We start from the raw sequence: 72,089 nt of genomic DNA on the forward strand, positions 1-72,089 counted from the left end.
GGAAGTGAGACTGTTCTTTTCTATATTGCATCAGAAGTAGATTTTCAATGTACTAATGATGACTTGATAGGTAAACAAAGCTTCAATTTTCAGAATTATTATACTTTCAGAAGAAAAATTTACATCACTTTCTCTATGTTATGATTTTACAACATAAGGCATACATTGCTAAAAGTCTGAAATGTTGCGTCTTTAAGATTTATATGGACATTGATACAAGAAGTAGCATTCCAGTTAGATATATAAATTTGCAAGGCAAAATATCTTCTGAAATTTATATGTAGGCCATCCTTCTAATTTTGTTTATCTTTTTTTAAAAAACTGCAGTTCAATCGGTATTCTAATAGAATGGACAAAAGTTGGATAAATAAGTTAAGATCTAGTGCTGAATATTTGGATGAAATTCAGAATTTCATTAAGTTTGCTTTTGAGAAATCTAATATAAACGGAAAGATTTTTTGTCCATGTCAAAAATGTATAAACGGATCTGCTCTTGATCCAAAAATTGTTGAAGAACATTTGGTATGGAATGGTTTTCTAAAGGGTTATACTGAATGGGTAATCCATGGAGAGTTCATACCTTCATGTAACCAACCCTCCGATCTAGAAGACACTTTCAATTTTGGATGTAGTGACACAGAACAAAATTCTATAGAAGAAGATGATATAAGAGGCCTACTTAGAGATGCTCTTGGACATAGTATCAGAACTGTAAGAGAAGATGAGCGTGCAGTTATTGATCAGTCCATGCATGTTGAGAAATCTATACATTCTGATGACACAGCTCATTATGATAACTTGGTGAAAGATTGTGATCAAGAACCGCCGGGAGATATCCTTTCTTTTGTAGTGAACCTACGATAACACAAAACCAAACATTTCATTTAACTTCCAAATTCATCTCAAACAAAATATAATAAATAAGAGTCCAATTTCATTATCCACTAAATAAAACCAATACTAGTTCGGAGCATCTAAATTCAAACATGAATTCCAAACCCATAATCCTCAATATACTAAGCTAAATATTCATAACCACTAAAGAATTAAAGTACTGCTACATAGATCACCAAGCTTGCTAGCACGAACTCTAAATCTGGACCATCCTTCACCCCTACAAACCCTATTCATTTCAAGAGAGAAAAATAAAAAATAGAGAATATGAGCAACACAGCTCATTAAGTAGATATTACACTGCTTTATCGGATCACGCAGAAGTTTTTTATGTCGATGCATCATTTAAAAAAATAACAGATATTACAAAATAAAGCATGTCAGAATACAGTAATTAAAATAAGTCATAAAGCCAATCATGCATGCATAAATCATTAATATTTTATAAACATGGTTCAAAGTTCATATTGCAAATAAATTCATAAATTATGCTTCAGTTATTTAGCCACAACATAGTTTAAAATATTGGTTACAGATATTCATACTTTGGTCACTTTATACCCATGATAGAGCCCATGTTTGTAATCAACAAAGATTTTGGTTTTGTATGCAAACCTTATACCCGCTAGCGGGGCCTGTGTTCATATGAATGCTAGCTTTGGATGTCGATCTTCCTAATTCTAGAAATCATACATAGCATCTCAAAGCCTTTAAATATATATATATATATATATATATATATATATATTAAAACATATGTATAATAGATGGAAAAGTGCTAATAACAAGATTCGTGCTACATAATCATGGTAATTTCATTTAAAAACACTTATGAATTGCTTTTTATAATAAAATATAATTTTTATAATATATATGCTGATCATAATTTTAAGTAAAACATCATATTTTTACAGACAGATTTTTTGCATGAAAAATATAATAATTTTGATAAATAATAAGGAGTGAAGATCAATTTACAAGTTAAAAACTAGTAAGGAATATAAGGTTTACTTACTACTTTTGTCTTAAATTGTCAGACTTCGCTAGACGACTCTGCCAGACCTATTTGAAATATCAATATGAAATTAATATCTACTTGATGATTTTAATAGAATTGCGATAATAAAGAAGCTTGACTGAGCATACGGTGGTTTCGGATGGATTGGGTCTAAACGATTCACTCAATGAATCATAGCGTATGGACTCAATCAGGGCCAAGATTCATTCGACAAGATTCATCAATTGTGTTTTCAAGGAAATTCATCGAGCTGGAGTGATCAGTTCGATAGGTAGCTTGGGCACTAGGGCAATTCGGGGTATCTTTGAAGGGGTCAACCCAGGGTCCATGGGATAGGCAGTTGGGACTCTCCTACTAAGGTTTTGATCTGTTAGAGAGAGAAATAGGGAGAGTAGAGAGTAGAGAAGAGAGAGGAAATGGAATGAAAAGAAAAGGGGCATCATCTGCAAGCTACCTTGGTGGCAGCCCACACAACCTAAGAAAGCTTTGATGGGGAATGGGGACTCACCAGCAAGGGATGCGGATGGTGGCTCACAGTTGGCGGTGGCAAGTTCCAGCAAAACATGGTGAGAGGAGAAGGGATGGTTCTCCGAACAGGGTAGCTGAACTAGAGGGAGAATTGATGGCTTCAGGCGGCATGCTTGGTCATGGTGGCACGCCAGCCACTGAAGAGGAAGGACAAAAGAGAAAGGAGGTAAGGAGATAAGTAGTAAGGGATCAATCAAAGTGGAGGGGTTTATATATAGCCCACGGGAGAGGGGATGAGCTCAGTTAAATGGCGGCAATGACATTCACTGGTTGCAACAACCTCTAACTGCCACAAGTCGTTAGCACCAACCTCGAGAGTTTCGCATGGGTTGTACCTCCCCTAGCTGCACCTCAACAGTGGCCGTTCGAGCCACTCTAGCAGGGGAATCACGATCCCCTGTTTTGATTTGTTGTTTATTTTCTGTCCCGAGGGCTTGGGTTGGGCCAATCAAGTGGACCAAGCCCCAATCGAGCTATAACATTCCTCCCCCATAAAGAGTTTCATCCTCGAAACTTAACTCACCTTCATTTTTTAACATATAAGGATACTTAAGCCCCATTTGGGGGAGCTTTTGGAAGGCCAAAAAGCACTTTCTGGCCCTCCAAAAGTACTTTTAGATGAAATAAATATGTTTGATAAAAATTTCAAAAAGTTGTTTTAGCTTTTCAGGAAAGCTAAAAACAGTTTTTTTGGAAGAAGCTCCATTTTGGAGCTTTTCGAAATAGGCTCAGTCGGAAAGCTGCTTTTTTACCAAAATACCCGTGATAAAATATAACAATTACACAAAAATTAATATTTTATATTATAAAAAATAATTTACACTAATAATTATAATATTTTATATTTTTATTATTGTATTATACTATAAATAGAATATTATATTACATTATATCATAATACATTGATATATTATGTTAAATAATTTATTATTATATTAAATTATTATGCTATAGTATACAATATTATATTACTATATTATAATAATATTATATTACATTACAGTACTATTATACAATATCATATATTTTATGTATTAATACATATTATATTTTATTATGCTTTATTGTATAATACTATGCAATGTCTTTTATGGTCATTTTGTCATACCAAAAGTACTTTGTTAGTTTGCTTACCAAACACATATTAAAGTGCTATAGCACTTTAGAAATGTAGTTACTAAACAGTAAACAGCTTTTTATAAAAGCTCTACTTTAGAAAGCTCTACTTCCAAAAGCTCTACCGCCAACAACTTTTCTAAACATAGCCTTAGTCTTCTTCTACTCTACCATACTTCTTTTGTGGAACTCAGATCTAAACCAACTCTTACTCGTCCTATGCCTGACTTTACAAATCATAAACCTAAGCTTAAGTTCGATCTATTACCAGACTTTTAAGCTTCACCCATGATCAAACCTATTTCCTTGATACTAAAAAATGTCATACCCCAAATCTGGGACATAACACGGCCATACTACCGAGGGGTTCAACCCACGATAGCACGAAGCTAAACATTTCATTTAACTTCCAAATTCATCTTAAACAAAATATAATAAATAAAAGTCTAATTTATCATCCATTAAATAAAACCAATACTCGTTTAGAGCATCTAAATCCAAATATAAATACCAAACCCATAATCCTCAATATACTAAGCTACATATTTATAATTACTAAAGAATTAAAGTTCTATTATATAGATCACCAAGCTTGCTAGCAATAAGTTCAAGCCTCGACCATCCTTCGTCTCTACTAACCCTATTTCTCTAGTAAGAAAAATAAAAATCAAGATATATGAGCGACACAGCTCAGTAAGTAGATATTACACTACCTTACCGGATCAAGCATAAATTTTTTCATGTTAATGCATCATTTTAAAAATATAACAGATATTACAAAGTAAAGCATTTCAAAGTATAGTATATTAAAATAAGTCATAAAACCAATCATGCATGTATAAATTATCCATGTTTCATAAATATAGTTCCAAATTCATATTGCAAATAAATTCGTAAATCATTCTTTTGTCATTTAGCCACAACATAATTCAAAATATTACTTACAAATATTCATGCTACGAGATTCGTGTTACATAAAACACTCATGAAATTGCTCTTCATAATAAAACATGATTTTCATAACACCTATTGTTGCCTAGATAGACAACCCAAGAGGGGGGGGTGAATTGGGTTTTTAAATTAACTTAGCTAATTAAAACTTTGTGGATGATTAACTAAATACTATAGCCAGTTATTTAATTAAAGCTAAGTGCTGTGAGTAATGTGTGGGGAAGAAGATGAGAGACAATGCACTACAAACACAAAGTTTTATAGTGGTTCGGAGCTAACCCTTGCTCCTACGTCCACTCCCCAAGTCTCACTTGGGAATTTCACTATAACCCCCTTGGATTACAGCCGGTTGTTTTGCAAGCTCACAACCGAACTTGTTGTTTTACGAGCTCACAACGAACTCGGTCGGTTTTCCCAGGCTCACCGACTAGAACCAACCCCGATTGTTTTTCCGGGCTCACAATCAAACCCTTACACTCGTTGGTTTTAAACCGGCTCACCAACCAACCTTAATCCCCTTGATTCAATCCCCCGATTGAATCAAGTAAATACACGAGATAGAAGAAAAACAGAAAATAGCTTCTCAAAAAGCAGATTTAAAACAATATAATCGTAAAGGAGTTAGAAGCCCTCAAACGCTTTTAAGATGGTGAAGAGGTGTGGCTTCTGGAACTCCGGTATCCTCTTGAAAGAGTGATCGACTTGAAAGCAGGAGGAGGAAGCTTTGAATGCTGGGAAGATGTTGGTGGAGCAGTAAATGCAGATCTTCCCTTTTTCTCGTTGAAGAGCACTTAGAGAGCTTGAAGACTTGAATGCTAGGAGTGGAATGTGTGTTCTCTGCCTTGCTACAGTCTTCTGTGGCTATTTAAGCCAACCCCCATGGAAACTAGCCGTTACTCTGCTTTTTCTGGCCGTTCTGCACACCCTGCGCAGCCTGACAATGTGACCGTTGGTGGGTTGGAGTCGACTCGCGCGATCAGGAGTCGACTCGGCTGTAGCAGGAGTCGACTCGAGCTTTTCCGGAGTCGACTCGGCAACTGTTCCCAGTTTGAATTAAAGTTGCCGTCTTGACTGGGAGTCGACTCGTCTTGACCCGGAGTCGACTCGCCAACTTCTGGCGCTGACCTGGCAATTTTGGAGTCGGCTCATCCTCTGTAGTCCGTGGATCCAAATTTGAATTTTGTCCACTCGAGTCGACTCGACTGTCCTGGGAGTCGACTCGAATCTCAGAGCCCGAACTCCCGATTCTCTGTCTTTTGGCTCATCCAGTCTTGGAGTCGACTCGAACTTCCTTGGAGTCGACTCGGCTCTCAGTTTCCGAAAGTTGGTCTTCTGCCTTTTGACGTGAAGCTTGTCTTGGAGTCGACTCGAGCTGTCTGGGAGTCGACTCGAATCTCAGAGTCCATAAAACGCTCTCTGACTTTTTCTTTGTGTACCGCTGGGAGTCGACTCGCGTTCCACTGGAGTCGACTCGAATCTCAGAGTCCATAAAACGCTCTCTGACTTTTTCTGTGTGTACCGCTGGGAGTCGACTCGCGTTCCACTGGAGTCGACTCGAATCTCAGACCTGAAAAACTGCTCTTCTGTCCTTCTGTCTGTTTTCAGTCGGAGTCGACTCGTACTGATCAGGAGTCGACTCGAGCTCGTGCCAGTGACCTTGATACGCTTGGAGTCGACTCGTGAAACTCGGGAGTCGACTCGTATCTCAGACACTGGTTCATGCAGACTTCTTAACTTATCCAAAATGCTATGAACCAAGTCTAGAGACACTTGGACAGGATTTTCACTGAAACACTCAATTGAATTCATTAGTAATCACAAGATATACTCCAATGCTTTGAGCTCATCAAAATCAAATGGGGTTTTAATCGATCACTCCACAATCTCCCCCTTTTTGATGATGACAAAACTTTGAGTATATGTAAAATGAGTTGCTCAGTAAATAATGAAATAAACTCCATAAATGAATTCAAATGTCTGATAATTTAATTTATCCAAGTTTGAAAGGAGTGAAACATTAAATTTCGGAGTTAAAGTTCCCCCTTTCATTTGGAATTATATAAGCCTTCATATTCTGCAATCAATTGTTTGGCTTATATGACATTAATGATTTAGCTTGATTAAAATTCAGATTCTCTCCCTCAACATATGCATTCAACTATGTTTTGATTTTCTGAATTTCCTTTTAATGCTTTGAAATTTTTGAACTAAAATTTTTGTTTTTAGAGGGAAAATTTGTCAATTTGTTCTTGAGTAGGATTCAGCTAATCTCCGAATATCCCTTGAATAGATTCTGGAGATTACTCCATTAGGAGCCCCAAAAGAGAGATAATGAGCCTCGAGGTACCGAATCCACTTAGAACAAATTTATGTGTGTTTTTAAGAGTTTATCGTTTTATTTATTTCCATTGATTTCTTTTACATATTTTTTAATATTTCTCCCCTTTTACATATTTTATACTTACACATTTCTCCCCCTTTTTGTCATCATACCAAAAAGGAGGTAATCACACACAATCAATGGCACAAATGGCACAGTCAATCATCAAATGGCACAGAAATGAAGATAAGATGTCTACTCATTGTATTGATATGAAGGTGAATACATTTGAGCATACAATAGGTAAAGCAAGAACAATACAAAAGAAGACAAAACACAACTCAAAATCATCTATGACCTCCTCGAGGATGTGGCTCCCCCTCTCGAGGATACATCTCCTCCTCTGGAGGATGTGGCTCCCCCTCTCGAGGATACATCTCCTCCTCTGGAGGATGTAGCTCCCCCTCTCGAGGATACATCTCCTCCTCTGGAGGATGTAGCTCCTCCTCTCGAGGATGTGACTCCTCCTCTCAATCGGCTCTGCTCCATGAGGAGGGCGACTGCCTCTGTAACATGGCCCAGCTGCGTGATAATAGACGTGGTGGCTCTGCTATGTGTAGTGGAGAGCTCAGTCACCGACGTCTGAAGCCCAGTCACCGAGGTCTGAAGTGCGTCCAGCTTGTCGATGAGCACATTCGACAAGCGCTCGGCCCCCTCGGTGGTGGTGTGCATGTCACGGCGGATGTCATCCCGCATCCTCCTCGTGGTGCTCGTGACCTCGCTCATGCTGTGGAACTGGGCCTGCACCAGGGTCCTGATGTTGTAGATCTCCTGCCGCACCTCAGCCGTCATGTCTGTCACGGCTGTCAAGGATGGGACCAATGCTGAGGATGGAGTGGGTGCAGGAGTGGGAGCTGGCACGGAACCTCGGAGCTCCCGGAGCAGCTCGTCCCTCAAATCTCGGACGATCTCCTGCCGCAGCTCCCGGAGCTGCTCTGGATCAATACGGACCTCCATAGATGGTGGAGCTGAGGAGGAAGGTCCGGCAGAGGTGGTAGGAGCAGGAGGAGTGGATGGAAGGTCTGGATGGTCTGGGAACTCTGGGTAGTCAGAATCTGGCTCAGGACTGGGTGATGGTCTGGTGGTCTGAGCGGTGAGAGTGGACTTCCTAACCCAGATCCCTTCTCTCTTCCGAAATCCCATCCTGTGCATGGTCCCCGTACCCAAGCGATCAGTCCATCGCAAGGCACGAGAGGGTTCCTTCTCAGGAATGGAAATTTCGTACTGCCTAAAGAGAAGAGTGAATATCATTCCGTATGGGAGGGAGAGCCTAGGTCTATCCAGGGGCTCACACATATACCTATAAATGAGCTTGGGGAAGTTGACCGGGGTGTCCTGAAGAATGTAAGACATAATAGCTAGGTCCCTCTCATTCACAAAATCAAATCTCCCTGTCTTAGGGAAGATGGACCTGGACAAAATGCTCAAAAGGATTCTCACTTCAATAGGAAGTGAGCTAGTAGATACCTCATCTAGGGGAGACTGAGGTGGATGCCCTAAGACGATCGTAAGGGCCTCAAATCTATCCTCAGGATGTGCAGGAGCCACCCCTACTAATGGAAGGTGGAGGATATGGGCAATGAGGTCCTCTGTGACACGCAATGGGACACCTAATACCGTGCCCTCAATACCTCCATCTCCCCGATGGACGGTACTGTAGAACTCTTGAACTAGGCCAGGATAGGTGGGAAGGTCCAAGGTGAGGAAGTACTCTAGACCCTGGGCTCTAAGCCTATCGCCTATGGTGAATCCTTCCCGGGAGAGATAGTCGAAAGTGACATACCTCCCAGAGGTGACGACCTTCCCGGCCAACGGCCTAACATGAACCACCCTAGGCGGGGAACGATCCGGAGGAGGTTGCCTCGCGGGATCGTGCCGCGCCTTGGAGCGCCGCTCGGGACCGGCCACGGGACGGGACCTCTTTCTAACAACTCCCTTGCGAGGCATCTTGACCTAAACGAGATGAAAACCTAGAGAACGAAGAAGGATCGATAGAGGAAGCTCGGGACTGACCTGAAAAGACCTAGGAACGGACGGAAACTCAATGTCCGGCGAAGAATCGACGGGAAAAGGGCTTGGAGACGATCGAGGATGACCTAGGAGTCGGCTCTAGGGCTTTGTGAACAGTGGCGGCTTGAGAAAAAGTGTTTGCGAAACGACAAACCTAGGGTTAAAAAGTCGGATCCCGACTGCGAGTCGACTCCCCTGAGTCGCGAGTCGACTCGACCTCGAGTCGACTCCAGAAAATGCGCGAGTCGACTCTCCTTATGCGCCTGTAGACTTCGAGTCGACTCCCGACAATGTGCGAGTCGACTCCCCCTCAGCTGCCAACTTTGCGAGTCGACTCCCCCAAATGCGCGAGTCGACTCCCCCTTAGGAGCCGGCTCTGAAACTTACTCGAGTCGTCTCTAACCTTGGCACGCACTTAAAAATCATGCTATAACCGTGCCAAATGAGAGAAAATCACCTAGTTGGGATCTGATTTGATGATCATTGAATAGAAACTCTATTTTAACCTCATTTTAATCATCAAAATCAATTAATCTAGTGGAAACTCCCACTAGGATGGGTCAATCACTCCTAATCCCCTCCTAAGTACACTAAACCTCTCTTCACTTAGGGGTTTTGTGAAAATATCTGCTAATTGATTATCAGTACAAACAAATTGGAGAGTCACATCACCATTCAATACATGATCTCTTATGAAGTGATGTCTTATCTCAATGTGTTTAGTTCTTGAGTGTTGAGTTGGATTTTTAGTTAGATTTATGGCACTTGTATTATCACAATTAATGGGGATTTTATCTTGTTTAATGCCATAATCTTCTAATTGTTGTTTAATCCACAAGATTTGAGCACAACAACTCCCGGCTGCAACATATTCAGCTTCTGCAGTGGATAATGCAACCGAGTTTTGTTTCTTGCTAAACCATGAGATTAAGTTTTCTCCTAGGAATTGACATGACCCGCTGGTACTTTTTCTATCAAGTTTACATCCAGCAAAGTCTGAATCTGTGTATCCTATTAAGTTCAGGCTAGATTCTTTAGAATACCATAACCCTATATTCTTTGTTCCTATTAGGTATTTAAAGATTCTCTTGACTGCAATTAGATGAGATTCCTTAGGATTAGACTGATATCTAGCACACATGCAAACACTAAACATGATATCAGGTCTACTTGCAGTAAGATACAATAAAGATCCTATCATACCTCTATATAACTTCTGATCTACAGATTTACCTGATTCATCTTGGTCTAATTTGCATGATGAGCTCATGGGGGTGCTGATTGACTTGTTTTCCTCCATATCAAACTTCTTAAGCATCTCCTTGATGTATTTGGCTTGATTGATGAAGATGCCTTCTTCAGATTGTTTGATTTGAAGCCCGAGGAAATAGTTCAGCTCTCCCATCATGCTCATCTCAAATTCACTCTGCATCAAGTCAGCAAATTCTTCGCAGAGGCGATTGTTAGTAGCACCGAAAATGATATCATCAACATAAATCTGTACTAATAACATATCCTTATTTTTCTTTTTCACAAATAATGTTGTATCTACATTTCTCCTAGAGAATTCATGTTCTAATAGAAATTTACTAAGTCTCTCATACCATGCTCTAGGTGCTTGTTTTAGTCCATAAAGTGCTTTGTTCAGTTTATACACATGATTGGGGTATTGATGATTTTCAAAACCAGGAGGTTGTTCCACATATACCTCCTCATTAATAAACCCATTTAGAAAAGTACTTTTTACATCCATTTGATATAGCTTGAAGTCCTTAGAGCATGCATATGCTAATAATAGTCTAATAGCCTCAAGTCTAGCTACGGGAGCAAAGGTTTCATCAAAGTCTATACCTTCTTCTTGATTATAACCCTTTGCTACTAGTCTAGCCTTATTCCTTATAACAATTCCATTTTCATCTAGCTTATTTTTATATATCCATTTTGTACCTATAATTGGATATTCAGAAGGTCTCTCTACTAGATCCCACACTTTGTTTCTAGTAAATTGGTTTAGTTCTTCTTGCATTGCATTTATCCAATTTACATCATTTTCGGCTTCTTCTATATGTTTGGGCTCAAAGTGTGAAACAAAAGCTAGATGGTTATTCAAATTTCTAAGGGATGCTCTAGTCCTAACGGGTTGGGATGGATCATCTAGAATTAGTTCCTTAGGATGCCCATGAGCATACCTCCAAGCTTTAGTTAGCCCATGATCCACTATAGGCTCTTGGTTTGATGATTCTCCTTCAATCAACTTTTGATTATCATCTTGTAATCCCATCTCATCTATCTTTTCTTCAAGTATTTCAATATCATCATCAAAATTAACCTTCTTACTAGATGAGATGTCACTAGAGTCATCAAAAACAACATGTATAGATTCTTCTATAACTAGGGTTCTTTTATTAAAGATTCTATAGGCTTTACTAGTTGTAGAATAACCTAGGAATATTCCTTCATCAGATTTTGGATCAAATTTTCCTAGATTATCTTTCCCATTATTATGTACAAAACACCTACATCCGAAAACATGAAAATAGTTAACCTTTGGTTTTCTGTTTTTCCACAGTTCATATGGTGTTTTTTTTATGATGGGTCTTAATAGAACTCTATTTAATACATGGCAAGAAGTATTAATGGCTTCTCCCTAAAAGTACTTAGGGAGGTTACTTTCACATAACATCGTTCTAGCCATTTCCTCTAGGGTTCTATTTTTCCTTTCCACAACTCCATTTTGTTGTGGTGTCCTAGGTGCTGAGAAATTATGGGTTATCCCCTTTTTACTACAAAATTCATCAAATAATTGATTTTCGAATTCGGTACCATGGTCACTTCTAATAGCTATAACTGAGGACTCTCTAGCATTTGTTACTTCCTTATGGAACTTCTTAAACATAAAAAATGCTTGATCCTTATGCGCTAGAAACATGACCCATGTGTACCTAGAGTAATCATCTACTATAACTAGACCATATTTATTTCCACCTAGGCTTGTTGTTCTAGTTGGACCAAATAGGTCCATGTGTAGTAATTCTAGAGGCCTAGAAGTAGAGACACATTTTATGGATTTAAAAGAGTTTCTAGATTGTTTGCCAAATTGACATGCTTCACATATTTTGTTCTTTTCAAATTTTAATTTTGGCAAACCTATCACGGAGTCTCTTTTAACTAGTTTAGTTATTGTGTCCATGCTTGCATGACCTAACTTACGGTGCCATAACCAACTAGCATCATTTTCTTTAGTTTCATTAACAACTAAACATTGGTTATGTTTTGTAAGGTCTTCTAGATCTACCACATATACATTTCCACGTCTCATCCCTTTAAAAACTAAACTATTATCATTAGGATTTGTTATAATACATAGTGATGGTTGAAACATAACATCATATCCTTTATCACATAATTGACTAATGCTTAACAAGTTATGCTTAAGACCATCAACATATCTAACATTATCTATAAAGGTAGAAGGGGTGATTTGAACTTTACCAATACCAATGATGTGACCTTGGTTGTTGTCTCCAAAAGTCACAGCACCTCCCTTCTTAGCTTCAAGGGTGAAAAATTGATCTTTATCACCCGTCATGTGCCTTGAACAGCCACTATCCAAATACCAGCAGTTTTTGTTGACCTTGGCTGCAAGACACTCCTACACAAGCAAATCATGTCATCTTAGGTACCCAAGTTTTCTTGGGTCCTTCATGGTTAGTCAAGTTGGTTCCTTTTGGAACCCATACCCTTTTATTTTTTCTTTTAGTTTTACTTTTCCTAAAATTACATGCATTTGCTTTATGTCCTACTATTCCACAATAAAAGCAAGTTATTTTCTTAATTTTAGTTTCCCCAGCTTTAACAAAGAAGTTACTAAGAAGTTTTTGCTTATTCCTTGGTTTATACCCTAAACCCGCTTTTTTAAATATGGCTCGTTGATTATTAAGTATCATGTTTAACTTTTCAGAACTATATGTGAATTTTTCAACTAAGGGTTTGTATTTGTTTAGTTCTTTAGTTAATGTCTGATTTTCGGTTTTTAGATCATTTAGCTCTTTAGTTAGATCCTTGTTTAAGACTTGTTTATGGTTTTTGAGATCTGAAAATTTCTTTGTTAGTTTCTCAATATCTTTCGTTAAGGTGTTAGTCTTCTTAATTAGGAGTTGGTTGCTTGTCTTAAGTTCTAGATTTTCTTTGGTGAGATTATCTTTATCCTTAATTAATGAATCATGCTTATGAATATAACTTTGGTTAGTTACTTTTAGTTCTCTGTTTTTAACATTTATATTCTTATACTCAATCATTAATTCATTGAACGCATCATAAAGTTCATCAAATGTAAAATCAAAATGCGTATCGGAAATTACCTCATTTTCGTTGGCCATGAAACAGAAATTGGCCTTCTCTTCTTGTTCTTCATCCGATGATGAAGATGATGCGTCGGAGTCCGATAGGGTGGTGACAAGTGCCTTCTTCTTCTTGTACTTACTCCCCTTCTTCAGTAAGGGGCACTCTGCTCTTATGTGTCCCGGCTTCTTGCACTCGTAACACCCAATCCCCTCATTTTCCCTTTTCTTACCTTTGTCTCTGCGGTAGGAATTTGAGGGACCTCTCCTTTGATGATACGTCTTCTTGTGGTTGATAAACTTCTTGAACTTGCGCACAAGAAGTGCCTCACCACCATCTTCCTCATCTTCTTCCTCTTCACTGCTGCTGCTGCAAGACAGGTCCTTGTTAGAAGAAGTAGATTTTAAAGCTATTACCTTTTTCTTATGGGAGGACTCTTCCTCGTTGTGTTGTTTCATGGTAAGCTCATACGTCATCAGGGATCCAAGGAGCTCTTCAAGTTGAAGCTTGTTCAAGTCTTTAGCTTCTTGGATCGCCGTCACCTTGGCTTCCCACGACCTTGGTAGACACCGAAGGATTTTCCTGACAAGTTCACTGTTAGTATAGTTCTTGCCAAGGCTTTTTAGGCCATTGACAATATCAGTAAACCTAGTGAACATGCTTGTGATTGTTTCATTTGAATCCATTTTAAATAGTTCATATTTATGAACCAAGATGTTTATTTTGGATTCCTTGACTTGATTCGTGCCCTCATGGGTCACTTCAAGTCTGTCCCAAATTTCTTTTACAGAATTACAAGTTGAAACTCTATTGAATTCATTACGGTCTAAGGCACAATAAAACACATTCATTGCTTTAGAGTTTAGTTGTGCCTTCCTCATGTCATGTTCATCCCAATCCGTTTCTAGTTTGGGTACCTTAACACCCTCTACATATGTGGATGGGATGTATGGGCCATTCACTACAATGGTCCACATCTCATAGTCTTGGGCTTGGATGAATATTCTCATCCTAGCCTTCCAGTATGAGTAGTCGGATCCATTGAAGAAAGGAGGTCTTTGGGTGGACTGACCCTCAATGTGAGAAGATCCAAATGGGGTTGTCATTTTGATCTTTTAACTCTTGAGTGGAAGAGTTTTTGGCTCTGATACCACTTGTTGCCCAGATAGACAACCCAAGAGGGGGGGGGTGAATTGGGTTTTTAAATTAACTTAGCTAATTAAAACTTTGTGGATGATTAACTAAATACTATAGCCAGTTATTTAATTAAAGCTAAGTGCTGTGAGTAATGTGTGGGGAAGAAGATGAGAGACAATGCACTACAAACACAAAGTTTTATAGTGGTTCGGAGCTAACCCTTGCTCCTACGTCCACTCCCCAAGTCTCACTTGGGAATTTCACTATAACCCCCTTGGATTACAGCCGGTTGTTTTGCAAGCTCACAACCGAACTTGTTGTTTTACGAGCTCACAACGAACTCGGTCGGTTTTCCCAGGCTCACCGACTAGAACCAACCCCGATTGTTTTCCCGGGCTCACAATCAAACCCTTACACTCGTTGGTTTTAAACCGGCTCACCAACCAACCTTAATCCCCTTGATTCAATCCCCCGATTGAATCAAGTAAATACACGAGATAGAAGAAAAACAGAAAATAGCTTCTCAAAAAGCAGATTTAAAACAATATAATCGTAAAGGAGTTAGAAGCCCTCAAACGCTTTTAAGATGGTGAAGAGGTGTGGCTTCTGGAACTCCGGTCTCCTCTTGAAAGAGTGATCGACTTGAAAGCAAGAGGAGGAAGCTTTGAATGCTGGGAAGATGTTGGTGGAGCAGTAAATGCAGATCTTCCCTTTTTCTCGTTGAAGAGCACTTAGAGAGCTTGAAGACTTGAATGCTAGGAGTGGAATGTGTGTTCTCTGCCTTGCTACAGTCTTCTGTGGCTATTTAAGCCAACCCCCACGGAAACTAGCCGTTACTCTGCTTTTTCTGGCCGTTCTGCACACTCTGCGCAGCCTGACAATGTGACCGTTGGTGGGTTGGAGTCGACTCGCGCGATCAGGAGTCGACTCGGCTGTAGCAGGAGTCGACTCGAGCTTTTCCGGAGTCGACTCGGCAACTGTTCCCAGTTTGAATTAAAGTTGCCGTCTTGACTGGGAGTCGACTCGTCTTGACCCGGAGTCGACTCGCCAACTTCTGGCGCTGACCTGGCAATTTTGGAGTCGGCTCATCCTCTGTAGTCCGTGGATCCAAATTTGAATTTTGTCCACTCGAGTCGACTCGACTGTCCTGGGAGTCGACTCGAATCTCAGAGCCCGAACTCCCGATTCTCTGTCTTTTGGCTCATCCAGTCTTGGAGTCGACTCGAACTTCCTTGGAGTCGACTCGGCTCTCAGTTTCCGAAAGTTGGTCTTCTGCCTTTTGACGTGAAGCTTGTCTTGGAGTCGACTCGAGCTGTCTGGGAGTCGACTCGAATCTCAGAGTCCATAAAACGCTCTCTGACTTTTTCTTTGTGTACCGCTGGGAGTCGACTCGCGTTCCACTGGAGTCGACTCGAATCTCAGAGTCCATAAAACGCTCTCTGACTTTTTCTGTGTGTACCGCTGGGAGTCGACTCGCGTTCCACTGGAGTCGACTCGAATCTCAGACCTGAAAAACTGCTCTTCTGTCCTTCTGTCTGTTTTCAGTCGGAGTCGACTCGTACTGATCAGGAGTCGACTCGAGCTCGTGCCAGTGACCTTGATACGCTTGGAGTCGACTCGTGAAACTCGGGAGTCGACTCGTATCTCAGACACTGGTTCATGCAGACTTCTTAACTTATCCAAAATGCTATGAACCAAGTCTAGAGACACTTGGACAGGATTTTCACTGAAACACTCAATTGAATTCATTAGTAATCACAAGATATACTCCAATGCTTTGAGCTCATCAAAATCAAACGGGGTTTTAATCGATCACTCCACACCTATGTTGATCCATAATTTCAAGTAAAACATCATATTTTTACAAAAAAAAAATTATACATAAAAAATAAAATAATTTTGATCAAAAATAAGGAGTATAAGATCTACTTATAAGTTTTAAAACTAGTAAAGAGTATAAAGTTTACTTACATCTTTTGTCTTAGACTATCAAACTTTGCTAGGTGACTCTATTAGATCTATTTAAAATATCAATAGTGAAATTAATTTATACTTGATGACTTTAATAGAATTAAAATAATAAAGAAGACTTGACCGGGCGGATGGTGGTTTCAGGTGCATTGGGTCTAGACAATTCACTCAATGAATCATAGGGTGTGAAGTCAACCAAGGCCTGTTCGTTCAACAAGATTCATCAATGGTGCTTTCAGGAACATTCATTGGGCCGGGGTGATCGGTTCAGTAGATGGCTCGGGCACTGGGGGCGGTTCGGGGTCGCTTTGCAGGGTCAATTTGAGGTGCATAGGATAGGTAGTTAGGAGTCTCTTACTGGGGCTCCGGTCTTTTAGAGATAGAAATAAGGAGATTAGAGAGCAGAGAAGAGAGAGAAAATAAGAGAGAAAGAGAGAGAAATAGGTTCTCTCTCTCCTCCTCTTCTTCTTTTCTTCTTTCTTCTTCTTCTTTCTGGGGAAAACAGATGAGGAAGGAGGTAGTTGGTGGCTGACCATGGTGGTCGGGCAAGGTGGCAGCCAACGGCGTTGGCGGCAACAAAGAGCAACTAGCGACGGCCGATGGGAAAAGTCATGCTCACCCAAAATAAGGAAAGAAAAGAAAAGGGGCATTCCCACATGACATGAGGAAGCTTTCGACAGGGGATGGGGACTCACCAGCTAGGGATGCAGAAGACAACTCACGGTCAGCGATGGCAATTTTCGATAGAACCTAGCAAGATAAGGAGCGATAGTTCTCCGAACAGGGTACCCAAACTAGAGGTAGAATAGAGGGCTTTGGGCAGCGGTGCTTGGTTGAGGTGGTACGCTGGCCACTAAAAAGAAAAGAGAAAGGAGGAAAGAGGTGGGGAGGTGAGTGGTGAGGGATTATTTAAAGGGGACTGGTTTATATAGAAGCTGTGGGAGAGGGGATGAGCTCAATTGAATGGTGGCAACGGCTGGCTGTTCATCAGTTGCAACAACCTCTAACGGCCGTCGGCCGTTAGCATCGGCCCTGAGGGTTTCGTGCTGGCCATACCTCAATGGTGGCCCATCAGCCATTAGCATTGGCCTTGAGGGTTTCGTGCCGGTCGTGCCTCAATGGTGGCCGTTCGGCCCACTCAGTTAGGATATCACGATCTCCTGTTCCAATTTGTTTTTTTTCTTTTCTTTTTGTTCCGGAGACTGGGGCTGGGTCAACTTTGGGTCAAGCTGGTCAAGTGGACAAAGCTTGAACCGGGCTATAACAATAATATTGTTTTTAACTTGGGCATGATCTTTTGGTCTAATATTTGTCCATAGGCTGGCATTTGAGACATTGGGCGTGATATTATTAACCAAATTGTCATGACTCTCATATTTAGTAAAGTTCATATAATGATGCAATTATATGCTTCGCATGCTTCAACTCTCCTGCACTAATACTTGGAATTTCATGTATAGGTATATATAAAAGTCTAGTTCAATGCATCCCCAAGTAATTTGCCTTTTCCTGCTTCTGATGTTCATGTGATTTGGTCCTTCACACGCCATGGAATGATTTATGTTGCAATTATTGATGCAGAGGTGATGCCATCCTCATGCGGCATACGCTGATGGAATCCATGCTTGGGGCTTATGTGGATGCACTTGGCACTAATTGCAGGACATGTCACCATAGTTCTCAACTGTGTGCTTTGTTGTTTGTTCCATCTCTATGACTTACAGAGATGAATGGAGTTGTGATAGTCAAACTACAACGAGTATACAGATTATACAAATGAGCATGGATCCTCTGCAGTACATGGGCTGCACCATAGAATGCTATGCAGCCTTCGATGGCTGCCGTCAGGAGATGGATGGCCATCAAACAAGACAGTCTAGGAGCGTGTATTATGCCATATATAACATGCATTTTTTGATAGCTATCCATCTCCTAATGGCAGCTATCAAAGATTGGATAGCACTCTACAATGCAGCCCGCGCACTGCCAAGAATCTTGGTTGCATGCAAATTGAGATGTGTATAGTAGCAAGCCATTTCCACCACACAAGGACATGTGGATCACGTTTGGTAGACTTCCGTTTGTGGAGGCTCATGAGGGCATGGATCCAAATTGTTGTAGTATTGTGTGTGATGCTGCTGTCTCCCTTGTTCTTTTCTTGTTACTTCTTGTATAATCTCTCAAATGTATGACCACTTTGCTCTTTGTAGGTTTCGTGATTTGCGTAAATGAAATGCCAATATAACATTGTCTAGGTATGCATATATTGATAGCTAGGGAAAAAGGTTGGGTTACAACTTGGATGATCACTAGACAGCCATTCTTGCCCTAGTGTTTGGGGACCATGATATACCTACATCAATTGATCTTACCCTGGTATGGCATGTCTTTCATGATATTTAGCTTGCATCACCATAAATGTATTTTGAGCCCCCTACTTATGTGTCACTGTGTTGCTATTAATTTACATCTCTTTAAAAGAAAAGTGTGAGCTTATGACATTTGTAACGTTAAATTTGATTACTCCTTGGAATGCAAGTATACCCTTAAGATCCTCGCAAATATGCTCCATTTAAATCAGAAATGCAAATTCTCTAATAGGGAAAAATAGTGAATAGTACTGATAGGAGTCTTTCTTTCTGGTCTTAAATATCTCTTCATACATTTGAGTCAACTTATACTTTTATGTCAATTCATGTCCTCCTATTCCACAATTTTGAAAAAATTGTTATATAGATTGAATCGGTTGATTGGGAACTCATCAGTATAGCTCTCACCATAACCTGCACATTTGTGCACAACTAGACATGATCAAGGCCCATATTGCTTAGTGTGGGACACAAGAATGATAGGTAGACCAGTTAATAATAAAAACGAAAATATAATTTTATATTTAGAAGACTAATAAGAACTTAAAAAATAAAATAAAAGAATAGAGACGGGATACTGACCTTTCCAATCGCTTCAATCACCGTGGTATAGACCGGAACTTCAACTACAGGAAGAAATAAAGGCGAGTTTCCTTTATTTTTGTCTCCCACTATCTTCAATTATTGCGGCAGTAAACTCAAGATCGAAATTTTCGTGTGTGCAAATAAATAAGAAGATTTTTTTTCAATTCTCAGAAAAAATAATAAGTAGAATTTTTTTACGTTCTTTTTTTGCACAACTTCGGAAAGCCATTTTTTTTTTCTTTTTTGTGCATAGAAATTGAGTGTCACATGACTTCTGAAAATAATTATGAAGAGTCAATTTTTTTTTTTCTAGTTTTTTTGAATTTTGAAGAGTGGTTGAGTTTTCTCTCTCGTTTTTGTTTAATAGGTACAGAGATGGATCCAAAGTTATACACAAGATATGCGATCAATTCTTCTTTTCATGGGCCTGACCTGATCAGTAAAGTTTTATGCTTATGCTCCTCACTTTTCCTATAAAATTTGTCAGTTATATTTTGGGTTGATATCATTAGTGACTAATTTCAAGGGCATGAAAAGAGTAGAATAAGTAAGGGAATCAGCTCAAGGCATTGAACCAGTACTAATCCATTCCAGCCAGACCCGGATCTAGATCCCATCTCTATGCATCCCAATCCCGACCTAATCCAGCCTGAACACAACTTGACTCGATTTGTGGATGGCTAGAGAATGGTTTCTAATCCAGACCCCATCTCTCTAGCAGGTCATGTCCTGGTTCGGCAATACCTGGACTTGGCCGAGCCAATAGCAACCCTACTCATCAATTTGTCACTAGCACTGGACGTAGCCAATCTCCTAAGAGACAAAAAAGCAACCAAATATGCTCTGATCTCTCACTGATGCTGGATATGGAACCATGGCAATGTTATTTTGAGCTCACTAAGCTATATTGCATGGCCCACACCATTGGCAAGCAATTTTGTGACAATGAGCACATTATTGCTCTTGAATCTTTCATTTCAGAATAAGAACCTACAAAAGTTTTATCTAATGCCATGGGACTGGTGTGACGAAAGAACACAACACAATGCGCTTGTTTGCAGAGCTTCCTCAAGACCACAGATCCCAGGGCAGAGTATAACCATGTGAGTGCTGATATGATTGTAATTCCTGCTAACCTGTTGCTGGGTGTGAGAGAGAGAATCACTGCATAGTTTGAGCTCTTCTTTGTTTAAAAATAAATAAAGAATAAATTAATGTCATCAAGTGAGTTTGAATCTGCTAAGAAATACAGAAAATCGGCTAACAGGCTATGAGACCCAATCTTTATAATGATGAAGTAGCAGCAATGTTACATTAAGTACATTTTACATTTCACCATTCATAATGTAAAAGCCAATCATAACCCTCACCACTGTAGTCAGTCCTTTGAAAAAGTGGAAGATAATAAGTTACAAAGCCATTTAAGATAAGAAACTCCAGACTGAAAAATATGAAAAAGAACTCGAAGCAGCATTCCTTGTTCGATAAGGCTCAAGTAGCTATCGCTCTATCCAACACTATCCTCATTAACATTTACGAATTATAATGCAATGAAGACTGTGCACCTTGTTGTGGTTAACCAAGCCTAATTGACAAGCTGAACAGAATTGGCAGATTCACATTGAAGGGAGAATCTGAAATAATGTAATATCACAAGAAATATAAATTATGTCACCTTCTGTATGCCAATACAGAAAAAGAATCAAGAGATACGATAACTAAGAAAGCTAAAGAGCTGCATGCTTTAGAGATGATAAAACTGAGGGAAGGGAGGCTACCAGCTTAAGCTCGATGTATATTAACAAACTTATAATCAAAATGCAGCGGCCAAGACTGTTTGTAGACTATTATTTTCTCAATGGACAGACACCATGATCACATGCTCGGAAGTTTTGCTATATGATGTCAACAAGTCATGCAATTATCGAGCAGGTATTAGATGTGCTTTCATGACCACGGTGGGCTTCTATATAGAGTAGGTCTATGTGAACTAAACAAGTAAGTTATTTATTTAAACTCAAAATCAACTATTTCTCCCAAATCATTGGTAGAAGAAAAATCATATAAAATTTTCTCAAGCATGAGAAAATAAGAAAACCCTTTGGGAAGCCTCTTCCCAAACTAGACATCTTTTAAGTAACGAATCGAGGAGTTAAAGCAATGGAGAGTAAAACTGTTGAGAAACTCATGCAGAAAGGTCTATTATAGCCCATGGCACAAAGTTGATAGCATCAGTGCACAACTCAGCAGCTGCAGAGACTTGATATTTGTTAACCAGCCATTCACAAGGGTTAGTTATATAATAAAGAATAGGATAGGTAAACATCTGCCTTAAGATGTACATATTGACATATCAATCAGTATCACTTTTTGTAACATATTGGCCAATATGATATGACATAGTTTTCTCAGCATGTATCAAAATGTTGACATTAGTTAGACTCAGACATTTTCATAATGAAGAAAAAAAGAAAATGTAGGAATTGCATTCCTTATGTTATTCTGATTCCAACCTAAAGTTTGGAAATACATACGTGGTTATATCTTTCTCTCGATGGTTCCTAACCAAAAGCATCAGAGTATAAACTTGTACCTTAAGGTTCGAGATAATTGTATTCATCAATGTGAAAAAACTAAAATAGTAACTTTGAGAATATTTAGATTCCATGCCAATATGTTTGTTGAGAACTTCTATAGAATAACAGATTTGTTTCAAGTATATTTTAATATTGCTATGTTAAATATTACATAAAATCAATCTCAAATCTGTGAAAATGCAAGAAGAATCATCATTCTTTATGGCAAACTTTTAACATGTTGCTGCGGAGACAACTTTGTTCAAATTGAGGTCCTGTTTGGATGATTCGGCTGAAAATCCTATAGGATTCATGGGTTTGGTCAGTACAACTAGCAAAATCATAGGAATACAGGCTAAACTAGACATATATTCATAAATACCCAAAAATAGCTTTGGAGTAGGCTAGGCCTAGCCTAATCTGTAATTCTATGATCTTGCTGGTTGTACTGGTCCAACTCACAAATCTTATACGATTTTCAGCCCACTCATCCAAACAGGCCCTTATTAGATAATTGATAACTCAGTTGTCAAAATTCAGGAACATGATGGCAAAAAGTCACATTACAAGCTAGATTAAAAATCATGTGATTATTAAACTTGATGTGGTCTCAGCAACAATGATAAGGTAGTGATAAAAACATTCAACAGACCATAGTTGACATTATTAAGGATGAAAAAACCACCACAAAAATTATATATGGATTGTAGACTAGAAGGATGCATTATGCACATGTCCCTAATGTATACCGAGTAGAATCAAGGTATTCTTCAACATTCACATGACATTATTTCTAGACACCAACTTTAAAGAGAATTTACGGTGTGAGATAGTCATTTTGGCACACCAAGCAAAAGTTATTCAATTTTACACCCCATAGTCGAACCCAAAACCAACCAAAAAAACAAATAATTTATTGCTCAGCAAACCAATATACTAGGTATTGGAATCTTTCCCTTCAAAAGTTGCTTAATTTTTCAGGTATGCATGTTTTAAGGAGCTTCAAATTGTATGACCATGTACTGCCTGTGACATTGTTTTAATGCCTTGTATCTCTATTTCTTCATATACACAATAATGGCTGAAAAAAGTTCTGAATACTAAATATTAAAATAATAGCTAGTTTGAAAAATTTAATTCATGCTCAAGATATTTATTTGACAATGCACAAAGATGGACCTTGGCCATAGCTAAAGATGCTAAGGGTAAACGAAAACTGCCGGGAGCATTTAAAATACTCATAGCATCCCCTAAGAGAAGAAATTAGCTCAAACTAAGATCTTAAGAACACAAAAGTGACAGTACTGGAAATCAAGTGATGCAAAGACATGACAAGAGGACCGATATGTGAGGAGCAAATTTAAAAATACAAAAACAATGAACAAATCCATGGACTGAATGAAAGCACTATTTTTTAAACAAAATAGGGTTAAAGTAAGGGGAAAGTCATCAAAAATCAATAACCCTAAAGAAGATGGCATGATAAGAGAGCCTTAAGTACCTAGAATTGGGTTATAATGATAATGACTAATACACTCAAAGACATAGTCAAGAACAGATTCACTACAGTAATATGAAATAAAATTTAGTTTACCAACAAAAGAGTGCACCAGCAAATCTGAAGAGGACCACAAATCTAGAGGACTGTCCAATCAAATAGATTTACATAAAATTAATGTCATCTCAAATTTGTGGGATGCTTCCTGTCATTTACACCATTTCCTGATGATCACATAACCATCTTGCTGACATAACATATCCAAAGAAGAAAGGATGTCATGGTATTTAAGCTAACAAGTGTTCTAGGGCTCCACAATAAATTTTGTCTAAGTTCAACAAATGCCCAAAATTCCCAGAGAGATCAAAACAATTTCTTGCCAGGATCTAACAGCCAGAATGAAGATGTCCCTATGAAAAGAGTGAAAGCATTGAGAGATAACAGAACAACAATGGGCAGAGAGAGACATGGCTGAAATTCACATATTGTTGTTTGGATGTGACACAATTTACCTGAAAACAAGAATCGTCTTAAGAAAATCCTAAATAGATGATAATTGTTGTAAGAAATTTAGGGCAGGATGACCAAAATGAGCTTGCCATCAAACAGCAGATGGGTCAGACTTGTATTATAGACAATGAAAGAACAACAATTGCTTACCTCTATATACTACAGTCTTGACATGCATGGAAATCAATAGATTTCCCTGTCACAGATCCTTAAAGATATAAGGTGTGGTATGAAATTAAGCAAGATGCATGGTGGACATGAGAAATCTGATTAGAGTAAATTAGTTTTCCAAGTTCAGAACATATAGAAACATGGTTGGAGCGAAAAACGTTGCTAAGCTAGACTGTTAAATATATTGAATTTTTCCTTGCCCATATATAGTGTAAGAGGGCATGTTTTATTTGACTTACCTGTAAGCACAAGAATAGAAGAGGAAGAAAAAAGTCAATGGGACATGAAAAAAAAAGGAGGGTAAGGAGTGATGCTGATGAAATTATCTATGAGGAGACCTACAGACGGCTCACCCATTATTAAATATCATTTAACTCAAGGAGAACCGGACACTTCAACTGCAGAAGATTTATTGGCCAAGTATCATAAATAAAGAGGTAAGTAGGAACAGACTGAGACAATCTATATGCATTTCCATGCCCTAGTACAATTTCATATATAACTTGATCGATAATAGCATGAGCATGATGTGTTGCACATGCCTGCAGTTCCACATCCAGAAGACCCACCACTTCGAACACTTTAAAAGAAAGTCTACAAAGTGGAAGAGAGGCTGCCCATGCGCATGAACACTGTCATGTCCTGTAACTTTCTTTCTACAACATGTAATGGTTAGTTGCTAGTGGGAAAGGGGGAAGATTCTGGAACTCAGGAATATGACATCGAATAGTTTTTCCTGTTCCTTATATGCTTTTGATTTTTGCCATACTCCTTAATGCAATGGGAAGGAATTGGCTGAAAGAAGCTTAGTACTTTTTACATAGCACTAAAAGTTGCAACAAACTAATAGAATTAGCTTGCTGTAACAAAGATTAGCTATCACATGGTACAACTAATAGATGCCTTTTCTGCAGACTTCATGCGAATAGCCATCAGATTCTCAAACTTCTTCAATGGTTCCAAATAATGAACAGTTTCAAAACTTAGATACTGTCAAGAAACTATGACGTAACAAAGAAAATATTATATTCTCCTTTGACTCCAATATTGTAATCAACATTATGAGGCTAATTGACTAAACCGTTAATATATCACCTTTCCATCTTTTCACAAAAAGAAGGGCAAAAGTCAATTAACTGCTAAATTAATTCCATTTTCAGAGAGAATTATTGTCCAGTGCTCTCACTTAAACTCTTTTGTTCCAAGGTTGACCCTATCTTTAAAGGAACAGTCACAGGACGGCAGAATGAAACAAATTCTGGAACATACAGGAAGCAGCAATATGATCCTGTGCAATATTAGCAATATAAGGGGAACTTGTATTCAAGATTGCACCATTGGAGGACACACGTAAGAAACTTCCTTTCTAGATCTCCTTCTGTATGATCACTATTGCACAGAAAGAGCAAGAAGCATGTTTACACGTTCAAAGTTCAAGCCTGAACTCTTGTCACAACCAAAACTCCAGGGAAGATGGCATACATCCTTCATAATTTTGAACATGGAATGAAAATTTTTCAAAAGTCATGCCTTAAGGTATAAGATCACAAAAGTGATAAAGAACTAATAGAAAGAAAAGTGAGAATTCAAATGCATTAAGGATTAAATTTTAACAGATATTGCAAAACTCTAAAGAGATTGCTAACAAACACCACTTTGGAGATGATTTTGTTAGCCCGGTAGTATTTCAAGGTAACGTCTGATCATGCCTAATTTGATCAACATGCAACTTGAAGTATATAAGAAAAGAAATTAAAAAAAATAATAAACAAACTAAACACGAGAGATAGCTGTTAAAAATATAAAATGAAAATATGAAAAATAATGGAAGTTAAGTTACAGATTTCTTATATTTACTTTTAGATACATGAAAACAGTGAAAAGTGGAAAGGTTATAAGTTATGCTTAATTGTCTAGATTTACTGAATTAGAAGTCAAAAGTAAAGTAGGTTGGGAAAATTTAAGGGTGAAAAAAGTGAAAAAGAAAAAGGTAGAGACTGAGACCTGATATCAATAAGGGGCCTATTATGAGATTCACAAACTATAAACTCCTATTTTGGTTATTAATTATTTTAAAATTCATAAAGTCCTTGAAATCAATTCCTTAAGTAATTTAGGTGTCTTTGCATATGTGGATTCAATGTCTCATACATAGATTTGGAATATCGAATGAAATGTTGAATTCGTTTCTCCTCGCTCTTCTACTTTTTCCTTTTTTGCTTTCTTCTCTGTATGAACAGGCTGCAATTTCCAATCTCTTCTCCTTTTTATCTTGTTACATATAGATTATGAGTTACTATAAGATATCTAAGATCCTAAAGTTTATTTTCGCTCTCTTTTTGTCGGCAAGAATTTCTGTATCCAATATCAGTATTTTTATAGACTAACAGCCTAAGAGATGTAAACTGAGTGGATAGGAACCAGACATGCATGTATTCCTATTCATATTTGCAATACAATAAAATCATATTCCTATTTGGCAAAAGTGAATATGGATAATTTTCATAGCACATAATCATCCCTGATTAAACTTTTGGCTAAAGACAGTCTGCTGATTCAAAAAAGAATGGATAGAGCTAAAAGGAAAGGGAAATGATCCATGAATCTAATCGTGATTAAATCTTGATGTGCATATATAAATTGTGCATGTATATGGACATGCATCAAGAAGCATGACCATACGAATTCTCAAATCCAAGTGACATAAATTAATTATGGCAGTGAGCATGCATTCAGAATCACATCAGTAATAATGATATTTGTATCAAAACTTGAGTAAACTTAAAACAGTATGTATATATTTGCATTAAAATCTATATTGAAAACATAACCAATATCTGTATTTGGTTGAAATAGATTTTTTTTAAAATTGGTTTAAATTATATATGGACATTTGCTTTCACAAATACTATGCTGAAATTTAACGGCTATCTCCTCTCCTCTTTAACAATAGTCATCAGCCATGGTAACCCTCCAATGCTTGTTTAGGATCCTAATTGCTCCTCTCGCATGCCTCCTCTCTTCCTCCATCCCTCCCTTTAACTATCTATATATGTATGTATGTTTGTATATATGTATTTACATAATGTGTATTACATAAGTCGCAGAACAGGAGTGTGATTCAAAGTAGGAGCTAGTAAAAGGCAACATAGTATCCAATCCAAGTCATCTCAGGTTCCTATACATCAGATATAGACTTGACCTTAAGTCATTCCAACTTGTGAATGAATTTTCAAGATAATACATGACAACTAGTCCACCTCACAAGCCATATAGACGAATCTAACCAGGGGAATCTGATTGTGACATGAATTTGTTAGCTGATTGATCCAGTTACCAGTAACAGCCCTAGTAGACGAGAAAGGATGAGTAAAACTAATATAGGATAACCCAGAAGATGAAACTTTAGCACCAAATTAGGTGCAGGAAGGCATAAGTCCTGAGATATAAAATGGTGCAAGATAGGAACAAAAATTTTATTTGCTAGAATTTTCTGCTGAACTTGAGATTGCAATGCTATTGAAATCTGCAGGTTGGCATATTGGACTAAGATTGATATTGCCAACAAGATTTGACCTAAGGAAAGGAAACTAAGGTTTAATCGGGGATTTAATGCCATTTATCGAACATTTAAGTCATATTGTAATTTGAAAACCTTGAAATGTCACAGTTCTCATCAATTTTCAACCACGAAGGTTGTGCATGTTATGAAAGTGTTGCAAAAAGTGACGGGAGAGATTGAAGTTCAAGAGGTTTTCATGGTTGGGATGGATTAAGATTAATGCAGAAAAGAAATAAGTTCACAAGGATTAGAGAGCAAGAGAGAGAAAGAAAGAAGTTAAAGTGAGAAAAGATAGGAAAGAAGTTAAAGTGAGAGAAGATAGGAAAGAATGTTTATTGTGGAGTCACACCACTTCACTATGCGGCTATAACACCTACGTAGAAAATTCCATAATTGAAAGCATGAGCTACTGCAACAAGAAGAACAAGAAAATTTTCTCTTTATTGCAATAAAAATTGAAATATGCAATAGACAAATGGAGAATCCCTTAAAGGTCCTTGGAGATTCCTTGTATCTTCAGAAATAAAAAACTCAGGAAAGAAGTCCTTCCCTAAGGAGACAAGTAAGGGATTGAACAAGGAAGATCCTATGTTTTCTCCTCAGGAGATAAGTAATAGCTCCTATATGGACCCGACATCAGTTCTTTTTCCTTTGGTAATATACTCAAAATCAGCTTGAGTAGCTCTTTCCTAGAAGATTCTTAACAGGCAAAAAGAATAAAATTACAAGTGAAAAAAGAATAAAATTAAGAGTGCATTTGGTTCACGACCGGAATCGGAATCGGAATGAACTGGAATGGGAATCAGAATGGCTATATTCCTTGATGCTTTTGGTCCGTGATTGGAACTAGAATCATAATGGCTCAATAGGATTTTTGGAAAATCAATTAAACATAGAAGTATTTTTGAAAAATCAATTTTTTAAGTAAACTTGGTGGAATGAGATTTGAATACTAAGGGAAAACCGGGATTAGGTTTCGGAGGATTAGGGCATTCTCATTCCCCCAGGAATGGGAATGAGAATGGGACTCCCCCCAACCAAATGGCTCGAGTGAGAGTCACACATTCCCATTCCCATTTCAGAGTCCACCTCCCACCAACCAATATATCCTAAATGTTTTAGATAATTCAAATTCCAATGGAATCCCAATCATGAAACAAGTAAAACAGGACATTTTGACACCAATCCTATTCATATACAACATCTAAAGCTATCTAAAGAACCAAGCTTAAAGAAATTAGAAAGCCTAAAAACTTTTGAAACCAAGGAAGTCTTCATGGATCCTAACTGACCAAAGAATCATAAAGTGCTCAACTGCTTCTGTGTCCTACCCGCACTAGGAATTTAGTTTTCCAAAAGATTATATTTTTTAAGGGAGATAAAATGAACAAGAATGAACAGTATTAAATAACTCTAGGGTGCTAACTGCAAGGACCAATGTACGTTTGGATTTGGTCCTACATCAAGTGTTCATTAAGAAAGTCTTAAGTACTTAAGCAAGGCCAGGACCTTAAATAATAACTTCTGGCTATCTCTTTTAGGTGAGGTCCTGAGTCCTAACACTTATGCAACTCAAACTAATATATAAAAGACAAAAAATAAAATAAGACAGAGGGTTGACAATTTGATAACACAAAGGAAGATTGATATGTAAAAGGAAGCAGAAATATGCAATGATTTGGGTGTCATGCCATAGGTGGCAAAACAAACAGGGCATTGATGTCATATCACTCTTCTCAATGCTATTATGAGATACACTAAGTTTTCCTTGCATATGGTTGAATTGACATAGAAAAAGAGTCAAAATATTTCATTCGAAATCAATGTTTGCATGTAAGATTATGATGTACTAAAAATTATAAATAAGAGGTAATCTGACATGGAATAAGGAGAATGTACATACATAATTCAACATTATTTCTTAGAATTCTTATTTGGAGAACTAAAACATTGAATAATTTTTTGGGCATCTTGCAAATGCAAAATAACAAATATAAGTATCTTGAAAGAATGTAAAGAAATGAACAGTAAGAGTCTCTCGATTAAATTATTACCACTTAGTTAAGGCAATGGAAGCTTAAGCAACAGCCCGCTCTCTCTGTTTGATCCCAAGCCTTCGTAACTCTCGTAGGTGACAGGCTATCTCCTGAACAAGTTGTACTCCATCATTTCCATTTCTCAGTGAATTGATTGTGTGCTCAAGGAATTTTTGATCTCCTTCAAGTGCTGCCACCCTCTTGTTCAGGTCTGAAACTTCATCTTCAAGAGAGGCTATATGACTATTTTTATCAGGATTCAAACATATTCCATTTTCCGTATAATCCCTACATAAAGATGACTCATTCTTTGATGAAATCTCCTCTTCCATCTGACCATTTTCTGAACTATCATCATTCATATGATGGTGTTCCATCTCCTTGGCCCCTAATGGAGCCTCAGAATGCCGACCATTTCTGGCTGCATCATCTTGTAACAGTCTATGCCCTTGTTCATTGTTCGTTTTGTCAATCTTAAGCTCATCTTTTTTATCAGATTGGCCATCGTCCTTTGCTCTATGTCTGGATTCATCTTCATTATCTCCATTTTGAGGAAACTGACGAAGCTTTTTCTCCAACCTCCCTAAGCATTCTAAAAGATTAGCCTTCTCATCTTCAAAACCCAGCAATGGATCCTTTACAACTCCTGTACCAGCCAGGTCCTGGGACATCATATGACTCTGGTTAGAATTATTGCAATCTCTAAATATCATATGGTGCCTTGTGGAAGTAGACTTATTTTCTCTTACCTCCGAGCCACCCAATGGTTCTAGAACTTTTTCTTCCAATGGTTCATCTCCAAACTGCTTTCTGTAGCTTTCTACCTCCGCTTCCAGATCTAGTATTTCTTTCTCCCTCTCCGTTAGCAACTCATTTAGCTTTTGGATTGCTTCTTGGTCATACTCAGCCTGCTCTTCCATCTCTCTTAGATATTGCAAAGCCTCCATCTGCATTGTTGCCTTCTCTTCCTGCAACCTATTAATCATGGCCATCGTTTCTTGTGCTGCAATTGCTGAAGCACTTCTTTCTTCTTCCAATTCTTTGTAGAGAAGACTCATGGACTTCCTATCCATCTCAACCTGCCGCTTAAAGCGATCAATTGAAGTTTCTCCTTCTATTTCACTAACAAGACTTATATCATACGGCTCTATCCATGAATTATTTCTCTCAATGGAAATCCTCTTAGCAATATTCTGCATTCCAGCTGAGCTAGAAGCATCAGATACTCTAGGACTGGAATTAATATCATTTGGGGAGAACTCAAACCCCAGAGAAGAAGACATTTGTGAGAGTCGTGATTTCAGTTCATCATGAGCTCTAGAAGAATCCTTCCCTGCGACTATTTCAGAAACTCTGGGAGAAAGCAGGCCTCCTTTATTACCAAGAACACTCTTGAAACTATTAGCTCGAGCAACTCGCAAGTGTGCAGACGAACCAGTGTCATTGGTAGTTGGGCTTGTCTTACAAGTTGAACTCGGTACCTTGATAAACTCCGCATTTGAACCAGCAGAAACACATTCGGTGTCACCAATTTCCATGAAGTTAGCTGGCAAACAACAAGATTAAATAAGGGTTAATTTTGTATAAAGAAGAGCAAATATAAAAATAGATGGATGCAAAAACAATTAACAAAAGAAACCAAGATGATAATATCTTACATTTTTCTTTTGAAACATTGATCGAGACTTGTTCTGATATGGTTTCGGATGATGTGATTGGATCTGTCATCATATTGACTTGGCTCCAATTAATTTCCTCCAGACCATGCCCACTAGAATCAGTGGATCCTGTAGATGACTCATCACAAGAGCCACGCGCTTTAGTTTTTGTCTGCGCATCTGAAAGAGAAGGCTCAGGGATAATAGGATTCGGTTGGATCAGCTTCTCAGGAACCATATCATCTGAAACAAAGTTAGATGCACCTTTGGATTTGATGATTCTTGGCGGCATTTGACGGCATCGAGCCAAAATTTCCTCCTTGAGATCTTCAGTTCCACAAACCTGAACATTTCCGTCATCATCATCTGAGAATGGGACCTCCGACTCGGAGTCAGAGGTAATCTTGAGCTCACTGTATCCAATATGAGACAATCGATCATAGCCATGATTTGCTGGATTATAACCAGCCAACAACCTTGAGGACTCTTCGCTTATTTTTTTCAATCCTTCTTGATGAATTACATGACCATATCCCTTCCTGCCAATTTCAGCAACATCAGCTCCTATGACTTTGCTCTGAATCGACCAATGTGCATACAATTGATTCCTGAATGGCTGCGAGCAACATGAGCATTGCCTCATGCATTCGAGATCCTTCTTTAACAATGGGACTTTCACCAAATCTTCATAGGACTTGTTCCGTGAGCCATCACCGTCAACAGAAGAAACAAGTTTTGGTTGGACATTCTCCCCATAGGCCTCCAGGCATGAATTGAGACAATTCTCACACATTTCATGGAAGCTGGCAAGCTTTTGGTGACCACAGCAATAAGCCAATGAGGAAATCTCCACCTTGTGGCCATGGCAAAATAGATCCCTGTAGAACCCCGGATTATCATTGCCGAGAATGTGGTCGAGCCTTGAACATAGAAGACATGGCGCTGGCAAATTGCAAAAGCGAGCAAACTTGGTTGCGAGGAGCGACAACAAGGCATTGATATACAGGACAATGATCAAACACCATTCGTAGAAGGCCGAAGACAAAGCGGAGAAGAAATCCCTCGGCAATTGGAAACTGGTCCTTGCGGCCATGGCGAATTTAAAATCCGGAAACCATGCGATTTGAATGGTAAAAGAAGAACCAAAAAGCCTCCTAAATTTGCAAAATCAAGTCAAAATATACAGAGAGAATGGAATGGGAGAAAGAAAATGCAGCTCGCAATGAAATCAAGTCTTCCACCTGATGATTCAGAGGCCAAGAAACAATTATTCATTCAAGTTGATCAAAGAAAAGCAAGAATCAATTGTACAACTATAAAAAAGCAATGATAAAAAAACTATTTGAAAATACTTGGAGTAAGACCGCACCTTTTTTTTTGTTTGAATAGTACTGCGGCGAGAGAGAGGAGGAGGAGGAGAGAGAAAACAGCCCTCCACGATGAATGACCGCTAACTCCGTCCTCCTTGAGACCCCGCCTCTTTCTCGAGCTCCATCTTTTAAATGGCCCAACTCCTGGCTCTCTCTTTCTTTTCTAAAATTGGAAGCACACCTGGTGGAGGAAACCGAGCTCTCCGGTCCCTCATGTTGTCTAAAAATAGCAACTGTAATTCCCTCCCTGAGCTCCCTCCCCCTCTCTCTCTCTCTCTCTCTCTCTCTCTCTGTATTTTTCTTTTTGTTATCCGAGACTAGGGCTGCAAATAGGTCGGGTCGGGTCGGGTCCTGAGTGACCCCGACCCGACCCGGTTTTTTGTTCGGGTCCTAATTTTGGACCCAGACCCGACCTGGTTGAAATTCGGGTCGGGTCGGGTCGGGTCGATGCCGACCCCGTCGGGTCATTCGGGTCGGGTCGGATCCGGATCCGATCGGGTCCATGAGATGAACAAGTTTTAACCCCAGAGCAAGCAAAGTTAAACAATTGTTTTCTGCAAGCCAAGCCTATTCACACATGCAACCAATACGGAGCAGTAGAAAAAAGCAAACATTAGATGGGGGATGCTATGCATTGCCAATATCTTGCACTAGCCATATCCAAGCTCCAGATGTAGACAGTATCTTTATTAACAATGACAAAATCTGAATTGTAAATTGTCTTAGCATCCTAATAATTCATTTGTTGAGGTCTAGTAGTTGAACAACATAATTCTTTGCCAGTTTACCAGAACAATGTATATACCGGGATTGACATTTCTGACAATCACCAACACCGAACTTAGACAATAGTTCGTGTATTGGCACCCGAATACAGAAACACTAAATAAACTAAGGCACAATTAAAACACAGACCGGATAATTTCTAAATGGTACATTCAACATAACTTCAACGAATGCATTCACATCATCAGCAGGCAAATCAAACACCGCTCCCACTCCAGGTGAAGCATAATTTTAATATCATCATTACTACTTACTTCCCGTTGAGCTTGCACTATATCTCCATGCAAAGCCCTCGACCCAGGTAATGATCCAGCAAGTTCAGATGCAGATTCTTTTGTCTCAGTAAAAATAATGGTACGGCCTCCACTGAGCAAGGAAATTTTGACATAGAAAACATTTAGAAAATTTAGTGCAGAAAAGGAAAACAATAAAAATAAGACCGATAAAAGCTACAAACCAGCTATAACAGTGAATAATATCTGGAATAAGTTGTACTCTTGCTTGACGCGTACAGGGAAGAACAAGATGTCTAACACTGGCACTAGCCTTCAGCTTCTCATTACCAACAAGATCGGCAGTTTTCTTATCATGTTTCAGAAACCTTTCATGAACTGGAGTCTACTTGACAATCTGCTGTATCCATTGCAACTAAGGTGCAAGCTTGTTAAAAGAGTAAAGCTTTGCCTCGCTTTCATGACATTAATTTTCAACTTATATGCTCAACCACAGCCACTATTGACCGGGCTGCAGATATAAAATGAAGCCACCACATGACATTCATTGGAAATTGAAGATATTTTGTGCATTGTAGAAGCAAGTCTAGTTAAAGACCATGGTTTCAGATCATCAAAACCCAAAATAAAGTGAAATAGATTGTATAGATGCTGGTGTATAGATTGATGATTTAGTGCTTTCAAATACCTCAACTTTCCACTGGGAAAGAGATGCTCGCAGGGCAGAAGCAAAGACATTTGCATTCCAAGGCAATCTCTCTGATTCGATGATGATTCCTCCATACTCATCTTCATAAGCATCCAAAACCTGGAAATACAGGGGGGCAAAATCTGGTGACTGAGACAATGTGTTAGTGGTGTCAATGTGTCATCAATCATCCTAGTAAAATGAAAAAACTAGGGTTCATTAAAAACTAGACCTGCATGAAGAATAGCAAAGAAGGAGAGTGCTCAAAAAGAAACAATATTTAAAAGAGCTGACGAAGAGCTGACATAGTACAAAAAGGGAAAGCAGAAGATATTCATGTAGAAGGATGAAGCTCAAAAGTTGAACCAATTTTTCACAGAATTTTTCAAAGCAAAATTCAACCCCATATGACAATCCAAAAAGGATGCATCATAGCATCAACATCATATTCAGTGAATTTTAGAATTACATAACTAAGAACATGTATAATGAACCACAATTTTCTTCATCCATTCGACCACAGCTAAAGGATCACCCGCACGGCAGAAACAATCAAGAACATCAGTTAAGATAGATTACCACCATCCTGCATAACTCAAAGAAGCAACGTGAGATGATGCAAATTAGAGAATTCAAATGTCAATATAATAATGAAGATGATTGTTACTACTTACCAGCATAAGCTAATCATCGGTATTAATATCAACAACAGTTTCATAATCTTCAACCTTGTATTTTGTATGAGAAGGTGGAATATCTACAAATGAAAAAAATACGAAATTAAAAATCTCAAAGTTTCTAAGCACTAGTACAGCTGGTACATGATAAAATTTATGAATGTTGTAGAAATTGAACCTGCAAGATGAGGCAAGCTATCTCGAAGCCAATCTTGTGCGCATATCAATACCTCAACCGTATTCGGAGATAGACTGCTACGAAAATCATCCAAAACCCTGCCAGCAGTGCTGAAGGCAGACTCAGATGCAACGGTAGAAACGGGAATTGCCAAGATATCACGTACCATCCTAGACAATATTGGATATTTAGATTCATTGAATTTCCAATACTGTAGAATATCAAAATTTTGATCTTCTAATGGATGAACCTGCTCCAAAAAATTAAATAGCAAGTCATTTTTATTAGAATTATTGACTAATAATTTAATGTAAGCATCCAAATTAGAGATCGTAAAATACCTTCTCTTCCAAATAGGTCTCTAATTCTGACTTCGATGGTTGGGTAACTTGTACTCCGTGGATGAGTTCTTTATAGCCATGCATAAAACGATTCTCATGTCTTCCACCTTGGGATGTAGACACCCTCTCATCCACTTGAACAGAGAGACATTTGTGCCATATAAAATTGCATAATTATCATAAAAAGTTTGAAGAACTTCACGCACTTTGTTGATCTCAAATGAAGCACGATCACCATTACCATGGATTGTCTGAAAGCAATAAATAATAAGATTCATCTTATGTCTTGGATCAAGAACAACCCCTACAGCAAGAATGTGAGAGCATTCCTTCCAATACTTGTCAAATTTTTCTTGCATCTTTAAAGCCATCATCATCACAATTGCATTCTGACTTCTAGATTCTTCAATCAAGAGCATATTGATTCTCCAAATTTCATAGAAATACAAATTTGCAGTTGGATTTTTTGTTTGTGAAAAAACTTCAGTTATAAGATGAAAAACCTTTAAGAAGTTACAAATAATAATGCCTTGAGACCAATCTTCCTCAGTTGGCGCATTATCAAAATTAGGATCCCGGGCCACAAGTCGCATAAATACATCCTTGAATTCTATAGCATCATTTAACATGAGATATGTAGAATTCCAACGAGTAGGTACATCTATGCATATCCTTTTCTTACCATTCATCTTGAACTATTTCACAATTCCCATAAACAATTCCAACCTTCCTTGAGATGATTTTATATATTTAACAGCCTCACGGATCCTATGAATAGCACCCTCCACTACCTTCAACCCATCCTTCACAATCAAATTAAGAATATGTGCACAACAACGCACATGAAAGAATTTACCATCCAAAAGTAAATCTTTTCTAAATTGTTTTTGAAGTTCTGTTGCTACAACTGTATTTGCTGACAAATTATCAAGAGTGATTGAACCCAACCTTTTCTCAATATTCCAAGATAAAATACAGTTAGCTATAGCATCACTAATGACTAAGCCTGTGTGTGGTGAAGGAACCAACTTAAAATTGATAATATGCTTTTTCAGTTTCCAATCATTAGTGATGTAATGTGCAGTCAGACACATATATCCCAATGTTTGATTTGATGTCCACATGTCCGATGTTAAGCTGATTCTTCCACAGTTCGTCTTGAACAAATCTTCAAGTCTCGTTTTTTCTTTTCATAAGTTTTAAAGCAATCAGAAGACAATGTTGTCCTTGAAACAATATGAAATTCTGGTCTAAGGTTCCTAATAAACATCTGAAAGGCTGGATGTTCAACTGTTGTAAATGGCATCTCTTGTAGAATTACCATCCTTGCAAGGTCCTCACGACTTCTTTCCTGATCAAATGAATAGGGAACTAATTCGTTCAACGGAACACCATCTTTCGAAGTCACAGTGCCTATTAATATTTTCTGTTTCTTATCATGAAATTTTTTTGCCTTACAAATATTTGTATGCTTGTGAAGATGACTTGTCCCATTTTTTGGATCAGCTGAAAAAATAAAACGACAATAATTACATTTAGCCTTGTCCTTTTGGTTTTGTACCTCACAATAGTGATTCCATATCTCCGATCTCTTTCTTTTGTTCGTTTTAGAGCTATCTGTATTAGAAGGCTCTATAGCTTGAGAACTACCACAACGAAGTACACTTGAAACTTCAGCCATATTTTCATTGCTATCCGTCGTAGACATTAACCTATTTTGCATAGAAATCAATAAAAATGTATGAGCATAAAATGCAACTTTATAGATGCATATAATCTAAGCTTTATAATGTCTATCATGTTATTGCATGCATAAAAAAATCATGATCAGTTTATTTACAAAATTTAAGCTATGAACAACATTTCAGTATTCCTAAAAGCTGAAGTAAATGCCATGTCATGTAGTTAACTATTCAAAATTACTGACAAAGTGACACTACAGACTTCATATAACTAAAGCGTACTTCATATAACTAAAGCATCTTTTAAATAGTTATAAAATGGAGGTAAATATGATTACTAAAGCACTAAGAAACTTAAAATATAGTGCACATAAAAATGAAGACCAGGTGAGAACCAAAATGATATTCGGCCAGCCCATGCAGTAACAGACTAACAGTCATCCTGATTCTTTCAATTAAATCAATAAATCATTATCTTTCCTCAAAGATACTCGTACTGTTTTCTTGAGATAATCCCATATTCAGCGCTGCTGCACTAGTTCGGTCCCAAGTCCCAACATCAAGTCCAGCCTCGTTGCCCTGTTACAAGACAAGCCCCCCTCGCCGGAACCTCCTCCCGGCCTATGCTAAAAAAAATACATAGGAGGGACATACCTTGGGACGACGAAGAATGGGGAGAGGGAGATCCGCGGAATGGGGAGCCGGAAGTCGGGAGATCTAGGGCACCGCCGCACCGGGCACAGAAGCTGTCTTCTCTTCTCCGCCGCCGCAGCTCAAGATCTACTTATCCATTATCATAATAGAACAAGAATAGCATTAGCAAAATATTTTGGAAACGATTTGCAAGATATCAGGATGAAAAATATAGAGGACAAAGGCGACTAGCACCTGGTACAGGCGTACAGCAAGGTCCTTGGGACGCTGAAGAATGGGGAGAGGCCAAGGGGGAGATCCGCGGACTGGAGACTGGAGAGCCGGAAGTCGGGCACGGCCACACGGAAGCGGTCTACTCTTCTCCGCCGCCGCAGCTCAAGATCTAGGGCACGGGGCACCTGGGCACGATCGCACGGGATCGAAAAAGAGAGGAAGGCGCTCAAGATCCAGGGCACCTGGGCTGCTGGGCAGTGGGCACAGCCGCACGGGATCGAAAAGGAGAGGAAGGCTGGAAGGCGATCGAGATCTAGGGCACGGCCGTCGGCCACACGGAAATACGGGATCGAAAAGAGAGGAAGGCCGAAGGGATTTAGGGATTTAGCTTTAAGCCTTTATATAGTAACGGGTCGGGTCGGGTCCCGGATCAAGATTGGGTGGACCCGACCCGACCCGAAAAATAGATCGGATCTAAATTTAGGACCCGACCCGGCCCCGCGGGTCCTAAAATTCGGGTCGGGTCGGGTCTAAAGCGGGTCGGGTCGGGTCGGGTCCCGGGTCGACCCGACCCATTTGCAGCCTTATCCGAGACACCCGGGAGAGGTCAGGGTGGCCCCTAGGAGGAGAACGTGGATAGAAGGAATTTAATTTTTTTTTATCTCCAAGCCGTGGCATTGAGAAGGGAAAAGGGAAAGTATTTGAAAAAATTCAAATTTATAAATATGTCCCGCTCCGCTTAAGGTGTTGGTTGACCGTTGATAGAGTGAAACTATGCCCTTGTACGTGCGTGGCCCACGCGGTAGAAGCTTGGAAGGCTGTGATCCCTCCATCAGATTGAACGGAGAATGAAGATGCTCATCAAAAAAGAGAGATAAAGAGAGGGAGAAAGAGTTCGGGTTGTATTTTTCGCTGAATCACCTTCTTTTGTGACTTCAACTATTGGATCATACAATGTCCACTTTAAGATTTGTGTAGATGAATGAAATAAAAGTTTAGAGTGCTTTAAGAGCTGAATAAGGTGTGATCCATAACATGGCAAAAAAAAAGATTAATCATTCTTTCAAAAAAAAAAAAGATTAATCATTCTTTCATACAGAAGATACAACCCGAACTCGTAAGAAAGTAAGATGACACAAACAAAAGGTGGGATCCAATTAAGATCTCTTATATCAATAGAGAGAGACTTTCCAATCTTATCCAATGAACAACCCCTTAAACTACTTTTTGAATAAATATTTTTTTTGATGCTCCAATATTTTTATTCTTTTATATTTAATATTTTTTAATTTGTTGCTATATAACAACTAGTGATGCATGTATGTATATAATTTCTATGTTGATGCTTCTCTTAGGATAAATGAACACTTGCATATATACCATGATAATGAAAATTGAGCAATGCTATTGTAACTCAGAAAAATCAATCAAAAATTTACTCAGGTGCTTTGCTCAAGTCACTTTGGTTCATTCAATGGCGCACTTCTTCGTACCTATTCGAAAAGAACAATGAGAAAATAGGCTCAGAGACATTTTTTAGTTGTATTTTGAGTTGCTTAAATATATTTTATTAATCTTTTCTTTTCTTTCTTTGATCGATAATAACAAGATTACTCAAAACCATTTTTTATCTATCTCCTCCTCATGGTAATTGTTGTTGTTGGGAATCGACCCAATCAAAGTGCCAAGCTAACAGGATCGCTGGAATGCTCAGCTTGTTTGCCGTATAAATCAAAAAGGTCGCCTAGGAGTTATTGCACACCTCCACAGTAATGGTAAGATGGTAGCCGCACTTGGATAGTGATCACTCTGACGTCATGCATCTTCGAGTTAGCATTGGAAGGTGGAGGTGTTGCTCAAACCGTTGCTCCAACGCTGGATTTTACCTAAGACAACAAAGACAAAGAGTCCATCCACTGGAGCATATCTGGCAGAGGACCTTTCAATGCCTTAGTCAAACACGACTATCAATAAATAGGAGGCCTGATAGTGGCAAAGAGATAGTGTAAAAGAATCCAAAGAGAACTTATCTGGAGGGCTCAGGAAATGCAATATATAAGCAAAGGCCAGAGCCCATTACGGAGTAGTTCGAGTGCACGCCTGACTATTATAATAATAGCATGTATATTTCTCCCATGAATCATGCCCTTATGTGGAGTGATTGATTATACTCCTATTTGATTTTGATGAGCTCAAAGCATTTGAGTATATTTCATGTTGTACTAATGAATTCAATCTAGTGTTTCAGGCAAATATATGTGAATTTATCTTTAAGAGCATCGAACTTTGGTTCAAAGAATTTTGGCTAAGTGTTGAACTCAATTAAGCCAAAGTCTGAATCTCGAGTCGACTCCGGAAGATTACGAGTCGACTCTAAGTGTTTCAGAGGTTCTGGCACAAGCTCGAGTCGACTCCGGTACACTACGAGTCGACTCCAACTGAGAACAGACAGAAGGACAGAAAGATGAACTTCAGACCCTGTCATCGAGTCGACTCAAGAAGGCTTCGAGTCGACTCCGATGCTTGCCGAGTCGACTTCCGACGGTTCCGAGTCGACTCCAAGAAGTAACAGACAGAAAGATAGAGAAGTGTTTTCTAGACCCTATTACCGAGTCGACTCCAGAAGGATGCGAGTCGACTCCAACGTTTGGCGAGTCGACTCCTAAACATGCCAGAGTCGACTCTCAGAGGAAAGCGGACTGAAAGGTAGAAAACCAAACTCAGTGACCCTGTGAACGAGTCGACTCCGAGAATTCGGAAGTCGACCCCAAGTCAGCCGAGTCGACTCCAGCAAAGTGCGAGTCGACTTCGAGGCAACTCAAATCAACAGACAGAGGATCGATTTTTCGGGCTCTGAGAACCGAGTCGACTCCAAGAGGATCCGAGTCGACTCGAGAGAGAGATGCAGAAAAATATATTTCTGAAATCCTGAGAACGAGCCATCTCCAAAATAGCGAGTCATCTCCAGATCTTGGCGAGTCGACTCCAGGGTTGAACCGAGTCGACTCCAGATTGGGATGTCACTTTAATTCAAATTCTGAACAGTGGGCGAGTCGTCTCCAGTAAAGCATGAGTCGACTCTAGCAACAGCCGAGTCGACTCCAGATCGAGCGAGTCGACTCCGATCCCAACGGATACATTGTCAGGAGATGTAGACTATGCAGAACGGCCACAAATCAATGTCTAACGGCTATTTTTCAAAAGAGACTGTTTAAATAGCCAGAGTAAACAGTAGTAGACAACAAGAGAGCTATTCCATTCAAGTAAAAGAAAATTTCCACCTACCAAGAGTTCTAAAGAGTAAATACAAGCAAAAGAAGGAATAGGTGCATTCAACTCCATCCGACAAGCACTTCCTTCACTTTCAAGGCTCTCCTACTGTCCTCAAATCTTCAGTACTTTCCAGAGAAGACCCAGAAATCGAGAAGTCCCTACTTTCCATTTCAAAATCTGTTTGAGGGCTTCTAACCTTTACTTTGCATTTATTGTTTTCACATCTGCTTGTTTAGAAGCTTTCTCTGTGAAATCCCAAATACTACTTTTCTTACTTGATTCAATCCCTGATTGAATCAAAGGTTGTAAGGTTTGTTGGTGAGCCGAAGTTAAAACCAACGGTGTAAGGGTTTGATTGTGATCCTGAAAAAATAATTGGGTGGTTCTAGTCGGTGAGCATGTGAAAACCGACCGAGTTCGTTGTGATCTCGTGAAAACAACAAGTCGGATTGTGAACTTGTAAAACAACCGGCTGTAATCCACAGGATTATAGTGAACTCCTAAGTGAAGCTTGGGGAGTGGACATAGGAGCAAGGGTTGGCTCCGAACCACTATAAAATCTCCTTGTGTTTGCATTGGCTATTTGTCTCTTCCAATCTTCTCATCAAAAAGCTTAATTAACTTGCTTGCATTAGATTTAATTATTTACTAATCAAGGTTTTAATTGGTCGAGAATTAATCCAAACCCAATTCACCCCCCCTCTTGGGTTGTCTCTTTGGGCAACAAGTGGTATCAGAACCGGAGCTCTTATATTAAAAGAGTAAAAGATCAAAATGATAACCCCTTTTGGATCTTCTCTTAGTGAGGGGCAATCCACGAATAGGCCTCCATTCTTCAATGGAACTAACTATACCTATTGGAAGGCTAGAATGAGGATATTTATCCAAGCCCAAGACTATGATGTTTGGAGCATCATAGTTAATGGACCATATATTCCTTCTATCTATGTAGATAACATTATTATACCCAAGCTTGAAAAAGATTGGGATGATAGTGATAGAAGGAAGGCACAACTAAATGCCAAAGCAATGAATATACTTTTTTGTGCCTTAGATCATAATGAATTCAATAGAATCTCTACTTGCAATTCTGCAAAAGAGATATGGGATAGACTTGAAGTGACCCACGAGGGCACGAATCAAGTCAAAGAATCTAAAATAAACATGCTAGTTCATAAGTATGAACTATTTAAAATGGAATCTAATGAAACCATCACTTGCATGTTCACTAGATTTACTGATATTGTCAACGACTTAAAAAGCCTTGGCAGAGTTATACTAACAGTGACCTTGTCAGAAAAATTCTTCAATCTTTACCAAGGTCATGGGAAGCCAAGTTAACGGCGATCCAAGAAGCTAAAGACTTGAACAAGCTGCCACTCGAGGAGCTTCTTGGATCTTTGATGACACATGAGCTCACAATGAAGCAACACAGTAAAGAAGAGTCCTCCCACAAGAAAAAGGTAATTACCCTTAAGTCTACTTCTTCTAACAAGGATCCCTCTTGCAGTAGCAGCAGTGAAGAAGAAGACAATGAGAGAGATGAAGATGAGGCTCTTCTCGTGCGAAAGTTCAGAAGATTCATCAACCGGAAGAAGTCCTTTCATCAGAAGAGAGGTTCCTCAAGTTTCTACAACAAGGATAAAGGTAAGGAAAGAAAAAGTGAGGAAATCGGATGCTATGAATGCAAGAAGTCGGGACATTTCAGAATCGACTGTCCCTTGCTGAAGAAGGGCCGCAAATACAAGAAGAAGAAAACTCTTGTCTCCACTTTGACTGACTCCGATCAATCATCATCATCATCGGATGAGGAACAAGAGAAAAAAGCAAATTTTTGTTTTATGGCAAACGAAAATGAGGTAATATCTGAAACACATTTAGATTTTACCTTTGATGAATTGTATGATGCTTTTAATGAACTAATGGATGAATATAAGACAATAAACCTTAAAAATAAAGAATTGAAACTAACTAATCAATCTTACACTCATAAGTATGATAAAATAATTAAGGACAAGGACTCTATCATTCAAAGAAAACTTAGAACTTAAAACAAGCAACCAATTGCTAACTCAAAAAACTAATACTTTAATTAAAGATAACGAAAAACTAACTAAGGAAGTTTCAGAACTCAAAAACAGTAACCGAACTCTAAAAGATAACATTACAAAAGATCTAAATTTACTAAAAACAGAAAAATTGAACTTAACAAAAGAACTTGAAAAATATAAACCTATAGTTGAGAAGTTTCCCTTTAGTTCTGAAAAACTAGAAATGATTCTTAATAGCCAAAGAGCTGTATTTAATAAAGCCGATTTAGGGTATAAGCCTAACAACAAGCAAAAATTTCTTAAAAACTTTTTTGTAAAAGCCGGAGAAAGTAAAACCAAAAATGTAACTTATTTTTATTGTGGTAAAGTAGGACATATAGCAAATGTATGTAACCACAAAAAAACTGAAGTTAAAAGAATGATTAAAAAGATTTGGATTCCAAAAGGAACCAACATCACTAACTGTTGCGGGATTTTCACCCCGGCAACAGTCCGCACACCAGCCGAGCAGGAAAAGCGACTGCGTCCTCACCGAGGTATTGTCCGCTCTGGGGATCGGGGATCGTCGACCGCTCCCGGGGGTCCACCCTCTGGTGGCGCCCCAGGTGGAACCACCCTTTCCACCCCTCATGGTTTTGCCCCCAAAAGGCGCCTCGATGAGAAAAGGTTATTGAGCCCCCCATTTAAGGCACAGACCTTTCCGCTGATTAGCCGATGTGGGACTAAAGTTCGGAACCCCATCCCACAACACAGCCCCCCAAGCGGGAAGGTCTGTGCGTGGCCGGGGCCCTCCTTCTAGCGCCATCTATTGCGGGGTTTTCACCCCGGCAACAGTCCACACACCAGCCGAGCAGGAAAAGCGATTGCGTCCTCACCGAGATATTGTCCGCTATGGAGATCGGGGATCGTCGACCGCTCCCAGGGGTCCACCCTCTGGTGGCGCCCCGGGTGGAACCACCCTTTCCACTCCTTACGGTTTTGCCCCCAAAAGGCACCTCGATGAGAAGAGATTATTGAGCCCCCCATTTAAGGCACAGACCTTTCCGCTAATTAGCCGATGTGGGACTAAAGTTCGGAACCCCATCCCACAACACTAACCTTGAAGGACCCAAGAAAACTTGGGTACCTAAAACTGTTTGATTTTCTTGTGTAGGAGTGTCTTGCAGCCAAGGTCAACAAACACTGTTAGTACTTGGATAATGGCTGTTCAAGACACATGACGGGTGACAAGGAGCAATTCTTCACCCTAGAGCCTAAAGAGAGAGGTGCGGTGACTTGTGGAGACAAGAACCAAGGTCACATCATTGGTATAGGTAAAATACAAATCACTCCTTCAACCTTCGTTGATAATGTACGGTTTGTAGATGGTCTTAAGCATAACTTACTTAGCATTAGTCAATTATGTGATAGAGATTTTAATGTTCTGTTTAAGCCATCTTTATGCATCATAACCAACTCAATTGACAATAGCTTAGTATTCAAAGAAATAAGACGTGGCAATATTTATGAGTAGATCTTGAAGATCTCGCCAATAATAGCCGTTGCTTAGTAGCTAGTGATTCTAAAGTCACTGATGCAAGTTGGTTATGGCACCATAAATTAGGTCATGCAAGTATGGATACAATATCAAAATTAGTTAAAAAAGATTCTGTGATTGGTTTGCCAAAGCTAAAATTTGAGAAAAATAAAATTTGTGAAGCATGTCAATATGGCAAACAATTTAGAAGTTCTTTTAAATTCATAAATTGTGTCTCTACTACTAGACCCCTTGAACTACTTCACATGGATATTTTTGGACCAACTAGAACCACAAGCCTTGGTGAAAACAAGTATGGCCTTGTCATTGTAGATGATTATTCTAGATACACATGGGTCATATTTTTAGCTCATAAAGATGAAGCATTTTCAGTATTTAAGAAATTTCATAAGGAAATAACTAACTCAAGAAATGCTTCAGTTATAGCTATTAGGAGTGATCATGGAACGGAATTTGAAAATCATCTATTTGATGAATTCTGTAGTAAAAAGGGGATAACTCATAATTTCTCTGCACCTAGGACACCACAACAAAATGGAGTTGTGGAAAGAAAGAATAGAACCCTAGAGGAAATGGCTAGAACCATGTTGTGTGAAAGTAACCTTCCAAAGTATTTTTGGGGAGAAGCCATTAACACATCATGTCATATATTAAATAGAGTTCTATTAAGACCAATTATAAAGAAAACACCTTAGGAACTTTGGAGAGATAGAAAGCCCAAAGTAAACTACTTTCATGTGTTTGGATGTAGGTGTTTCATTCATAATAATGGCAAAGATAAATTTGATTCCAAATCTGATGAAGGTATCTTTTTGGGATATTCTACATCAAGTAAGGCTTATAGAGTCTTCAACAAAAGAACCCTTATAATTGAAGAATCCATCCATGTTGTTTTTGATGATTCTAATGATGCTTCCTCCAGCAAGAGAGTAGTATTTGATGATGATGCAGGAATAATTGAAGAAAAGATGGATCACATGACTCTACAAGAGGATGAACCCAAGCAAGTTGAAGAAACTATAACAAGCCAAGATGTAATTGCCGAATATGGGCTTACAAAGGCTTGGAGGTATGCTCACGGTCATCCTAAAGAATTAATCTTAGATGATCCATCTCAACCTATTATAACTAGAGCCTCTCTTAGAAACTTAAATAATCATCTTGCATTTGTTTCACATTTAGAACCTAAAAACATTGAAGAAGCTGAAAGTGATGTAAATTGGATAAATGTTATGCAAGAGGAACTTAACCAATTTACAAGAAATAAAGTATGGAACTTAGTTGAAAGACCCACTGAATACTCAATAATAGGAACTAAATGGATATACAAAAATAAACTTGATAAAAATGGAGTTGTGGTTAGGAACAAGGCTAGACTAGTAACAAAGGGCTATAATCAAGAAGAAGGTATAGACTTTGATGAGACTTTTGCTCCTGTAGCTAGACTTGAGGCAATTAGATTGTTACTAGCATTTGCATGTAATAAAGATTTCAAATTATTCCAAATGATGTAAAAAGTGCCTTCTTGAATGGGTATATTAATGAGAAGGTTTATGTAGAACAACCTTCTGGTTTTGAGAATCATCAATACCCCAATCATGTTTATAAACTAAATAAAGCACTTTATGGCCTAAAACAAGCCCCTAGAGCATGGTATGAAAGACTTAGCAAATTTCTATTAGACCATGAATTTTCTAGAGGAAATGTTGATACAACTCTATTTTTGAAAAAGAAAAACAAAAATATGTTGGTAGTGCAGATTTATGTAGATAATATTATTTTCGGTGCTACTAACAATCGTCTTTGCGAAGAGTTTGCTGAATTAATGCAGAGTAAATTTGAGATGAGCATGATGGGAGAATTGAACTACTTTCTCGGACTTCAAATTAAACAATCCAAGGAAGGGATTTTCATCAATCAAGCTAAATACATCAAGGAAATGCTAAAGAAGTTTGATATGGATGGAAACAAGTCAATTGGCACTCCCATGAGCTCATCATGCAAACTAGACAAAGATGAATCAGGTAAATCAGTAAATCAAAAGCTATATAGAGATATGATAGGATCTTTACTATATCTTACAGTAAGTAGACCTGATATCATGTTTAGTGTATGCATGTGTGCTAGATATCAATCTAATCCTAAGAAATCACACCTAATTGCAGTTAAGAGAATTTTTAAATATCTCATAGGAACAAAAAATATAGGTCTATGGTACTCTAAAGAATCAAGCATAAACTTAATAGGGTACACTGATTCAGACTTCGCTGGTTGTAAACTTGATAGAAAAAGCACCAGCGGGTCTTGTCAATTTTTAGGAGGAAACTTAATTTCATGGTTTAGCAAGAAACAAAACTCGGTTGCACTATCTACGGCTGAAGCCGAATATGTTGCTGTCGAAAGTTGTTGTGCTCAAATTTTATGGATCAAGCAATAACTTGAAGATTATGGCATTAAACAAGATAAGATTCCCATAAATTGTGATAATACAAGTACCATAAATCTAACTAAAAATCCAATTCAACACTCAAGAACTAAACATATTGAGATAAGACATCACTTCATAAGAGATCATGTATTAAATGGTGATGTGATGCTTGAATTTGTTTGCACTGATGATCAACTTGCTGATATCTTCACAAAACCCTTGAGTGAAGATCGATTTTGTATTCTTAGAAGAGGGTTAGGAGTGATTGATCCATTCTTGTGATACTCCCCTATAATTCATTAATTTTGATGATTAGCTTATATTGGATATAGGATTTCTCGTCTATGGTCATCAAATCATTCCTTAAGTCCTAAAGATTTCTATATCTCTCTTCTTTGGCACGAAATTAACTGAGTTTTTTGGTTATATGCCAGAGTTCGAGTCGACTCGAATAGATTTTAGAGTCAGCTCGTGGGCGAGTCGACTCGCGCATATTTAGGAGTCGACTCGAGGTCGAGTCGACTCGCGACTTACCGGAGTCGACTCGAGGTCGGAAATCCGACTTTTAACCCTAAGCGGAATGTTTTTCTCTTCACTTCTATTTTCGGCCGACATTGTTCCAAAACCCTAGAGTCGTCTCTGACCTCGTCTCCGACCCATTTTAGGTCCTTTCCCTCGAGTTTTCTTCCATTTTTCTTGTCCATCCCTCGGTTTTTAGGTCAAAATGCCTAGAAAAGCCGTTGTCCCGAGCCGGAAGAGACCTCTCTCCGCGAGCGGCATCGAGCGATGGTCCAAGGCACGGAACGAACCCGTGAGGCTACCACTTCCGGTTCCTTCCCCGCCTAGGCCGGTTCCCTCACGTCCGTGCACCGGGAGGGTTGTCTCTACCGGGAGAAAAGTCAACTTTGACTTTCTCTCCCGGGAAGGGTTCATCCTAGGGCATCATCTTAGGGCCCAAGGCTTAGAGTTCTTTTGTTCCCTTGACCTCCCTACATACCCAGGGTTAGTTAGGAAATTTTACGGGACCGTCACACGGAGTGGCGGTGGTATCCAAGGGACTGTGGCAGAAGTCCCTATTTTCATTTCGAAGGACTTCATTGCTCGAGTCCTCCATCTCTCTCGAGAGGGGATTGCTCCCATACATCCATCCGATAGGACTGAGGCCCTTACGGTCATCTTAGGGAGCCCACCTCAATCCTCCATAGAGGAGGTGTTTGCAAATCAGCTTTCAGCTGAAATACGACTCCTCCTAAGTATCATCTCTAGGACTCTCTTTCCTAAGACTGGGAGGTTTGACTTCATTTCTGAGAGAGACCTAGGATTGATGTTCCACATTCTACCGGGCATCCCCCTGAACTTCCCCAAACTCATTTATAGATATATCTGTGAACCCCTAGACAAACCTAGGTTGAGTCTCCCGTATGGCATGCTTTTCACACTCATTTTTAGGAAGTTAGAAGTCCCTATCCCTGAGGGAGAACCCTCTCGCTCCCTCAGACACACTGACCACATGGGTGAGGGAACTCTCCACCAAATGGGTTTCCACAAGGTGGAGGGAGTCTGGGTTAGAAGAACATCTTCATCCACATCATCTGACCCTACTACTCACCATTCACCTAGTTCTGACCAGGACCACTACACAGCTCCTCCCACTTTTCCTTCCACTTCTGATCCTTCATTCCCATCTACTTCAGCTGGACCATCTACAGCTCCACCACCTTAGCAACCTCTAGAAGTCCGGATCAGCACTGAGCAGCTCCAGGAGATGAGACAGGAGATAGTGAGGGAGCTGAGAGATGATATATTGAGAGAGCTGCGAGGTCCACTGAGTGCTCCCTCCACTGACGTCGTTCCCTCCTTAGCAGTGGTGTCCAAGATGATAGCAGACCTTAAGGAGGAAATGTACAACATAAGGAGCCTAGTCCAGGTCAATATTGGAGCCTTAGCGACATAAAGGATGACACGAGGAAGATGCGAGACAGCATCAGAGAAGAGCTGGCAAGCCAGAGTCAAGGTGCGGAAAGGCTTGCAAATGCCTTAATCTTCAAGCTGGACACTATTCAGAAGAGTGTGACCCAGCTAACTGAGATACAATCTAGGGCCACCTCTGAGATCATCGCACAACCAGAAAATGTATCTGAGGGGATAAGCTCGGTCATGAAACATGCTAGACTGATTACGGGAGCCACATCCTCCACTACTAAAAGACCCTAGTGTATTTTTGATTTTATGATGTACAGTCCCTTGAGGACTTTTCTGATATATATTCACATTTGTACTCAATTTGACTTTAATACAATGAATAGAAATTTTCTTTCAAAACTGTGCAAATTGACTTCTTATCTTTTTCTCTGTTTTATGCATTTTTGCTATGATGACAAAAAGGAAGAGAAAATATGATGAATTGAAATGTAAAGAAAATCACTAAAAAGAAAATTCTTAAAGCAAAATGTAATTTGTTCTTAGTGGATTCAATATCTCAAGGCTCATTATCTCTCTGTTGGGGCTCCTCAAGGAGTAATCTCCCAAATCTATTCAAGGGATATTCGGAGAATAGTTGAATCATACTCAAGAACAAATTATCAGATTTTTCTTCTGAAAGTAAGAATTTAACCTCAAAAGTTTCAAAATATATAAAGTAAATTCAGAAAACTTAAACAAAATTGAATGCACATGTTGAGGGAGAGAATCTGAAATCTTAAGAAAGCAAATTCATTAATCACATATAAGCCAAATAATTGATTGCATGATTTGAAGGCTTATATAATTTCAAATGAAAGAGGGAGCTTTAATTTCAGGATTTACTGTTTCATACCTTTCAATTTTGGATAAATTAAATGACTAGACATTTGAATTCATTTCAAAACTTTACTATAAATTACCTCTTGGTTGAGCAATTCACTTTACAAATACTCAATGTTTTGTCATCATCAAAAAGGAGGAAATTGTGGAGTGATTGATTATACCCCTATTTGATTTTGATGAGCTCAAAGCATTTGAGTATATTTCATGTTCTACTAATGAATTCAATCTAGTGTTTCAGGCAAATATATGTGAATTTATCTTTAAGAGCATCGAGCTTTGGTTCAAAGAATTTTGGCAAGTGTTGAACTCAATTAAGCCAAAGTCTGAATCTCGAGTCGACTCCAGAAGATTACGAGTCGACTCTAAGTGTTTCAGAGGTTCTGGCACAAGCTCGAGTCGACTCCGGTACACTACGAGTCGACTCCGACTGAGAACAGACAGAAATACAGAAAGATGAACTTCAGACTCTGTCACCGAGTCGACTCAAGAAGGCTTCAAATCGACTCCGATGCTTGCCGAGTCGACTCCCGACGGTTCCGAGTCGACTCCAAGAAGTAACAGACAGAAAGACAGAGAAGTATTTTCTAGACCCTGTTACCAAGTCGACTCCAGAAGGATGCGAGTCGACTCCAACGTTTTGCGAGTCGACTTCTAAACATGCCAGAGTCGACTCTCAGAGAAAAGCGGATTGAAAGGTAGAAAACTAAACTCAGTGACCCTGTGAACGAGTCGACTCCGAGAATCCGGGAGTCGACCCCAAGTCAGCCAAGTCGACTCCAGCAAAGTGCGAGTCGACTTCGAGGCAGCTCAGATCAACAGACAGAGAATCGGTTTTTCGAACTCTGAGAGCCGAGTCGACTCCAAGAGGATTCGAGTCGACTCGAGAGAGAGATGCAGAAAAATAGATCTCTGGAATTCTGAGAACGAGCCATCTCCAAAATGCCGAGTCATCTCCAGATCTTGGCGAGTCGACTTCAGGGTTGAACCGAGTCGACTCCAGGTTGGGACGACACTTTAATTCAAATTCTGAACAGTCGGCGAGTCGTCTCCAGTAAAGAGTCGACTCCAGATCGAGCGAGTCGACTCCGACCCCAACGGATACATTGTCAGGAGATGCAGACTGTGCAAAACGGTCACAAATCAATGTCTAACGACTATTTTTCAAAAAAAATTGTTTAAATAGCCAGAGTAAATAGTAGTAGACAACAAGAGAGCTATTCCATTCAAGTAAAAAGGAATTTCCACCTACCAAGAGTTCTAAAGAGTAAATACAAGCAAAAGAAGGAAGAGGTGCATTCAACTCCATCCGACAAGCACTTCCTTCACTTTCAAGGCTCTCCTACTGTCCTCAAATCTTCAGTACTTTTTAGAGGAGATCCAGAAATCGAGAAGTCCCTATTTTCCATTCCAAAATTTGTGAGGGCTTCTAACCTTTACTTTGCATTTATTATTTTTACATCTGCTTGTTTAGAAGCTTTCTCTGTGAAATCCCAAACACTAATTTTCTTACTTGATTCAATCAGGGGATTGAATCAAGGGTTGTAAGGTTTGTTGGTGAACCGAAGTTAAAACCAACGGTGTAAGGATTTGATTGTGATCCCGAAAAAACAATCGGGTGGTTCTAGTCGGTGAGCCTGTGAAAACCGACCGAGTTCGTTGTGATCTCGCGAAAACAACAAGTTGGGTTGTGAACTTGTAAAACAACCGGCTGTAATCTACAGGATTATAGTGAACTCCCAAGTGAAGCTTGGGGAGTGGACGTAGGAGCAAGGGTTGGCTCCGAACCACTATAAAATCTCCTTGTGTTTGCATTGGCTATTTGTCTCTTCCAATCTCCTCATCAAGAAGCTTAATTAACTTGCTTGCATTAGATTTAATTATTTACTAATCAAAGTTTTAATTAGTCGAGAATTAATTCAAACCCAATTCACCCCCCCTCCCCTCTTGGGTTGTCTCTTTGGGCAACACCTTACTTCTTAATCATGCGGATTACTCGCGTGTCACATTTGTTTAGAAACAATTCGCAATCATGATTGAGATGTTGCCAATTGGAAGAAGAATTTGAAATATAAAGAATTCTTCGTGGACCTTCTAGGTCGGCCACATGGCAAGTTTTGAGTAGTCAGCCTGCGACTTTGTGGCGAACCCTCATTGGTTGGTTTGCCACATCTAATATGGTCGATTCCGAGGTATATCACTTGCCCTCCACTTCTAAGGATGAGCTGACTTAATTAGCTTGGATAAAGAAAAAAGTTCTCCTTCGATCAGGCTAACTAAACGAGATGAGCCATAAATCCAATCAGTCGAGGTTGTCTTGTCAACTTCAAAAATTTTCTGGAGACTGCATTTATGATTCATGTTGGTATCTGCCCTTCTAGGAGCGGTATAATTTGCCATAAGTTTTTTGGGGCGATAGTTGGATGCTTTGACGGTAGCAATATAAACGTTAGTTCGGGATCAATGCCTGGTCGACAGATGATATTAGTTGAACCAAGAACCCAGATGGTCGCGTTAATCTAGGTTGCCCTAGGCTCTATATAATGCAGGCGACCTAAGCTTTGTCTCCATTTTGAGATTTCTACACTACAGTCAGTCGTTTGGAGAGAGGTTGAGAGAGAGCTAGCATTTCATCTTCAAAGTCCTTTCTCTCTTTCATTCTCGGCTAGAGTTCCTTCTCATCCTCGCCACCGATGTTTGTCCTTCCATCCCTTCATCGGAGCTTCCTCACTTTAAGCCTCTGGTAGGTAGTCTTAGTATCTTACTTTGGTTCGGTAATTTTGAGATTTACACCCCTTGCTCTGCTATTTTCTTCTCTCGCTTTTCTTTGTTTATTTTAGCTGGAAGAAATGATGAGGAAAATAGCATAGTGGTCATTGGATGATGAGCCTATGGTCCGGCACTCTTCTAATTGAACCTCCGCAAGCTCAGAGGCACCCTCATTGGTGACTGACTTTGCCCCATCTACTAAAAAAGACATTTTGGAAGAGCCAAACCTAAAGAGGATTCGTTCCTCCAAGTATTGTACTCCTAGGGGCTTCTCTCTGGAGTTGCCTAGCTTTTTTTGGCTAAGTAACATCGCATGGGAAGGATCAGCTTGCCCTTTATAAGGAAACTCTAAAGGAGGGACCAAAATTTTCAATTTCGATCCTTTTTGCCAAGCTCCTATATAGTATCAGCTTGTCCCGACTCAGCTTGCCCTTTATGAAGGATTCTTTTCCTTCATCATCCTCCATGAATACACTCCTATGTAGTTGTTCCAAGCTTTTTCCACTTGAAGGAGCATCCCCAAAATAAGAGTTGGTAGCACCTCTCCAGCAAAAAGTGTTAGATGTATGCCCTAGAAGCCAATCTGGCGGACACATTATTAATTCTGGGACATAAATTTGTACTTGACTTTATTAAATAATAAATGGGCATCTTATCATTCATATTGTTTATGCGTCTATGAATCGTCTAAGAAATTAATAAGATGATGATATATATTCTCAACTCTGAGCCATGTATCATTGGTGATTAATTTATAAATGCTCCTGGTCAATGGATTATCACGAGGACGGTGATCGATCCGATCAGTGCACGGATTGCTTTCCTTATGGATGGATGAGACTCGAGTCCACAGTGTAGGGACACTGAAGTGATAGTGCAGGTGCTTGTTAGAGAACAAGGGTACTGAGCGTGACCAAGACAAGAAGTCACTTGGATGTCTATCCACTCGTCAGTGACTTGCTTGATGTTGCAGCAGTGTGACTGATCCTTTGACCTGGGTGCTTCGGCTACTCACAGTGAGGTTATTGTAGTTTGACTATACGTATACATGGTCTCTAGTCATATGGATCCCTGTAGTGTAGATTGGCTGCAGTAGGTTCACTGTAGGAGTAGGGTATGCACTGCAATCTATCGACCTTGATAGAAGAGGAGTGATCCTATATAATTTATAAGACTGAGTTTTAAGATCTTGGCTAGGGTAGAATATATAGTGGAGAAAGAGTTTTTTCACTATCAAACTCAAGTCGAATAAATCTAGACATATGACAGACAATGGAGTTTGACGAGTTATCCATGACCTCCGGTCTGTAGGGATCCACGATAGAAAGACTGTATCATACGATAACTGCACCTAGAGGTTCATCATTCTATTCTGCTGGGTAGCCACTACATACTGCTAGGTGTCACTGGTGGATGGTGAGACTCAAAGGGATCGTCTCGATGGTCGATAATCCCTGGTGAGTTGAGTTAAAATTGTTTCAACCTATTGAAAGGAGTTTTCAATGATATTATGATAGAGATTGCAATATATCTCACTACCGGTTAGAATAGAATCTATGGGGTCACACACATTAGAAGTATTGACCGATCCGATGGTTGAATTGTGATTAAGAATCACATATGATCAATTAGATTGAGTTAGTGGTTAGAAGAAGGAATAATTACAATCGGATTGCAATTTAATTTAATTAATTGAATTTAATTAATTGGACTTGATCATGAGTCCTACTTGGAGTGGGATTCATGAAGTCTTAATTGGATTAGAATTTTAAATTAAATTAGAGTCCTACTTGGAATAGGATTTCTAAAGTCCTAATTATCTTAGGGCTGAAATTTGAACATGTCCTGATTAGATTAGGATTTTCTCAAGTCCTAATTAATTTTAATTTTAATCTAATTAATTAAATGACTCCTAATTGGATTAGGATTGAAGAGTTCAATAGAGTCATGGTTCGATTAAATCCTAATTAGATTAGGATAATGTAATAACCCCAAAATATTTTTTTTTATATAAAAAAGGATAGAATAGTCATTTAAAAATGATATGAGGGGTAAAATTGGAAGGAATGAAAAGATAATGGCATAGTTGTAGATGCGTTGAAGTGGTAAGGGTAAAATTGGAAAGCAATCAAAAGTTAATGGCATAACGGTAGATATGTTGAAGTGTTAGGGGCAAAATGGGAATTTAATAATATTAAACAAAAGTTGAATAGTGTTTTGATGTGATTTAATTAGGGGGTTTGTGTGGCTTTTGGATGGAAACCGAGAGAGAGTCACAGGGGAGTCTCAGACGGACAGAGAGGAAGAAAAAGAAGGAGAGGAAAGGAAAGGAAGAAAGGAAGAGGAAAGGAAAGGAAGAAAGGAAGAGGAAGGAGATCCCGGTTGCACTTCTAGCTGAAGGGAAAAACGTAGATCTCCTTTCCCTCTACGCAAGGACCTCGATTTCCAAAAAGGAAAAGGTAAATATCCATCCCTATCTAGTCTTTTGATGACATTAGGCTATACAAAGGGTGGATATAGTCTAGAGGGGTCGGATAAGGGTTGTAGAGGTGGTTAAAAGAGGAAGAATCGGATTTTGACAAATTTTTCCGGCACTACGGAAAAACAGTGCCGAAGTCCCAACTTCGGCGAATTATTTAGAGGGCCAAACGGCCTCCGATGATGATGCATGTTATCTCTTTGGAATCCTCTATGAGTGTAGAATGTTAGATAAAAATTTCATCAAATTTGGAGTTTGGAAAGTGGATCAAACCCAGGATGAAGTAACCGGCTGTCGGTCCGGGTTACTGTTCATCCGGGTGGAAAATAAGGGATTTCATGCTATAATAGAGTATTAAGCCTAGATCAAGCTAAAAGGGACCTTGTACTCATGCAAGGGAATCCCTAGTATACATAAATGATGAGTTAATTAATAGAAAAAAAAAAAAGAAAGAAAAGAAAAGATTTAGGGAATGGGGGAGTTGAATCAATTAAAGTTCCCTATATTATAAATGGCACGTAGATTATAGCCCTTGATACAGGACTAAATGTATTATAAATGCATGTCACAGTTGGGCAAGAAGTTAGGGAGCAAGAAGAAGAAGTTCCCCACTGCCAGCTGTAGATTTTTGGAGGCGTATCAGGGCTGTGCCAGATTGACAGGTGAGTGGGAGTTTGTACTTTGCACCATGAGCACATTCCTTATTTATTTTCATGAATGTTGCCAAGTGTGACTTGATTCCACCTGAGCTTATTGATTAATTGTTGTAGTAGATTCCTTTATAAATCTTGATTCTCCATGCTTGATTATTCTGTACATGCATGTGAGGGAACATTGAGAGGAATTACGAGGGGTTGATGAGTAATCAAATTGATTCCGAATTGTGAAATGATTTCTTTTGTAAATTGATTTCATTTCCTCTATTTCAAAGATTTGTAGAGCCTTTTTAGTGGTATATTGAGTTGTACTGCACTTCCTTGACCCTCACTCCTAATCCTGATATTAGTTTATGATTGGGTCATGATCGAGTGAGTGGTAGTCTTGATTATACTCCTTTTTAGTTGAGTATTGGGAGGGTGCATTGTGGCATTTATGCATGGCTTGGCAGTATCTGCAGGACACCTATAGTCGATGGGGTTGAACATCGGCCTTTGTGCACATAGTAGCCTTCTGGGTGGGCGGAGCCCAGTCCCTTCCTAGGGGGGGACACGGCCCTAGGCGTAGGATCGGCCGGTCCTACGACTTATATTCTGCTTGCCGCCGGGCATAGTAAGACCCCGCGAGGTGCAGTATGGCTTTCCGCGGATGTAGAATTCCCGCGAGGTGCCGTTTAGTATGTAGATGTGAGATGGATTTCTGTTCTGGATACTGGCCAGCATTTACATGATTAGTGTGGTGTCTTATCCTGCATATACATGTGACAGTAGGGAGTTGTTGCTGGTTCGCCTGGGGCGTAAAACCCACCTCTTGACAGCTGTCTAGCATTTACATTATCGATATGGTGTCTTATCCTGCATATGCATGGGACAGTAGGGAGTCGTTGCTGGTTCGCCTGGGGCGTAAAACCCACCTCCTGACAGCTGTCTAGCATTTACATTATCGATATGGTGTCTTATCCTGCATATGCATGGGACAGTAGAGAGTCGTTGCTGGTTCGCCTGGGGCGTAAAACCCACCTCCCGACAGCTGTCTAGTGATGATTTACATATTGGTGTGGTGTCATATTCGATATATGCATATGGCAGTAGGAAGTTGTTGCTGGTTCGCCTGGGGCGTAAAACCCACCTCCCGATAGCTGTCTTGTTGATGATTCAGCCTATTGACACCTGATTTATATGATTCAGTACTATGACCTGTTGAGCATATTCATGAGTAGCATATATGTTTACTTGATTATTTCATATATGCTTCAGATGAGTTGATATTGATTGTGGTGGTATTGATGACTTACTCCATATTCTCTATGTTGAGATCATGTTCATCTTGTTATTGATCTTGAGATTTCACCTCGAGCTATGATTATATCTGGTCTCATGTGCATAGTACTCTCTACTCCACTCACTGAGTATTCATATACTCACTCCCCAGTTTGATATTTTTGATTGCAGGGCAGGTATTGTATAGAGAGGATCAGGGTTAGAGATTGCCTGCTAGCTGTGCCGCTCCATAGTATAGTATAATATAATGTAGATAGAGGTTTATACCTTTTGGTGTATTATAAACCTTCTATTGTATATAGTGCATAGTTACAGTCATAGATCCTGTTGTGGATATGGGTTTGACCATGGATGGATTAGGAAGCAGGTATATATATATATATGTGTGCAGATGAGTTATATGCCTGAGATGATGTATTGATATATATTGTCCAGGTTCATTATGTGACAGATTATGTGATTGCTGCTCTGACAGGTAGTGTTGTTGTATGTATTGAGATAATCCTGACAGGTCACTATAGAAAAAGTGATCATTTTGTGCATGTATCATGCCAAATTTTTCAAGATTTATTGATGATTGATAGGTAGTAGGGTTCTACGTGGTGGCTGGTGGCCTTATGCCTACCCGCACCCTAGGACCGTCGCGGCGGCCCGCCGGGAACGGGGCGGGGGTCGTGACAAAGCTTGGTATCAGAGCAAAGGTTAAGAAGAGTCCTGTCAGAGCAATAGGGTGAGTCAGGATTAAGTATAGGATTATACTATGGAGCATAGGGTTTTTCTGTATGTTAATTTATGAGTCATTTACAGTTCAGCAAAATATATTATGACTCAGTGTGTAACGACCGCCCTCTCTTTTTAACTCTTTTAGAGACATATAAAGAATACCTCCAAGGAGAGGATCTGCTCGTCCTGGAAGGAGGATGGAGCCAGATATAGCATTGGATGCGGGTTCTGCACATGTCGAGCCCCAAAGAGAAAAATCTCCTCCTGCTGATAGACGGAGGGTTGATGATCAAGGAGAGGTAGGAAGTAGAGATGCATTGATGGAACAGTTACTGGCGGAGAATCAGGCTCTGAGGGAGCAGATTGCTCGGGGGAAATCTCCTGCCCCGTCAGTAGTATCCATCCCACCTCCTGTACCTGTGCCAAGAAGTTTGGCCAGGCGAGCTCTAGATGATGAGGGGATTACTGTACAGGAATTTCTGAGGCTCAGAACCCCAGAGTTTAAGGGGGAAGTATGCTCCTTACATCATCCCCACTGAAGCTGCCAGGATAGTCAGGCGGGGTCTGATTTCCCCGCTTTATAATGCAGTATTGGCAGTAGAGGTCCCCACCTTGTCTAGGCTGATTGATAAAGCAAAACAGTGGGAGACCAGAAACAAAGAGGAAAGAGCTGAAAGAGAACAGAGAAAAATGAGTGTGGGGAAGGAGCAAAGCAGTAAAGATAGATCTGAGGGAGTAGATCTCTCGGAGGGCCCGACAGAGCAGTCTGTACGCTCAGTTCCACCTGCCCCATGTAAGAGGAAATGGAGGGAAAGAGGTCAATCACAAGATACTTTTCTGCCATCAGTACCTCGTCCTCCGGTCACTATGGCCAGAACGGAATCCAAGTTCCAATCATGGCCAGTATGTGGCATATGTGGGAAGCAGCACCCTGGCAGATGCAGAATGGGTCAGGGAGTGTGCTACAGATGTGGACAGCTGGGTCATTTTGTCAGAGAATGCCCGCAGGGTGCCACCCAGCAGTTTGTGCCTTTAACATCCTACCCTTCTGTGCAGATGGACAGGCCTAGTAGTAGGGGGCCTGTAGGCAGAGGCAGAGGTCAAGCACAAACATCACAGCAGAGTGCTGGACCATCTCAGCCATTAGCTCCAGCAGGCAGAGGGCAAGGAAGGGTATTTACGGTAAATCCACAAGAGACACAGGCATCGAATGCAGCTATGACAGGTATGCTCCTCATTGATAAGTTTAAAGTTAGAGTGTTGTTTGATTGTGGAGCTACCCATTCATTTGTGTCCCCTTATTTCGCTAAAAAGTTAGCTAAGGATAAGATATTAATGCATATTCCCTTAGCTATTAGTACACATGTAGGGGATAGTATAAAAGCGAAGTATGTTTATCCTACCTGTGTGGTAGAGATAGAAGGTAAAACACTCCTAATTTATTTGATTCCCAATACCACACCGAGCAGAATATGAAGAGCAGATACACTCACCCCTTCGAGTAATCAGGTAATTTACTCTTTTAAATTCGAGGACGAATTTTATATAAGGGGGGGAGGATGTAATAACCCCAAAATATTTTTTTTTATATAAAAAAGGATAGAATAGTCATTTAAAAATGATATGAGGGGTAAAATTGGAAGGAATGAAAAGATAATGGCATAGTTGTAGATGCGTTGAAGTGGTAAGGGTAAAATTGGAAAGCAATCAAAAGTTAATGGCATAACGGTAGATATGTTGAAGTGTTAGGGGCAAAATGGGAATTTAATAATATTAAACAAAAGTTGAATAGTGTTTTGATGTGATTTAATTAGGGGGTTTGTGTGGCTTTTGGATGGAAACCGAGAGAGAGTCACAGGGGAGTCTCAGACGGACAGAGAGGAAGAAAAAGAAGGAGAGGAAAGGAAAGGAAGAAAGGAAGAGGAAAGGAAAGGAAGAAAGGAAGAGGAAGGAGATCCCGGTTGCACTTCTAGCTGAAGGGAAAAACGTAGATCTCCTTTCCCTCTACGCAAGGACCTCGATTTCCAAAAAGGAAAAGGTAAATATCCATCCCTATCTAGTCTTTTGATGACATTAGGCTATACAAAGGGTGGATATAGTCTAGAGGGGTCGGATAAGGGTTGTAGAGGCGGTTAAAAGAGGAAGAATCGGATTTTGACAAATTTTTCCGGCACTACGGAAAAACAGTGCCGAAGTCCCAACTTCGGCGAATTATTTAGAGGGCCAAACGGCCTCCGATGATGATGCATGTTATCTCTTTGGAATCCTCTATGAGTGTAGAATGTTAGATAAAAATTTCATCAAATTTGGAGTTTGGAAAGTGGATCAAACCCAGGATGAAGTAACCGGCTGTCGGTCCGGGTTACTGTTTATCCGGGTGGAAAATAAGGGATTTCATGCTATAATAGAGTATTAAGCCTAGATCAAGCTAAAAGGGACCTTGTACTCATGCAAGGGAATCCCTAGTATACATAAATGATGAGTTAATTAATAGAAAAAAAAAAAAGAAAGAAAAGAAAAGATTTAGGGAACGGGGGAGTTGAATCAATTAAAGTTCCCTATATTATAAATGGCACGTAGATTATAGCCCTTGATACAGGACTAAATGTATTATAAATGCATGTCACAGTTGGGCAAGAAGTTAGGGAGCAAGAAGAAGAAGTTCCTTACTGCCAGCTGTAGATTTTTGGAGGCGTATCAGGGCTGTGCCAGATTGACAGGTGAGTGGGAGTTTGTACTTTGCACCATGAGCACATTCCTTATTTATTTTCATGAATGTTGCCAAGTGTGACTTGATTCCACCTGAGCTTATTGATTAATTGTTGTAGTAGATTCCTTTATAAATCTTGATTCTCCATGCTTGATTATTCTGTACATGCATGTGAGGGAACATTGAGAGGAATTACGAGGGGTTGATGAGTAATCAAATTGATTCCGAATTGTGAAATGATTTCTTTTGTAAATTGATTTCATTTCCTCTATTTCAAAGATTTGTAGAGCCTTTTTAGTGGTATATTGAGTTGTACTGCACTTCCTTGACCCTCACTCCTAATCCTGATATTAGTTTATGATTGGGTCATGATCGAGTGAGTGGTAGTCTTGATTATACTCCTTTTTAGTTGAGTATTGGGAGGGTGCATTATGGCATTTATGCATGGCTTGGCAGTATCTGCAGGACACCTATAGTCGATGGGGTTGAACATCGGCCTTTGTGCACATAGTAGCCTTCTGGGTGGGCGGAGCCCAGTCCCTTCCTAGGGGGGGACACGGCCCTAGGCGTAGGATCGGCCGGTCCTACGACTTATATTCTGCTTGCCGCTGGGCATAGTAAGACCCCGCGAGGTGCAGTATGGCTTTCCGCGGATGTAGAATTCCCGCGAGGTGCCGTTTAGTATGTAGATGTGAGATGGATTTCTGTTCTGGATACTGGCCAGCATTTACATGATTAGTGTGGTGTCTTATCCTGCATATACATGTGACAGTAGGGAGTTGTTGCTGGTTCGCCTGGGGCGTAAAACCCACCTCCTGACAGCTGTCTAGCATTTACATTATCGATATGGTGTCTTATCCTGCATATGCATGGGACAGTAGGGAGTCGTTGCTGGTTCGCCTGGGGCGTAAAACCCACCTCCTGACAGCTGTCTAGCATTTACATTATCGATATGGTGTCTTATCCTGCATATGCATGGGACAGTAGAGAGTCGTTGCTGGTTCGCCTGGGGCGTAAAACCCACCTCCCGACAGCTGTCTAGTGATGATTTACATATTGGTGTGGTGTCATATTCGATATATGCATATGGCAGTAGGAAGTTGTTGCTGGTTCGCCTGGGGCGTAAAACCCACCTCCCGATAGCTGTCTTGTTGATGATTCAGCCTATTGACACCTGATTTATATGATTCAGTACTATGACCTGTTGAGCATATTCATGAGTAGCATATATGTTTACTTGATTATTTCATATATGCTTCAGATGAGTTGATATTGATTGTGGTGGTATTGATGACTTACTCCATATTCTCTATGTTGAGATCATGTTCATCTTGTTATTGATCTTGAGATTTCACCTCGAGCCATGATTATATCTGGTCTCATGTGCATAGTACTCTCTACTCCACTCACTGAGTATTCATATACTCACTCCCCAGTTTGATATTTTTGATTGCAGGGCAGGTATTGTATAGAGAGGAGCAGGGTTAGAGATTGCCTGCTAGCTGTGCCGCTCCATAGTATAGTATAATATAATGTAGATAGAGGTTTATACCTTTTGGTGTATTATAAACCTTCTATTGTATATAGTGCATAGTTACAGTCATAGATCCTGTTGTGGATATGGGTTTGACCATGGATGGATTAGGAAGCAGGTATATATATATATGTGTGCAGATGAGTTATATGCCTGAGATGATGTATTGATATATATTGTCCAGGTTCATTATGTGACAGATTATGTGATTGCTGCTCTGACAGGTAGTGTTGTTGTATGTATTGAGATAATCCTGACAGGTCACTATAGAAAAAGTGATCATTTTGTGCATGTATCATGCCAAATTTTTCAAGATTTATTGATGATTGATAGGTAGTAGGGTTCTACGTGGTGGCTGGTGGCCTTATGCCTACCCGCACCCTAGGACCGTCGCGGCGGCCCGCCGGGAACGGGGCGGGGGTCGTGACAGATAAGGAGGAAATTGAAATGGGTTCATATAAATCCTATTTTTAATGGGATTAGACTCATGCATTAGACCCAAACCATCTTACCACTTAATTTGATTAAATGGCTAATTAAATGGGATATGAGGGAGGGGCCCACGCCCCTCCCCTAGGGAATTGCGTGGAAGAAAAAGGAGGGGTGTAAGCCCCTCCTTGCTGCCGAATAGAAGAGATAAGGGTGAGCTCCTAAAAAATAGGAGCTCATCCTTATCTCATGGGAAATTAAAAGGAGGAGGGGTTTTGGCCCCTTCTCTCATGCTATTTCTGGGAGTTCACGGCAGCAAGTCCCCATCTCCATTTCTCCTTTCAGCCATAAGAGCAAGGGAAGAAAATAAAGGTGGTTTCATCTCCTTCCTCTTCTTCTTTTGGTTCTAGCGCAAGGGAAAGTAAAAGGCTGCGAAGAGCCTTCATTTCTTCTTCCTTGGCACTTCTTCTTCCTCCTCTCAAGCCAATCAAAGGTTAATTCAAAGGAGAGGACTTCAGCCATCAATAGCCTTCTCTGCAAGGGAGCTAGCACCTCGGAGAGATCCAAAGGCTTCGATCGACTCACTACTTCGTGTGGATACCTGTAGAGGCCGGACGCGTGTGCAGCTTCCACTGAACCTTCATCAAATACCACGTGAATCAGATTTGCGGAGACCATCTACCCGCATAAGGTGAAGATCTGATCTTCTTAATCATGATTTTAAAATAATTTAATAAGAATTTAATCCTGATCTATCTATAAATGGTTTTAAAATACGTTCATGCGATGAACGGAATATGTACATGTATTTCCGCTGCGTATCTGAAAATTTTTGAATTTTCGGCGGTATGTAACATATCCTAACAAAAAGGACTGCCGCATTCTTCTATTTGGCCCTTCATGCATGGCTGGAAGGGTGAATTCTTCTATATGACCTTGGAAGGGGGTTGGGACTTCTCAAAGCATGGACCATGTTGAAGAAGAAGGTGATGAATTTGTTTCCCATTCTTTTGATGAAGAGTAGGTGACAGTCAATATCTTTCGTGGTATGCAGAGGTGGTCCTTGGCCGAACTACTTTTCGAGGCAGTCGTGGTGAATGCTGGCCTTAGTTTGGCCTCTACCAAGGATAACTTCTTGGTTTGACTAAACTTATTTTTCTTTCAACTGTCAATGCTTGGCTTCTCTAACCCACTTTCTCTTTTGTTTTCATAGGGATGAAGTTCGCATGTTTAAGGCTACCAGAGAAGCCACTAGCAAAAGAAAGTCTAGCAAGGATGAGGCCAGTCTCTCAAATTAGAAGACATCATCATCTGCTCCACCAGACCTTAAAATCAAGCTCTTGTAGCTCCAAGCTCGATGAGTACTACTTGGGCCAAGGTGTGGCCCAATAAGGTAGGATGTCCTAAGGTGGAGGTGATTGCCTCAATTTTTGTTCATCCGCTAGTCCCATAGGCTCCTAAGGAGATGGTTCTCGAAAGGGCTTCCGAAGATGCACTGACAGTTGTCCAAGGCTACCTTGGATCCCACAGTTGTTTTGGTGGCTGCCTTAACCTTAGCAACCATTGATGGAGCCACATCAATCCTAGGGCTTGCTTCTATATCGGCACCTGCATCGACTTTTGTCATTAAGGCTCTAGGAGTGTCGACCTCCTAATTGTCCCCATCATCACCTTAGGAGGTCGAGCTGGATATCTACTGACTAGGGTGGTCAATCGGAGCTACCAATTCATTTATCAATACCCCCAAAATCTCATGTGAGATGACTAGGGGTTTGATGTCTTTGGAGGCCGAGAAGCACCTACAGATGATGGAAGTGGGGAAACTCATCGATGCCACTTACGTTGAGGCAATTGAGGTAAGCCTAAGGCTCTAAGATTTTACTTCATTGTATTCAACTTTTTTCTTCATCATTTGATTTTACTTATTGATTGTAAAATACATACATCGTCTAAGCTATTTCAGCCATCCTCTCGATTTAACCATGGAGGGTAGTGGCACCCAAATGTGAGGCTCGTAAGGCCAAGTGTGGGGGCTTTGGTACAGTTGGAGCTGGCGATAGCTCGAAAAGCAAGAGAGCACGCTAAGGGACAAGCTTGTCTTACTGAGAAGAACGCTCACTCTACCAGGATTGTGCTCTTTGAGGTGTAGGAGAGGCTCGAAGAGACAAAGAAGAAGTTAGAGAAGGAGACAGCTCAGCTCAAGGAGGCAACAACAGAGGTTGAATGCAAGATTTTTCAAGCCGAGGAGAAATTTGCCTGAGTAAGAATAGGGCAGTTTAAGCTATGGAGCAAGTTGTCGGGGCAAAAGGGAGAGTTGCTCAAGCTAAAGAGAAAGTTGTTGAAGCCGAAAGAAGGCTTAGCAAGCGGTTGAGGACAACAAGGGCTCACAAGGTTTTGCCACAAAATGCTAGAGGCTGCCATAGACTCCTTCAAGAAGGGCTTCAAGGCATGTTGGACGATGATCAGTGAGCTACATCCTCAAGTCGATATTAGTCTCATTATTCCTAGAATACTAGCTGCTGCTGAAGAAGAGGAATCTTCCTCTGCAGGGGAGGAGCGGAATAGGTTTTCTTTATTTTTAGCTCGACCTTGTGGTGAGCTTTCTCTTGAACTTTTTCTTTCCAATTCCAAACTTCTCTAATCCTTTCCATGGCAATGGATGCAAAGAACTTCTCCAGAGTTCTATCTTTTTCTTTTACTTTGGTGTTAAGTGTTGTAGCTCAGACCAACATCGGTCTGTCGGCTTTATAGAGTTCTTTCATCGAGACCTTTAGGTTAGCTTCCATAGGTCAGTGCTCGGGCCAGTCGTGGGCTCTTAGGCTACTTGCACCTCAGTTCTAATGGGGCTAAGGTTAAGAACTACTAATTTTCGGGGCTATTTAGTAGCCTTATGAATAGGTGATCGAATGATGTCACATCGACTAACTTCGATTGTTTCGAGAAATTTTTCTAGATCTCGTCATTCGAAGAAAGCACTTCATCGAATTTTGAACTGCCTTTATAAGGGTAATAATTTCATGGTAGTGGCCTCTAGAAGGCTGAGCCTCAGGTTGAGCCTTAGGGAGTATTTCTCAGGGGAAGGCTTACTGTCAAGGGCTTTGAGTGCACATGACATGTCCAACGATCAAACTAGGTGAGTCAATCCTAGTCGTCCAGGTTCTTTATAAAAGGAGGGGGTTGCCCCCCATGGATGGGGTAATGCCCATCTTCTTCTTCTTCCTCCACCCTTTACTGCCTTCCACTATATGGATCCTTTGCTGGCATATTGGCTCCTGGACCACCTCAAAGCACTTCAGCTTGCTCTACGATAGGCCATGGAGAAAGTGAACAAAATTGAGACTGAAATAGGGCTCCTATGAAGTAGACTAGCTGCGAAGAAGGTAGTTGATGCCCGTCAGAGGGTGGCAAAAATGGAGGCTAAGCCGAGAGGAGCCCAAGTTAGCATGAAGGAGACAAAGCTCAGGGTCTTTGAGCTTAGAAGGAAGCTGCAAATCACTCGCTATCACCTAAGCAATGGATTGTGAGCCTCCGGCCAAATTTGAGCAAGACATTGTCGTGCCCTTGCTAGGAACTACTCGGCTAAGGAAACCTCCTTGACTTCCTCGACCTTCCTAAGGAGGCAAAGCATGAGGTGAAGGCTAGACTCCTTATGGATGATGTAGTCGACAAAGGTCCAGCCAAACTGATGGGGACATCAGCTAGGTCCCCATTTTATTTGCATATTTGCTTATTGTTATTTCTGGGTTTATTTGTGTTTAGGGATTTATTTGTGGTTTATTTTATTCTGGGCTTATTTTCATTTTAGGGCTTATTTGTGGGAAATTATTTTATGTAAGGAGTTTATTTTAATTGTTCTTATGGGGCCCTATTTAAAGGAAACTTGTAAGCTAATTAGGGTTTTTAATGCAGAATTAAAGAACTCTTTTCCCCACGTCTCCTCTCCTTCTCCTCTCCTCCCTTCTCCTTCTTCTCTTCTTCTTCCTCCTTCTCTTCCCTTCTTCTCCTGCCTCCATTTACAAGTTAGTCCGGCATCAACTTGGTATCAGAGCAATCGGTTTTGCTTCTATTGCCAAAGCCCCGATCCGTCAACAGTTTTTCTTTCCCCCGGTTACCATCAACAACAAGAACAGGCCCCTTCCCTCTGTCAGTCCGCTCACCAAAAAAAAAAAAGATTTCTTGTCCTCTCAGTTTGCACAAAAAGGGGCAGAGGGGAGCAACCCTGGTTCACCGAGCTTCTCTCGGCTCCCGCACAAAAGTAAAAAAAAAAAAAAAAAGGTTCTGCAGCCGAAAGAGAAGAAAGAGCCACAGTCCCTGCGCCGGATTCTCCCTCGCATCCATCTGACTTGCTCCCTCGGTCGTCGCCGTTGCCCCACCACCTGCAACCACCGGCAGCCGGTGTATGGCCGATCGTCGCCGGATCCCTGGATTTCTGTGGCCGCACGAGTATTACGCCGTACGTCGACCCCGGACGCCGGAGCGTGTCGAAGGGCCACGAGTGGTTTCCGCCGCCGGAAAGAAGAAGAACGTCACCGCCCTCCTTGCAGCGTTGTCCCTCGAAGCCGGAGTCACCATTGCGTCGGCCGCACCGCCTGCAACCGCCGATTCGCTCTCCATTCTGGCCGCAAATGCCGCTGTGTCCTCCTACCACCACCGGCCGCCGCCTGTCGCCTCCGACCACGAAGCTGCGGCCGCAAGCTCCGCCGTTGCCACGCCGTTCGGCCGCCCCGCAACCACCGCCGAAGCGGCCGGAACGACCTCCCGAATCGATCGGGAGGTTGAAGAAGGAGTTACGGTAACGGGTAAGTTCTAAACCCGTTACCCCAAAACCCGTTAGCCCGGGTCCACATCCGATAAGTTAAAAAAAAAAAAAAGAAAGAAAAAAAAAGGTCGGATCACGTGACTTGCACGTGTTTCCCCTCAAAAAAAAAAAAAAAAAAAAACTAACCTCTGTTCTGCCGAAAAGGAAACCCTAGGGGTTTCCGCCGCCATCGCCACCGACGCCGTCTTCGCCGAGCCGCCGTTCGTCCACGGTGCCTCCCCACCGTCTGAGTGCAACCGCCGTTGCCCGTCGCCGCCCCGTCGCCGAGCGCCGCCGCCGAGCGCCCCTCCGGCTCCGCCACCTCGTCCGAGCACCCCGAGCCGTCGCCGCTCGACCTCCGGTGACCGAGCTGTCGTCGTCTCCGCCGTCCGAGTTCCACCGCCTGAGTGCCTCCCCGCCGTCGAGCCCTCGCCTCTCGCCGCCCGAGCCCTTCTTCTTCATCCCAACATCCTAGATCCTGATTTTATGATCTGGAACACCGCCTGAGTGCCGCCCACCGTCTGCCTCCCGCCGCCCGAGCCCTCGTCCGAGCCTCCTCCGAGCGCCGTCTCCTCCGAGCGGGTCACCTGCAGCGTCCCTTCGCCGAGCTCCATCCGGCCTTCTCTTCTCACCCGAGACTAGGAGACATCCTAGCGGTGCCATCACGCTACACCCGAGCTCCACCAGCCTGACCCTAGCCCGAGGTCAGCAGGCCGCAAGCCCAGCTCCCCCACCCGGCCCGCGCGCCAACCTTCCTTGAGCGCGGCCCAGGTCCAGGCAGTTTCAGAACGGGCTTGGTCCAGGCCCGTGTGCCGTTTGCTGAAGCGCGGCCCAAGGCCCTTGGCTGCAGGCCCTGTTTCAGGCCCGATCCAGAGTGTTCTTCAGCCCATTTTGACAGCCCAGGAATCTTTGTGCTGTAGATCCAGGTCTACAACTCCAGCTAGCTCTGCCCAGCGTCAACTTCGTGTTCGAGACTCCACGAGCAGACGATTCTGGTCAACTGTATTCACCACAGGTAATAGGTTCTTCCTCCTTTGGGCTTGCTTATCTAAATATGTTCTAGTTCTCTTGCATGACAGTCCTATTTTGAAACTTATTTTCTTGTCAAACTGCAAAACCTAGAACATTTTCCACCACACCCGTCCTACCTACCAATTAAATCTAAATATTAAATTAGCACACCTTAGTGTCAGGACATCATCAACATCCATAGATCAGATTACTTTCAGACTTGGAATGACCGTAAAACATGTTTGCAACCTAACTTCTTATAGTGACTAATTTTCTACTTTAATTCTGAACTAACCAAAGTACAAATTAGTAACATTTAATTTTAAGTTATTTTTGTGAAAAGTTGCTGACTTCCGAATTCATAGTAGGTTGCATTAGTGGATTGCATCAGTAGGTTGTCCTGCATTACATTTGGACAATTAGGGTTCATTAGTAGCATTGCATATCATATCACCAACTAGAGTAGTTCCTGTATGCCCACCCGTAGTGGTAGAGGGTACCTCCTCACTGACTCTCAGACCCCTTCATCCACCATGGACCCCAGAGTCATACAAGATATTCTGGAACAATTAGCTGCAATACGAGCTGATAACGACGAATTCAAACGTGAGATCCGTGCCCTAGTACAACACCCTAGGACTCCGGAACCATCATCCCCAATCGCAGCTTATCCCGAGTTTGGTTTGACCACACCGCCTGCAGCTTTTCCCCATCCCCCTAGGAACCAACATCATTCTGATCACCAGCGCGATCTTGACGAGCGACTACTTTGTACCGTGCAAGTAGAAGCCCCCACATTTGCTGGTCAATTAGAGCCGAGCGTGTACCTTGATTGGAGAGCAGCCATGGATAACTATTTTGAGTGGTACGATATGACTGAAGATAGAAAAGTACGGTTTGCCAAAATGAAGCTTATTGGGCAAGCTCACTGGTACTGGCATAACGTTGAACATCGGCGTGAGACCCAGAGGCTTCCACGCATCACCACTTGGGAGGATATGAAAGAGAAACTGAATGAGAAGTATCTGCCATTCTTTTACCGACAACGCCTTATGGATAGGTGGCAGAAACTAACTCAAGGAACTTCAACTGTTGCCGATTACATTGCACAATTTGAGGAGTTTCACATGAGGTGTGGTGTAATCGAAGAGGAGACTGTTACTCTTTCTAGGTTTCGGGCAGGACTCCGTAAGGAGATCCAGAAAGAATTGATCCTCCGAGAGATTACTACCCTTGGCCAGGCATACCAATTGGCTCAAGACGTGGATAGTTTTTTACGAGTCCCTGTGGTGAGACGTACCGACTCTCGGTTCTTACCCCCAGGAGCCCGACCTAATCAAAGCCATCTCCCACAACCCAGACCACTCTCCAACCATCCTTCACAGCCCGGTTCTAGCCAAACACCGACTAGGACGTTCCCGGTGCCTGCTCAAAGTACATCAACTGATAAAGGAAAAGGCATATTAGGGTCCAACCCGCCCTTAAGAAACCAAACCCAGTGTTTCAGGTGCCAAAAGTTTGGCCATATTGCGTCCCAATGTAATGCCAAGACTTATTTAATGACTGAACTGGAAGCAGGAACCCAGGATACTGAATGTGTCGAAGAAGTCTATGAACCAAACATTGAGGATTTTGTAGATGACTTTGGAGATGAAAAGACCGGGTTAGAGTTTGTTCAGACTGAACACCAAAATGAGCCCACTGATAGGAATGACCAAAACCATAGGCTCCATGTGGTGACGTGCACACTAGCCCAAACAAAGACCGAACAAGACTGGCGAAGAACCTCCCTATTTTATACACTTATTAAGATCAATGGTAAAACATGCAAAATCTTATTTGATAGCGGGAGTTGCATCAATGCCATTGCGTCTGGAGTTGTTTCTCGCCTTGGCCTGAAATCTACCCCTCATCCTAATCCATATAAAGTAGCCTGGGTAGATAAGACGTCCATTTCGGTTTCAGAAAGATGCCTTGTCCCGATTCAATTCCTATCTTATAAAGACGAGATTTGGTGCGACTACCTTCCGATGGATGTAGGTCAAGTCATCTTAGGAAGACCTTGGTTATACGATAGGGACGTCACACTTCATGGTCGGTCAAATTCGTGTAGTTTTATGTTCCAGGGTCGGAAAATTATATTGAATTCATTGCCTCCTAGAGAGCCCGTTCCTGAGAAGAAGGGTGCTACACCACAAAAGGAAGAGTCACTCCACATCATTACTTCGAAAGAGGTAATGAAAGATATCGAAAGCCATTCACCTGTGTTCGCCCTTGTGGCTAGAGTTATTAATGTGGAGTCAAATGTCGAACATCCGGCCGCCGTAGTTCCTCTGTTGGAGGAGTTTCACTCTGTTTTTCCAACTGATCTTCCAGAGGCACTCCCTCCAATGCGTGATATCCAGCACGTAATTGATCTCATTCCTGGAGCGTCACTGCCAAATCTTCCCCACCATAGACTCAATCCAAACGAGCACACTGAACTGGAACGCCAAGTTGACGAACTCGTCACTCGAGGGTATATTCGTGAGAGTTTGAGTCCCTGTGCTGTACCTGCACTCCTCACTTCCAAGAAAGATGGCTCTTGGAGGATGTGCGTCGATAGCCGTGCTATCAATAAAATCACGGTAAAGTATCATTTTCCCATTCCGAGGCTGGACGACCTTTTAGACTACATGTCTGGTGCTACAGTTTTTTCCAAGATCGACCTAAAGAGTGGGTACCACCAGATTCGGATTCGTCCTGGGGATGAATGGAAAACAGCATTCAAAACCAAAGATGGACTCTACGAATGGTTAGTAATGCCTTTCGGATTAACAAATGCTCCAAGTACTTTTATGAGGGTGATGACACAGATCTTTCGACCTTTCTTGAACAAATTTGTCGTTGTATACTTTGATGACATCCTCATTTATAGTCAAACTCAAGAGCTCCATCTTTCACACCTAAGGCAGGTTTGTGAAGTCCTGCAGAGAGAAAGCTTCTTTGCAAACCCTAAGAAGTGTGCCTTTCTGACTGATCACGTCACTTTCTTAGGGTTCATAGTATCTTCCAAGGGTGTCTCTGCTGATCCAGAAAAAGTAAGCGCGATAGTCGATTGGCCTGAGCCCAAGACCTTAGCCGAAGTACGCAGTTTTCATGGTCTGGCTACTTTCTATCGTCGCTTCATTAGGAATTTTAGTTCGATAATGTCTCCCATCACAGATTGCATGAAGAAAGGAGACTTTATCTGGACTAAGTCGGCATCCCAAGCATTTAAAGATATTAAGCATAGGATGACCGGAGCACCTGTCTTGCGCCTCCCTGATTTCACTAAGGTATTCGAGGTCGCATGTGATGCCTCTGGAGTTGGCATAGGTGGTGTGTTAAGCCAAGAAGGTCACCCTGTCGCGTTCTTTAGTGAAAAATTAAGTGACGGCAGGTTGCGTTATTCCACCTATGATAAGAAATTCTATGCGGTAGTGCAAACTTTGCG

General features: G+C 40.5%; 1 protein-coding gene and 2 long non-coding RNA genes across 4 annotated transcripts; all 3 read right to left on the reverse strand.

Moving 5' to 3' along the window:
* Positions 1–20,551: 20,551 nt before the first annotated feature.
* LOC103697860 (myosin-binding protein 1-like) lies at positions 20,552–32,914 on the reverse strand. 2 transcript variants are annotated; one of them, XM_039118352.1, is made up of 5 exons: positions 32,681–32,911; positions 31,312–32,552; positions 30,403–31,199; positions 29,672–30,315; positions 20,552–20,934 (listed from the first exon to the last, which is right to left on the reverse strand). In XM_039118352.1, the coding sequence occupies exons 2-4, from the start codon at positions 32,402–32,404 to the stop codon at positions 29,695–29,697; spliced, it is 2,511 nt and encodes an 836-aa protein (XP_038974280.1). In that variant the 5' UTR covers positions 32,405–32,552; positions 32,681–32,911; the 3' UTR covers positions 20,552–20,934; positions 29,672–29,694. The 2 variants fall into 2 exon arrangements, with proteins under 2 accessions (XP_038974280.1, XP_038974279.1); XM_039118351.1 differs by having other exon boundaries at positions 29,672–31,199; positions 32,681–32,914.
* A 1,286-nt stretch (positions 32,915–34,200) lies between these two features.
* Positions 34,201–35,105, reverse strand: LOC120105676. The gene is made up of 3 exons (XR_005508015.1): positions 35,063–35,105; positions 34,389–34,974; positions 34,201–34,286 (listed from the first exon to the last, which is right to left on the reverse strand). It is a non-coding gene; the product is annotated as an uncharacterized LOC120105676 (long non-coding RNA).
* Positions 35,106–37,984: 2,879 nt separating this feature from the next.
* LOC120105679 lies at positions 37,985–38,560 on the reverse strand. Its single transcript, XR_005508018.1, has 2 exons — positions 38,155–38,560; positions 37,985–38,046 (listed from the first exon to the last, which is right to left on the reverse strand). It is a non-coding gene; the product is annotated as an uncharacterized LOC120105679 (long non-coding RNA).
* Between the last annotated feature and the right edge of the window lie 33,529 nt (positions 38,561–72,089).

Source organism: Phoenix dactylifera, unplaced genomic scaffold, assembly GCF_009389715.1.
Source record: "Phoenix dactylifera cultivar Barhee BC4 unplaced genomic scaffold, palm_55x_up_171113_PBpolish2nd_filt_p 000342F, whole genome shotgun sequence".
NCBI classification, from domain to species: domain Eukaryota; kingdom Viridiplantae; phylum Streptophyta; class Magnoliopsida; order Arecales; family Arecaceae; genus Phoenix; species Phoenix dactylifera.

Coding starts and splice junctions, on each gene's coding strand:
- LOC103697860 (XM_039118351.1), bottom strand. CDS start 32,404: ATGGCCGCAAGGACCAGTTTCCAATTGCCGAGGGATTTCTTCTCCGCT. Junction 31,200..31,311: donor CAATGTTTCAAAAGAAAAAT/GTAAGATATTAT, acceptor GTTGTTTGCCAG/CTAACTTCATGGAAATTGGT.